The sequence below is a fragment of the Nelumbo lutea genome, chromosome 3 (genome assembly GCF_056320005.1).
Source record: "Nelumbo lutea isolate HS-2025 chromosome 3, American lotus-T2T, whole genome shotgun sequence".
In the NCBI taxonomy this organism is placed as follows: domain Eukaryota; kingdom Viridiplantae; phylum Streptophyta; class Magnoliopsida; order Proteales; family Nelumbonaceae; genus Nelumbo; species Nelumbo lutea.
In genome coordinates, this window is record NC_142686.1 from 101,844,919 (window position 1) to 101,917,007 (window position 72,089).

The 72,089-nt window shown below is 42.3% G+C and overlaps 2 protein-coding genes and 1 long non-coding RNA gene across 4 annotated transcripts; 1 reads left to right on the forward strand and 2 right to left on the reverse strand.

Annotated features, from left to right (window-relative positions):
• Window positions 1-9,952: 9,952 nt before the first annotated feature.
• On the reverse strand, window positions 9,953-10,270 carry LOC148867225 (uncharacterized). The gene has a single exon (XM_088976471.1). It carries the CDS (start codon window positions 10,268-10,270, stop codon window positions 9,953-9,955), a length of 318 nt encoding a protein of 105 aa, XP_088832597.1.
• Window positions 10,271-30,995: 20,725 nt separating this feature from the next.
• Window positions 30,996-32,378, forward strand: LOC148867226 (uncharacterized). 2 transcript variants are annotated; one of them, XR_016110548.1, is made up of 3 exons: window positions 31,049-31,178; window positions 31,269-31,450; window positions 32,168-32,378. It is a non-coding gene; the product is annotated as an uncharacterized LOC148867226 (long non-coding RNA). The 2 variants fall into 2 exon arrangements; XR_016110547.1 differs by lacking the exon at window positions 32,168-32,378 and having other exon boundaries at window positions 30,996-31,178; window positions 31,352-31,540.
• An 11,226-nt stretch (window positions 32,379-43,604) lies between these two features.
• On the reverse strand, window positions 43,605-46,730 carry LOC148867227 (calmodulin-binding receptor kinase CaMRLK-like). The gene is made up of 2 exons (XM_088979294.1): window positions 44,855-46,730; window positions 43,605-44,686 (listed from the first exon to the last, which is right to left on the reverse strand). The coding sequence occupies exons 1-2, from the start codon at window positions 46,263-46,265 to the stop codon at window positions 44,061-44,063; spliced, it is 2,037 nt and encodes a 678-aa protein (XP_088835420.1). The 5' UTR covers window positions 46,266-46,730; the 3' UTR covers window positions 43,605-44,060.
• Between the last annotated feature and the right edge of the window lie 25,359 nt (window positions 46,731-72,089).

Genomic DNA, 72,089 nt, shown 5'->3' on the forward strand with positions numbered 1-72,089 from the left:
TCAATACTTGTACTAAATGTGCACGTGCAGAAATTTTAAATTACAATTATTGTTATTACTACTACTACTACTACTACTACTACTACTACACTACTAAATTTTGTGTTCCATTTCTGTCTTAAATAAATATAATTTTTATTTAATATGATGATTATATAACATTAGAAGTGCTTCAAAATGTCTTTGACAAAACTTTATACTTTTTTATTTTTTTTGTATTCGATCTTTTTTTTTTAAATATTTATTATTCAATTATGACATCAAGAATTTCTAAGTGGATTTTAATTTTGACATTCCATTTTCATCATTCATAAAAATAATTTTTACCTTTCGTACTTATTTTTATTCAGTATAATGAATATACAATATTAGTGATGTTCCCAATTCTTTTTATTTTTGTGTATTATATATTTTATTTTTTATTATTTAATTATGACATTATTTATTAATGCATTTGATCCCAAATGATTGAATTTCTTACCCACCACCGAGAGGGAAGAAAATGGTTTTGTTTTCAAATTATTTTTTAAAATATTTATTTTTATATTATTAAAATTAATGTTGTGGATTTAATTAGTAGAAGTTAATAAAGAGAAAAATATATCTTAAATATAGGATTTAATATGAGAATATACCTTAAATATGAGGTTTAATGAGAGATAATAGGAAAATAGTTTTATTCCCAATTGGTTTTAAATTTTACATTCCATTTCCATCATTAATAAAAAAACATTTCTTATTTATCATCAATGTTTTCAACCTATTGTTGACCTGGCCGATTGAATCGTTTGAACCATCACTTGGCCTTGATCCTATGTTTGGTTCTGTTGAAACTCTCACTTTTAGTTAAAAACCACCTAACCCAGGTGGTTCAACCATTGCCTCGTTCGTTCCAATAACCAGGTTACAGGTTGCACACTTAATTATGTGCAAATTTTTGGAAGCCATAACTTTGCACACCGATGTCTGATTAGGGTGATCTTTTTTTTTCTTATTTTGAGTAACTTTTCAAGATCTATACATCCCAAGGGCCTTAGGCACCTAACCATTTTTTGCCCCAAATTGAAAATTTAATATTTTTTATAAATAAAAAATTAAAAGCTGAATTAGAAAAATATAAATAAATGTAACATAATACATATATAATACACATTTTCGTAAAACATAATTGTACTATTTATTGATGAAATATGTATTTTTACATACACAATCATATAGTGTTGATGTAGAACGATTTGACTCATTTGACCTTCATTGTCAACCCGGTGACCTATGACTCGAAGGCAAAAGTGGGTTGGCTTTTAAAACATTGTTTATCATACTGGTTATTATTTAATATGTCAAATATATGATGTTAAAAATGTTCTTGTTTTTTAATTTCTATATGTTTTGCATTTTATATATTTTTGAATTTTATTATTTAATTGTAGCAACATGGATTAGCCCATTTGACCCAAATGGTTTAATTTCTTACCACCACCTAGATGAAAACACTATTTTTTTTCTAGGTAGATATTAAAAGTATAGGTTTTTATGTTATTGAAATTATTAATTTATTATATATGGATTTAATTATAGAATTTAATAATGAGATAAAATGAAAAAGCCTTAACTATATGATTCAATGAAGGTGAATGCAAATTAATACCTTAAATGTTTGATTTAATGAGAGAGACTTGAATGCATTGAATATCTTAAAATTACCTCTTTTCAACTCATTTAATATCAATAACCAACTACTTTATTTGCTCTCATTTTTTATCAATAAATTTAAATATAGAGAGGTAAGTTTTGTCCTCAGAAAATTCCAGAAATATTATTGAGGTTATTTGTACATTTTGAAGTAGTATAGATATAGATATAGATTTAAAAGGTCTCTGATCTCGGGTCTCTTTCCCAACTCATAATGATTATAAATTTAAAAAAGTAAAAATAAAATAAAACGGTAAGTATTGGTTATGCACCGATACCCAATTTTGGAGACCAAATGTATGATATTTTAATCATTGGTCATCCAAAAATACTTTATTACAACTATAAAACAAAATCTGATAAGGGCAGATTTGGCCCTCCATTGACATCATGACACATGGCATCTCAAAATAGCTGGATGACACCCTAACACCATATAGGCGATGACTTGCCTTAGACAAAATGATGGAGACTTACCTCCAGAGACCTACCTCCAAAGACCTACTGGAGACTTGGAGACCTACCTTCAGAGACCTAGTAGAGACCTAGAGACCTACCTCTAGAGACTTAGTAGAAACCTGGAGACCTACCTCTAGAGACCTACTAAAGACCTAGAGACCTACCTCTAGAGACCTACCAAAGACCTAGAAACCTATTGGAGACCTGGCGACCTACCTCCAGAGACCTACTAGAGATCTACCTTTGCCGACCTAGTGACCTGCCTTTAGAGACCTATTGGAGACCTAGAGACTTACCTTTAGAGACACATGGCATCCAAGTAACACCTTGACATTGAGTAAGTAGATCACCCCAGTGGGTCGGCTAGTAGCACCTCGCCTATGGCCGACCTAAAGTACCTCAGCCTATCCGACCAAAAGGACCTCCGCTTAAGAAGCGACCTCCTTTGGAGATCGACCGAGCTAAGTAGGGTATAAGTGATGACCTACAAGGCATGCTCGTCAACCTATTACACAAATTTGTTATCAAGACCACGTTCTCTAGAATAATAATGCTCGACTATTAGGCCAACCTACCCGCGCCAGAGTTATTCGGGCAAGTTATAATGCCCGTGTAGATCACATAACCGATGTGATAACTTAGCTAACTATGCGGAAATGACTCTACGAGAAGATGGGACTTGTTACAGGAGGTCTCTAATCCCTCACACCTATATAAATGCACCATTTTCCTGAGAGAAAGTATGTGTGATTACAAGCTCTAAAGCTCTCTCACTTTCTGAAATACTTTCAAAACACTATCTAATTTAAGCATCAGAGTGTCCTCCTCGGGTAAAGACACATGGGCACTCTAACTTTGTCTCTCTTGCAGAACAAAACAACTTGGCCATCTCCAACTCAGCCAGCACAGCTCGGCTAATATTGTTTCCCTACAAGTCTCTTAGAAAATTACACAACTCTCCTTTATAATATAGCTTGGACATCTCCAGCTTGGCCCAAACAAGAGAACCACCAAATCAGCTTCTAAGTCATCAGTCAACAGGGGAACTGCTAGATCGTGCATCATCAAAATCCATAAATACATTTACCTTGACAATCAACACTACCATCATATTTAATAACATCCAAAATGAACATCTATACCCACAGAACCTTGAACCATCATGCAAGGAGAACCTACAATTGGATTCGTTGACAAAGTATAATTGAAAAGGTTTTTCAGTACAATTTATAATCCAATTAACATATCGACAGAGTTTATTGAAGACGGCATCATTTCCAGCGTTCATAGAAAAGGTAATAGCTAGCCATGACAGAATTTCACTAAATTCACACATAATTAATAATTCCTGCATTGAAAATAAACATAAAAAAAAATTAAAAATAGAGGCTCACTTTGTAAAAACTACAAATACAAATATATAAAGTGAAAATATATACAAAATAATATAAAATACAAGGTTTTATACTCTACATATTTGTATTTATACTCTTTCCAAACTGAGCCAGAATTTCATTGGTCAGCTGAGACGGTCAAGGACCAGGAAATTACGGAAACAGCTACTCTAGTCTAGTAAAAAGACTAGGGAAAAAAAGATGAATAATCAGGATTTTGTTGATAAAAGGGACGCAAAATATCTACCTCAACACCCCCTATTGCTTAGATCAGTTTTCACAATAATAAAATTCCAACACAACCTCCACAACAATGACCTATGTAGAGGAATCTGGATCTGTTACTCAGAGTGTTGAATATCTTTCCACGAATAATAATATACAAATATGGGAGATGTCTCTCATATGCGGCTGCAAGCAAGTAGTGTGAAATTAGTGTAAGTATCCATCTAGAATTCTAGAGGGTTATGTTTAGAAGACCATTCATTCAACGCGAACTGATTTTTGTAAAGTTTATCATTAGCTGCATCCTTCCGAAAGATTTTGTCTTGATTATTATTTCGAAAAATATAAATATCTAAAATGGAATCCACATCCTCACTCGAGGAAACTTGCATTAATTGTTTCATGTCTGTCCCAAGATTAATTAAATCCTTCAGTTTCAGACTTTTAGTAGAAGGACCAAACGGGAGATTTAAAAGAATTATTATCCACAATCCGAGGAATATAGTAAGTGCCCGAGAGGGTTTTCTTGTGGCAGATTTGGCTTTTTAGTTAAGGTGGGTCCTATCCAAAAGGCTTATAAGCAATGCTTGGTAAAAGAAAAAAAAAAAAAAAACTTATAAAGCCAATGTTTGCTGTCCTTGAAAAAAACCTGGAATTAATTCTGGAAGGAGTACAAATCAGCTCGAAAGGAGTACAATATTCTCCATATTCTAGGAGTAGTACAAACCTGGAATTGCCAATATTCTTCAAATCAGCTCAACAACCAGACAGGATTTCCTAAAGGCTCAGTTAGGAAGGAGTACAAGTACAAATATGTAGTGTGAAATCTTGTACTTTGTATTATTTTGTATGTACTGTACATATTTGTATTTGTACTCCTTCCAAACTGAATCGAAGGCTCAGTTTGGAAGGAGTACAAATACATATATGTATAGTGCAAACACATACAAAGCACATGGTTTTGCACCCTACAAATTTGTATTTGTACTCTTTCCAAACTGAGCCTAAAGACTGCATTTGGAAAGGGTGTAAATTCTGGTTCAGCACAAATTTGCATCTCGGTTCAGATTTGTGAGCATTTGGATAGAATGTAAAAATGTAATGAAGATTGGGAGAAATATGCATTTTTGTCAAAAAAATGCATAGATATAGAGGGAAAAGGTTACTTTGATTTTTGCCAAGCAAACTTTGCTCTCTTAAACAATCGTGGGAAACAAGCCAACCATTTGTGTTCGTTGTCACAACTTTCTACAAACCTCGATCGAAGTTCAATGACAATGGCTGTATTAGGGTATATCCAGTTGCTATACTAATGTACTTCTAGGACTCCATCCATAGATAGGATAACTCTTATCCTTAGGAGTTAGGATAATTGTTATCCTACTGAGATGAGAACTTGTTTTTTCTCTCTTGGTTATTATCTAGGACTTTATCTAAGATAGAGTCCTTCTTTGTAGCAGTTCCTCCATTATAAATACATGCAAGGTCAATGGCCAATTCACTGCACCAAATACTTCCTGTTTTCTCCTTTGTTTAACTTGGTATCAGAACATTGCCGATCCAATGGCTTCCAGCAGCTTCAGTTTTGCCTCCCAGCAATCATCTGGTGCGTTAGCTTCCAACGTTGTTGCTGGTTCAAATTCGGTTCCCCATAGTGGGATCCATTATCTCCCTATCAAGCTCACCAACGACAACTACCTGCTTTGGAAGGCGCAGCTACTACTAGTTCTCTACACCAATCATTTAATGCGGTATGTAGATGATTCTATTATTGCACCTCCTTAGTATATTCCTAATCCCACCGACAGAAGCCGGATGATTCTCAATCCAGCACACATCGAATGGTTTGAGAAAGATCATCTGGTTCTCTCCTAGATCATCGCGTTGCTCACAGAGAACGCGTTCTCCCATGTTGTAGTACATCGCTCATCCGGTGATATCTGGAACACTTTAGCCAAGTCTTTTGCAAACTACTCACGATCCAGGCTGATGCAGTACAGAAGGCAGCTTCAGAGTCTCAAAAAGGGAGGTATGTCTGTTTTTGGATATGCTAGAAAAGCTAAATCAATAGCAGATAGCCTTGCAGCTGTTGCTGAACCAGAAAAAAAAATGAGTGATTTAATTCTGTACATATTAGCCAGATTAGGGTCGGAGTATGAATCTGTTGTTACTGCTATCACTAACAGGTCCGACATAGAGGACCTCGATATTGATGATATTTTAGGCATTCTCCTTGGCCATAAAGGTTGGCTAGAACAGAATGCTACCACAGTTGATTCACCCCCTATGGCCAATGTGGCCAATTTAAAAAAGAAATATCAGAGTAATACTCAATACTCTCCTTTTGGGAATACCCGCGGGAGAGGCAGGGGGCGTGCTTCTTCAAATAATCACCCAAATAATGGTGGCAGAGGGCGTGGTAATACAATTGTTTGTCAGCTATGTAATAAACGGAGACATGGTGTGATCAAATGTCACCGGTGGTATGATCTCAATTACAAGAACGAAGAAGCAGAATTAGCGGCCTACAACAGCAACACTACTCCTTCGTCCCGGTCTTCCTTCGATCCGACCTGGTACTCGGACAGTGGCGCAACACATCACATGATGCTAGATGTCAACAATCTACAAACTCGATCTGAATATGGTGGGTCAGATCAAGTCAAAGTCGGTAACGGTTCAGGTTTGGAAATCAAGAATGTCGGTTCTTCAATTTTACATATTGCTACTCGCCAGTTTTTCTGAATAATGTCTTTTCATGTACTAGAGCTCTCCAAAAATCTGCTCTGCCCAAAAATTTTCTTGAGATAACAAACTATTTTTTGAGTTTCATGGTAATTATTTTCTTGTGAAGGACTATACGGGGAACCTCCTACTGCGAGGAACCAATAGAGACGAGTTGTATCGGTTTCCAAGCGAGGTGATTCATACAAGTCAGCCTTCTACACTAATAAGTGAAAATACCTCTATTGATGATTGGCACAAATATCTTGGGCATCCAGCAATGCGAGTGGTCAAGCAAGTTATCACCGAGTTCAGTCTCCCCTATGGTCATTTTAGTTCCAGTTCTAATTTATCTTGTGAGTCGTGTCAAATTAGTAAGAGTCATAGATTGCCTCTCCCCTCATTCTCTTCAGTTGTTTCCCGTCCACTAGATTTAATTTTTTCAAATGTATGGAGACCAGCCCCAATTCTATCAAATGTAGGGTTTCAATACTATGTAATTCTCATTGATGCTTTTTGTAGATTTTCATGGTTATTTCCACTGCACCAGAAATCAGATGTCTTTGAATTATTTTTATCTTTTAAGTGTCATGTTGAAAATTTTTTTGAAACGAAAATCAAGACTCTACAATCGAATTGGGGTGGAGAATATCGCAAACTATCCTCTTACTTGGACTCTGTTGGCATTACTCATTGACTTGCCTACCCTTATACACATGAACAAAACGGGTGTGCTGAATGGAAACATCGTCATGTCATTGAAGCAACCCTGTCTCTTCTGGCTTCCTTGTCGCTCCCCTTCTCCTTCTGGGCTGGTGCCGCCTTACAGTAGTTTATCTAATTAACAGGCTTGCCACTGCCACTCTCCAACACAAATCTCCATATGAGGTTCTTTTCGGCTCTCCTCTAGATTACAGGTTCCTTAAGATTTTCGGATATGCCTGCTACCCTCTTCTTCGGCCATACAATTGCCACAAGTTTGATTTTCGATCCCAAGAATGCATTTTTCTTGTCTACAACAATAAACATAAGGGGTATCGTTGTTTGCACCCTAAGACTAGAAAGGAGTACGTCTCTAGAATGTTGTCTTTGATGAGCAAAAGTTCCCACGGTACTATGCGATTACTCTCACTGCATTTGTCTCCTCTACTGGGGTATATTTGCAGCCGCCACCATCACCTCCAAATCCTTCTTCGGCTTCTCCTCTGGAATCCTCAGTTTTTGACTCTCTACTACAAGGAGATTCAGATTCACCATCCTCACTTCACAACAGTACTCCGTTGGCTCCTTCTTCTTCTGAGATGAGCCTTGTAGGTCCTAACCTTACCATCGGGGCCCTTCTTCCTCTTATAGATCCATTTCAACCAATTGCTTTCACCCCAAGGGGCGGATCTATGAGAGTCTAGACTCCATTGGTCTTCATTGAGTCCATCTTGGATCTCATGGCATCTTCCCACTTCTAGGAATCTAAGTCATGGGATCCTCCTCACTAATCGTGGTTTCCATCAAGTAACTTTCTTGATCATAGTCGTAACGAATTGGAGGCCTGGATACCCGGGTAGACCTTCTAGGTTAGTTATTATTTGGAGCCTGTGGGACATCTCCTACTACCCCTGAACTCTCCTCATCAAGAACAATTTCCTGATGATGAATGTTTAGGATGTAATCTTCTTCCAAGAAATGGGCATTTCGACTGCAAAACACTTTTTACTCTTTTGGGTCATAGAATAAATGTCCTATAGAGCCTTTGGGGTAGCTTACAAATAGTTAACAATTGATCTTGGATTCTAATTTGTTAGCACTTGTTATTTTGACATGTGCTGGACAACCCAAAATCTTCAAGTGTCTTACACTTGGTTTCTTACCGGTCCATATCTCATATGGAGTCTTAGGAACGGATTTGGTTGGAATCCAGTTCAGCATGCATATTGCAGTCTCTAATGTATACCCCCAAAAGGACGTAGGTAGTTTCGAGTGTACGAGAAGTGATCGGACCATGTCTAGTAAAGTCTGATTCCTCCTCTCTGACAAACCATTTAATTGTGGTGTAGTAGGAGCTAACTATGAAATAATCTCATTGTCTCTTAAGTAGTCCCTGAATTCATCAGAGAGATATTCACCTCCTCAATCTGATCGAAGGGCTTTGATCTGTCTCCCCAATTGTTTCTCGACCTCTTGCCTGAACTCTTTGAACATTTCAAAGGATTCAAACATATGTCTCATTAGGTACATGTAATCATACTGTGAATGATCATCAGTAAATGTTATGAAATAAACATGCTGGTTACGTGTCCTAACATTCAGGGGACCACATACATCAGTATGTATTAGGTCAAGCGTGACCGTAGATCTTTTAGGCTTACCCGAAAATGGCCATTTCGTCATCTTACCCTGAAGGCAAGGTTCATAGGTTGGAAGATCTTCTATAGTTAGAAAATCCAAAGTATCATCATTTACCAACCTTGTGATATGATCTATGTTAATGTGGCCAAGTCGGTAATGCCATAGGCATGTGGGATTAACTGTTTCACGTGTTCTCTTCTTGGGGATTATTTCTAATATAGTTTTATTTATGTTTGTTTTCAGAGAAGGATGGAGAACATAGAGACCATTCTCGAGTTCTCCATGAGTGAGGAATTTGTTATTCCATTTGATAGTAATCACATTACTAAATAAAATAGAATAACCATCAAAACACAACTTTGAGATAGAAATCAAATTTCTTCTTAAGTTCGGTACATAAAGACAATCTTTAAGTACAATAATTCATTATCTGAAAACTAAATCTACAGTTCCTATAGCTATAGCTGCAACTGTTGCAGAAGTCCCCAAGTAGAGCGTAACTTCTCCGTCACTTAACCTTCTGCTTATCTTAAACCCCTGCAATGTGTTACATACGTGAGTTGAAACCCCGGAGTCAATACTCCAGGAAGAAGAAGTGACCAACAAATTGGTCTCTATGACAAAAGATTCAAAGTTACCTTGTTTCTTCGTCTCCAAGTACTGAGGACAATTCCTCTTTGAGTGGCTAGTCTGTTTGCAGAAGTGGCAGGAATCCGATGTTTTTTCCTTCTTCTACCTATTAGGTTTGCTAACCTTTTATTCTGAGGCTTCTTCTTTGCCTTCCTCTTCTTCTTGGCCGACTTGCCACCATTCTACAAGAATGGCTATGGGCTTATCCTTCTTTATCAGTTCTTCAACCCTTTGCAACATATTGCTGAGTTCCTGAAGGCTAACATTTAGCTTATTCATGTATAATTCATGATAAATTGATTGAAGGAGGGAGGCAAAGAGTTTAGGATGGCATCAACTTTGGTGACATGATCAAGCCCTGACCCTAGTGCCTCCAGTTCAATAATGTAGCCCATCATCTTTGGACAATGGTCATGAGCCATCTGGCTCTCAATCATTTTAGCGGTCATAAACAGCTTTAAGACCTTTTGCCGAGTAGAACGATTCTACTCTTCATACATCGTCCTCAAACTATTCAGGATATCCTTGGACACTTTGATCCGATCGAATTGTCTCTGCTTTAGATTGTCGAGGGAGGCTATGATGCAGCATCGGGCAAGAGAGTTCTTCTCTTCCCATTCTTGATATTCCTTCCTACGAGCCTCAGAACCCCTATCACCTAGATGATCCAAAGCAGGGGCTTTAGCAAACTTGTCCAATTTCTCGGATGTTAAAACCAGCATAAGGTTACAAAACCGGTTAGCATAGTTTGGGCCCTTTATCTTATCATCATCCAACAACTTGACGAATTGTCTGTTTGCCATTTCTGATAAAAGGCAAGGTAGATTAATTGTTCACAACCTGATTTGGTTCATTTTATCTTCATATAAATGACTTTTAATCTATGTTCCATTTTCATTTATCCATCTATGAGATTTCCCCCCCATTTCAATGACAGAGACTGCGGTTATGTCTCCGAAAATATGGGAAATCACATATAACCCAACCACTTTCTATGAAGGATCATATGCACTCATTTTATGAGTTTTCCCTTTGGCCTCTATTAGACAAAGTTCATTGCCATTTTAGGCTAAACCTTTCTATCCAGTAAGTACTTACCCATCATATTCATAAACACCAAGGTACCGCGAGAGTCTTCCATTTTAGTATAGGCCCCTCCCACATCGGTCTATGATGCCCCTATCATCTTATGAAACAATCCAACAAACTCACCAGGAAATGGATAATCCAATTTTATGGTGCATCTCCTCATTACTGATAAGCACATCTTCGTGATAATAATGAAAGGCCTTTAGAGAGTTCATCATATGAATCTCCCTATCACATGCACTTATATTTGTTGGAGGGAACGAGTAATTACACCCTAGTTCTTTATTTAGATCAAACCAAAGTGGCTTCCATAGATTTTCTTAAAGTCAGATTCAAATGGGCCCCAAACGGGCTAGGATTCTACACGGTTCCTCTTGCGGAGGAAGCTAATATGGGGCCGATCAAGAAGAAAGATCATCCAATGATCTCAAGAACACCATGGCAATGATGTGCATTCAGCCATGGTGTACGAAAGAGCCACTATCAAATTAACATGGGCCAAGTGCTTATGGCCCATGTGCGTAGCACATCACACATCATACATCACATGCATGAAACCAATTGATCTAATCAATCAAATCATCTGTAAAATCCTAAATTAATTAGGTTAAATCAGGATCAGCACATTAAAGCCCATAACATTATCATATAACATTATCTAGGTATATGGGCTGAACTGCAAAAAGCAATTCAGCCCATGTAGCTCTTATGCTAAATTAGGGCTAATGCAGTTTCAACTAATCAAAACTAGGTTTTATAGGATGGGCCGAATTGTATCTTGTAATGGGCCATCAAACCCCTGGCCCAAATCAGAATTTGGGGCTGTGAATAGACCCCTATTGAACCACAGGTTCGGTCCAAACTGTTTGGACCAACCTTGGGTCAAACCGGCATAGGGTTTGGTGTCCATTGCAAGATCCAATTCAAAAATGTGATCTGAAATTAATTACAGCCGATTAAAGACAATCAAGAATTAGCAAAAACAAATATAAGAGGGTTGTACGTGTGATTTCACACCTGCAAAACAAAGGGTTAATCGCAGAAAGTGAAATCTTTATCTACAAATCGCAAATTATAATTTTTCAAACTGTAGAAATAGAAAAACCTAATTTTCTATTAATTACATCACATCAAATCCTATACATTTTGTCTCTCTCTCTCTCTATATATATATATATATATATATATATTTACAAACCAAAAGAATAGAATAAAGAATTGTAGGGTGCACCAATCTTGCCACCTTTAAAGAATTTGATCTCCATCACACAACAACCCAAGAATTCAAGAAACAATTACAGAACCATTCCATAATTATCAAAGAGTAGTAAATAATTAATTTCAGATCTACACACCCATAACTGAGAACCGATTTCTCAAAAAAACAAAAAACTTACGCAAATTAGGTAGAACAATTTTTGCCCATTTGCGTAGGTTCAGATCTGATCCAAATTTGGTTCAAGCTTAAACCTGGGTCCAATACCACTAAAGGGATGGGAGATCCATCATATGGATGGTCGAACCATGCACGGTGGCTGGACAAATTTTCAAATTTTTTTTTCTCCCATCCGGGAGTCCTATTCCCTGATTTAGAAAAATTGCCTTTTTCATGATTCGTTCTTGAAACAAACCAGACCAAGTCTGAAACCAAGATTAGGGAGAGGAATACATGATATGGAAACCATGCAAAAGCTCCTCCTAACGAAGGTGTTCACACCAAAAGAGGGTACCAAATCCTTCCTCCACTAAAGATGACACAACTTAGGGTGAGGTAGGATTAGCAAGTAGTTTTTCAGCAAGAACATCAGATTCTTCAGCAAGAATCGAATAGGGTAATGAGCACAGCTTCAAGATATTTCTTCTACCAAGAAACAATATCAAAATCGAATCTTGATCACTCCAAGAGGTGGAGATCAAACAAGGTAGGGAGACAAGAGCAGAGAGAGAGAACTGGAAGTAGAAAGCAGTCAAACTATAGATATCTTTTTCAGTTCGCCCTCCTCTTTATATATAACCCTTAAAGAGTCAATCTCCTAATCTGATTAGGAGTTTCTTGAACCAAATTTGGATCTGAACTCTTTAAGTGATAAGGATAATCCCTTATCTTATCTGCAGATCAAGATCAACTACTCTTAATCAAATTAGAAGTTTCCTAATCCAAATCTCTATTTGGACCTGGACTCTTTAAGTGGATAAGAGTTATCCTCTTATCCTTATTTGTTGATCTATACCTAGATTCGCCTCCTATTTAATTAATCCAATTAACCCAGTTCAAAATGGGCTTTAAGCCCATTAGGCTTTCAGGCTCACTTCCTTTTAATGTTGTATAGCTTGGCTCTTTTTGTATGGTGTGGGACCCTATCATTGATCTCCACATCAGTCACATGGATTCAGCTTAACCTCTTACAAGGCCTGGCCGAATTCACTACTGAATATAATGAACCCTTGAGTCCATCGGTATGGGCTCTTAATGGGCTCAACAATTACACTAAATGGTCATTGGGTCCAACCATCTTATGAAGGTTCAAGGACTGTGGGCAGATGTAAGATTAGCCCATTAGGTTTATTATCTCTAAATGGTTTTATACTTAACCTCTCAGCCCTTAATGTTCAAACACTACCCGAGAAGATAGAACCTCCCCCTCAGTTGTAAGGTATAGTGTTGCACTCTCTACTTACATGGATCCTAAGAATTAAAACCTTTTGCAAACATTTTGTGAACCGTAATATATCTCTATATAAATATATTTTGCAAAACAAATTTCAACAAGTTTGAAATCAACTACCAGTAGTTTAGGTTCCCATAAGAGAGAGTGCATTGCCCGATCGTTCACTTTGTCCGACAAAGGGGCTGATCCTTTTACTAAGATCACCCACTCAGGTGAATTCTCGGACTACCCCAACATACCTAGATTTTAACCCCTCTAAGGATCTCATTGATTAACATATCAAAGAAGATCCAATTTAACACCTAGTGCAATACCATAATCTAGTATAGGGGTCAAGTGTAACATTATAGTTTTGCTCATCTATCTCCAAGGTCTAGGGCAATATTAGAATTTGGTCTGGTTTAGGGTTTCAAGCAAACCCACATTGCATGTACCTCAGGTCTCACCCTAGCAGCTGAGACAAGCCACCTCAACCAACTTGGCAACACATCAGTGTCAGCCTTGGTAGGATAAATCTCCCAAGATCTATCCAATGGCTATGAAGATTCTAAACTAACACGAGCCTCATAAGTGTTTAGTTTAATGGTATTACATAGAAACACACCAATATAACATGAATCAAATGTGTACTTTATTCATTTACAATAAATGTCATAATGTACATCAAGCTGATTGGAGCTAAGGTTATACACTATCTAACATTTTTGATGGGCAAGTTATGAGCCTTCAGATTGTTTAGGTGATTATCGAGTTGGCCTAAGGAAACCACGTGGTAGACTCTTTGGCCACTCCCTTCAGGTTGCGCCAACATCAACCGCGTAATGGGAGAGCATGACTAAGAAGGAGTGTCCCACACAGACAAGGAAGTAGAATTCATCGGAGAAGAGGGAACCCCTCGAAGACCTCGGTGGACAATCTCATCCCAACAACCCCAGATGCCCAGTTTGACCAGAACATAGACCTTCAGCTATAAATAGGTATAGAAAGCTCAAGGTAAAGGACTTTGGGACTAAGAACTCACCCTTCTAGCATTTACCTCGATCTCGACCAACCCACATACTTTGGTTTGTCTTTACTGATCTCTTTACCACTCACTAACTTGACCATTGGAATGTCTACCTGGGGGAATAATCCTCAGGCTTTTGACTCTTCTTATGATTGCAGACCTTGGTGTACGACTTTGTCCTTCCACCTCAGCCTCGTCTAGTTGGTAGGACTATCTAACTACAGCCTCGGTTCAGAACACCTCAGATTGGACAACATCAGATTGGCGTCGTTTGTGGAAACTATACAAAAAGTCAATTCCTTAACCTCCTAACCATACACCAAATGAACATTCCAAAGAATGCATCTGGTTACTCCATAGCCTGCTCTCCATCTTAGGGATCCTGTTTGTTTCGTACGTCTCCACCTCAAGAACCTTAGCCTCAAGCCACGGTCGATCCCACCTAGTTCCAAGCCATGTAGCAAAAGGTCGATCATATCCTAGTCATGATGGAGACACTAGGGCAACCAGCTCTGGCTTCCTTGGCCCCAAATCCCATCACGCAAGTGCCTATGATGGCTGATCCTTGAACCGAGGATCTCGAAAGGCATCGCGTAGACTAAAAGATTGCCTAGTCATCATCATGAACTGATTCCCAAGTGTGGTCCCACACCCACGGTGCCCATGGCAGATCCCACCACTCTGTCAACTGGATCTCGACGAAAGAACGGCTTGACCAGCGCATGCACCAGTCCCCACTCTTGATATTCGAATCTATCTTGGTATGAGACCGGTGGGTAGTCCCTAAACTAGAAAAGCCTATGGATGTAGCCCCAACTGACTGAGAAGTCGAGATTTGAGATCTATGAGAACAGCTGGCCAAACTAGAATGCACCGAAGGAGATCGTAGTGTGGCTCCTTCAACAGCTCGACCAATAGAGCTGAACCACAACTAGCAGCCCGTGAAGGAACCCATCTTTGTCCAAGAGATCGTCAACAAGATCTCCTCACTCGGATGGCAACCCCCTCAGTTTGAGAAGTACAATGGAACCTTGGACCCTAACGGTCACATTTAAGGGTTCAAGGCGATAATGATGCTACATAGCTCATCTGAGGACCTCATGTGCAAGGCCTTCATCGCCGCCCTCCACGGAGTTTCTAGAACCTGGTATGCCTCCCTTCCGCCATGGTCCATTTCCTCCTAGGAAGAGTTGGAAACATAGTTCACCACTAGTCAAAGGCACTAGAAGACTTCAACTAGCCTCACGTAAGTGTGTCGAAAGAAAGGAGAGACCTTGAGAGAGTACTTGGTGAGGTTCAATGCTAAGGCCCTTCAAGTTTGAGCTCTAGACCAATTGGCGGCTGTAGCCTCCATCATGAACGGGTTGTGCTCCTCAATGTTCAGCTTCTCACTGTAGAAAAATTCTCTGCCCAACCTATCTGTGCTCATGAAGCATGTGTAGAAATACAAGAATGCCGAGGAAGCCCAAGCACTATGAAGGAGTGAAGAGGACCAGCATGATCGGAAGTGGAAAGACCATGATGATCAGAAATCGAACCGAGATAGCATGAGGTAGGACCACCATCCTGATTGCAGATTAAGAACTTCACCACCAATGTATCATAACATCACTCCACTCAACACACCATGGGTTGAGATATTGATGCAAATCCGTTACCGCAGCTTCGTCAGGTGGCCTGAAAAGATGAAAACCCAGGACAATAGGAGAGCTCAGGACAAGTTTTGTAAATTCCACTTGGACCACAACCACAAAACCAAAAGTTTCCATGACCTCTGCCACCACTTGGAAGACCTTGTTCAACACGAATACCTCTGTGGGTTCACCAACATCAAAGAGCATAAGCCTAGAGAGGAGCCATGCCACGTTGACGTGCCCCTTGCCCGATCTCCCCCCGCTGGGGTAATCACCATTGTCTCGAGTGGGATTGCCTTTGGGGCAGAGATTAGCTAGGCACAGAGGGCCGACATTGAGGAGATGGAATGTTGAGAACTTAGAATAGCATTGTACAAACTGTTGACAACAACTTGCGCTAAGCTCTAACGGTGACCGGATAGCATTGTACAAACTCAAAATAAATAAAAGTTTTTTCTTCAAAGAGTGAACGAGCAAACGCTTGCACATAGTCCGACCAAACTATAAATGGCCAGGGAACACCAATCCACTACACACATGTGCTAGCCTGACAAAGCTCCAACGGTCGAGACCGCTGACCCATTGTGTTGCGACATACACCTTGTCAAAGATCCGACCAACCTCAAATGGATGAGGCTTGACAATCACCACATGAGAGACCTGACCGACCATAAATGATCGAGGCCAGGACAAGCCCCTAATCAGTGCCATGAGAATGACATCGCAGCCACAATGGCAAGAAGACGCCCATTGAACTCCGCTCACTCGACCGATTGATAGTTGGAACAGAGCCAATCGAGGACCATGATTAGCCTAATTAAAGAGTGTAAGACTCTCCAAGACCAGGTGCTACCGAACTCCTTGACAACGTTGAGAGCTCAGAAGCACCTCGACCAACATGAGATTGAAGCCACGAAGTAGAAAGCCTCGATAAGCCCAAGACCTCAGCCAACATGAGACCAAGGCCACGAAGCCAATGACCTTGGCAAGCCCAAGACCTCAACCAACATGAGACCGAGGCCACGAAGCTGAAGACCTCGGTAAGCCCAAGACCTCGGCCATAAAGCCAAAAACCCCAGCCACAACATTAAGTTCGAGACCCCAACTAGCCTAAGAACAAGTATAGAAGTGCAACCTATGGTCCCTACTGACCAACCTAATTTCGAAGTGGAGCAACTTAGAAAAAGAAGGAAAAGATAGTACAAAATGTGCTCGATAGAAATACTAAACTTCCATTAATCAAGAGGCTGATACAATGATTATAAGCTCGATATACCGAGTTGTGTACAACAAAATGAAAAGAAGAAAAGAGCAACAATCCAACCCAACCATACTATCTACAGGGTTTGCCTCCTCAAGGGTGGTTGCACTATCATTCAGGACAGGTTGTTCAGCTAGTGGTACCTCGGCATCAAAGGGATCGTACTGCTCCATAGCCATGATAATCTCAGGGTTCTCATGCATGGCTCTCCTCTGGAAGCAAGCAAATCCGGTCTATAAGGAGTCTAAACGAAATTGTTGAGGGAAATCTAGAACTCCTTGAGCTCCTTGCACTTGATGACTGCCTCCTTATCGACGCGTAGCAACTTCATCTTTGCCTCCTTGGCCTCCTTTCGTGCCTTGTTGTGGCCCTCGAGCTCACGTCATGGATCTTCAACTGCCATAGTTCCTCATCCTTGGCCATCGTCGCCTGATTTAGCTTGGTCATCTCTGCCTACAAACAGGAGAACTCGCTCTCTCAAGCCTCGGCCATCTATGTTGCCCTCAACCAGTCTTGACCTCTTATGTGGCTAAGAAGTCGTGAGATTAATATGTTCATAGGTAAACAAGGTAAATGAAAGATAATTTAGCAAAAGGTGTGGATAAGAAAAAATATATAAAACCAAAGAAGATGAAGTTTAGGGATTGAAAGTTTTCTTTGTAGTTTAGAAGTGTGATAGTAATAAAAATTGGTTTAGCTCAAAGGGTTAGGATAGATCTGAGATGAAGGGGGCCGATAGCAGCAAGTAGGACAGACCTTGAATAAAGAAAATAGCAAAAGAAATAAATAGTGCTAGTGAAGGTAAAGTTCTAAGTTATGAAATAAAGGATAAAAAATATAGAAAACTAAAAAAAGGAGCAGATAAATAATACCCTAAGTTGGGATAAGGACTGAAATAAGGGCAACTAGCTTAGTAGGTTCAGATTTGCATAGGCAGCAAGGAGGAGGTTGGATCATTGAAAGAGAAGTAATAAAAAAATAAATTAAACTAAAAAAAATATACAAAAAAATAAAAATATAAAATAAAATATATATAATAATAAATAGCATATATAAGGGATCAAAAAAGAGATAAAATAATAATAATAATGTAAAAAATATATAAATAAGTGAATAAATAAATTAAAAATTATAAAATTGAAAATAAAAATAAATAAATAAATAACAAGAAATAAAAATATAATCAGGGTGGCTCTCTTGTTATTTATTGGTTTTGCTTCATTGAATAATCATCTATTTTGTGATTGTGTTCAGGATCACCATGTGGGCTCCACCTATTGGACCCAGGAGAGGGGTGCCTAACCCCTTCCCTCTCCTATTCAAGTCTTACCCGGATTGGTGTAACTAGTGCCTTGGGCTTTGGGGTCACTAATAAATCTGTTGTGGAAATAACACCTGGCAACACGCTGCGTCGCAACCATAGGCAGCAGCGCGCATAGCAGCGCGCCTAGTGGCATGTACTGCCCGAGCAGCGCGCCGCAGTACAGTCTGCCAGCCGCACGCCTAGTGGCACACACCACCCGGCAGCGCGCCGTGGTACAGTCTGCCAGCCGCACGCCTAGCGGCATGCACCGCACGCCTAGCGGCATGCACCGCACGGCAGCAACAATCGACAGTAGCATGCACCACACGATAGCAGCAAGGTGAGATGCGCGTGCCAGTAGTAGAGTGGGGCTCACACGGGAAAGGGAAGGCAAGGAGTTTTCTACACAAACCGCCCTGTGATGAGATCCTACGCCCTGGCCCATAACATTTTGGTATCAGAGCCAAGCGTCATGGGTGACATGGAGCAGCTATCATCCAAGGTTCATGAGCTGGAACATCATCTTGTGGAAAATCACGCAGAAGTAAGAGAAGTTAAAGAGGATGTCAGGGAACTACGGCGTCTACTGGAGCTACACTTCTCACAAGGGAAAGGAGCCTTGAAGGGGCAGCCACCAACAATAGCCGCTGCCCAGATTGGGCAGAGGGCTCCGATGAACGATCGAACGACACCCCGACAGCAACAATCATACCCAAATACAGTCGTCTGGAGTTCCCCTCATACAGCAGCAGTGGTGACCCACTGGGATTGCTATATCGCTGTGAGCAATTCTTTCATAATCAGTGCATGGAAGAGAAGGACAAGGTCAGCCTGGTAGCATTCCACTTGACCGATGAATCACATCTCTGGTTCTACCGAGTGGAGTAGGAAGAACCAGGCCTTAGTTGGAACCTGTTCAAGTCGTATTGCCTCCTCCGGTTCGGACCCCCATTAACAAGCAACCACTTGGGGGAGCTCATTAACCTTAAGCAGACCAGAACTGTCGCAGAGTATCAGTGGCAGTTTTAAACCTTCTCGCCAGAGCCTCTTCAATTCGGCCAGACCAACAGGTGGATATGTTCACAACCGGCCTATCAGAACCTCTGAGAGTTAATGTGGAGATGCAGAGCCCACCCAACTTGGTCACAACAATGAATCTGGCCCGAGCCTTCGAGTGCAAGCTGCAGATCAATCGAGGGCCGTCCAGCATGGGGTGTCTCGCAACGACTTGGGCGAACCCAAGGTCTACCGCAGGAGGACCTTCGATGGCTGCCAACAGGGAACAATGCCCTTTCACCAGCAACGCTACCCGATCTGCAACTAGCATGGGTAGCAGCACGACAGCACCTCCCATCAGACTCTTATCCAGGGCTGAGATGGTAGAGCGTCGAGCCAAGTGCCAATGCTTCAACTGTGATGAGTTGTACTCAGCCGGCCACCATTGCAAGCGGTTATTCTGCCTTCTGGTAGACGAGCTAGAGGAGGAAGAAGAGGAACAGGCAGCACTAGAACCCAAGATCTCCTTCCATGTCATCGCTGGAATCCAAAACTCCCAAACCATGTAGCTGTAGGCCCAAGTGGCGGGAAAACAGGTACTGATTCTGGTTGACTCAGGGAGCACCCACAACTTCATCAGCAAGCAGGCTGTGCTCCAACTGAAGCTGCCGATGGAAGATAGACCGCGACTCCAAGTGACTGTAGAAAACGGGGAGAGAGTCCACAGTCCAGGGATCTGCCGAAGCATCCAAATCCAGGTGGATTCTGAACCATTCCTCGCAGATCTATTTGTACTGACCCTAGACGAGTTTGACATAGTGCTGGTAATTAAGTGGCTCATCACCCTCGGCCCTATCCAATGGGATTTCAGTGCCTTGACCAAGACATTTGACTTACATGGGAGACAAGTCACCTAGAAAGGGACCAAGATGAGAGCAAGAAAACCTCAGGTGCATACTCTCCATGGAGACGCCTTGCACACAGCAGAGATGGAGAGACTTCTTGCATATTTTTTAGACGTGCTCTCAGAGCCTAAGGGCCTTCCACCTGGCCAGTGATGCGACCATCAGATTCCCTTGACAGGGGTAGGACCCATTGTCGTGAGGCCGTACCGCTACCCGCACCTACAGAAGGATGAGATAGAGAGGCAGTGTATAGAGATGTTGGAACAGGGAATCATACGCCCCGACCGCTCTCCATTCTCTTCACCAGTCTTGTTGGTGCCAAAGCAAGACGGCACCTGGAGATTTTGTGTGGACTACTGGGAGCTCAACAATAGAACCGTCAAGGACAAGTTCCCGATTCTAGTGGTAGACGAATTGCTAGATGAGCTCCATGGGTCTTAGTACTTTTCTAAGCTGGATCTCAGGTCAGGCTACTTCCAGGTCCAAATGGCCCCTAAAGATGTGGAGAAAACAGCCTTCTGAACGCATCACGACCACTTTGAATTCCTGGTCATGCCTTTTGGTCTCACCAATGCCCCATCTACATTTCAGGCCCTGATGAACGAGGTATTTCGGCCCCACCTCCGCAGGCTCATCCTAGTATTTTTTGACGACATCTTAATTTACAGCACTTCGTGGGTGGAGCACGTTTGTCACCTAAGGACAGTTCTAGAGCTGCTATGACAGCACAAGCTCTTCCTAAAATGAACCAAGTGCTCCTTCGGAGAGCCGCAGGTCCTTTACCTAGGCCATATAGTCAGCAGGGAAGGAGTCTCAGTAGATAATTCCAAGATTCAAGCCATTCAAGAGTGGCCAAAGCCTTAGACCATTAGGGCTCTCCGTGGGTTCTTGGGGCTCACGGGATACTACCGCAAGTTTGTAAGGGACTATGGACTCCTGGCGGCCCCATTAACCAAGATGTTGAAGAAATGCATTTCAATGGGATGAAGTAGCTAACACCGCCTTCACAAACCTAAGGGACGCACTCTCCATGACCCTCGTGTTGCAACTACCAAACTTTGACCAAGAATTTACGGTGGAGTGTGATGCGTCTAGCACATGCATTGGCGCAGTACTGCAACAGCAAGGGCACCCCATAGCCTTCTTCAGCCACAAACTAGCAAATCGACACCTCAAGCTACCGGCCTATGAACGTGAATTGATCGGACTGGCCAAGGCTGTCTAGCACTGGAGGCCGTATTTGTGGGGCAGGCCCTTCGTTGTCAACACAGATCACTACAGCCTCAAGTACCTTCTAGAGCAGTGGCTTACTACTCCACCCCAATAGCACTGGGCAAGCAAACTACTAGGGTTTGACTTTCGCGTAGACCACAAGGCGGGAGCCTCTAACCGGGCAGCTGATGCGCTGTCCAGGTGTGAAGAGGAATGACACACCTCTGCACGGTGTCCCAGCCCCGCGTGACCCTACTGGAGGACCTAAGGAGTGTGTTGCCCCAATCACCAGCATGGAGAGACCTGGTGCAAGAATTGCAGTCTGGCACAACCAAACCAAACTGGACCATCCACGAGGGACTTGTGCTGTACAAAGGAAGGGTGTATCTCCCAACAGGTTGTCCCTTAATTCCCGCTATCCTCACCAGCATCCATAACGCCACCCGTGAAGGGGTTCAGAAGACGTTACACCGTGTCCGTGCAGACTTCCATTGGCATGGAATGCAAGGCTCGATTAGGGATTTCATCCAAAACTGCTCCATATGTCAGCAACAAAAGTGGGAGAACTTACACCCAACAGGACTCCTCCAACCTCTTTCACTTCCAACGCAGATCTGGGTCGATATCTCTATGGACTTCGTTGAAGGCTTGCCTAAAGTCGGTGGGAAATCCATCTTATTCGTAGTGGTGGACCACTTCTCCAAATATGCTCATTTCATTCCACTGTCCCACCCCTACAACGCAGTTTTTGTGGCCCATGCCTTTTCCACACATCTTCCACCTACATGGTCTGCCCAAGTCCATCGTTAGTGACAGGAATGCAGTCTTCACCAGCACCTTCTAGAAGGAGCTATTCAGATTACAGGGCATGGCACTAGCCTTTTCCTCCGCCTATCATCCACAGACGGACGAGCAAATGGAGGTTGTCAATCGCACCATAGAAATGTACCTCTGTTGTTTCGTAGGGGACCAACCACGACGCTGGGTGGACTACCTTCCTTGGGCCGAATACTACTATAACACATCTTACCACTTGTCCCTTGGCATGACTCCCTTCTGCGTGGTGTATGGTTAAGACTCTTCCCGTCTTCTCTCCTACGAACCTGGTTCAACATGGTTGGAAGAAGTAGACCGCAACCTCCAAGACCGCGATGCCCTACTGGCTGAAGTCTCCTTACGGTTACAGTAGACACAGGCATGCATGAAGATAGCCTACGATCAGCACCGCCGCAAAGTCACCTTCCAGCCAAGACAGTTCATTTGGCTAAAGTTCCAGCCTTACCGGCAACTCTCCCTCAGGCGACGGAGCCCCCAAAAGTTGACCCCAAGGTTCTATGGGCCCTTCAAGGTTCTTCGACAGATCGGGAAGGTTGCCTATCAACTTGAACTGCCAAAGCACAACAAAATCCATGATGTCTTCCATGTGTCCCTACTAAAGCCTTTTACAGGGACTCCACCAACGTAAGCGCCTCCTCTACCCCCTCTCAAGGACGGCAGACCCATCCTCCAACCTAGAGCTCTTGTTCGGTCACACATCAATGAGGGCACCTTCGAGGTTCTAGTAGACTGGGACGGACTACCATCAGCGGACGCCACTTGGATTCCCTGGACCGACCTGCACAATGCCTACCCCAACCTCGAGCTTGAGGACAAGCTCGTTGTCCAAGAGGGGTGTAATGTAATGGACATAACACCTAGCAACATGCTGCGTCGTAACCACAGGCAGCAGCGCGCACTGCTGTGCGCACAGCAGCGTGCCTAGCAGCACGTACCGCCCGGGCAGCGCACTGCGGTACAGTCTGCCAACCACACGCCTAGCGGCACGCACTGCCCGGCAACGTGCCACGGTACAGTCTGCCAGCTGCACGCCTAGTGGCATGCACCGCACGACAACAACACTCAACAATGGCACGCACCACACGCCAGTAGCAAAGTGAGACACGTGCGCCAACAGTAGATCGGGGCCCACACGATAGCTCATCCAGGTGGGCCCACACCAGTTGTACCTTTCCCTTATCCCCTATTTTTGTGTTCCCCTTAGAAGTAGAAGTTTGAGTTTCAATAGAAGTTTAAGTTGCGATAAGAGAGGGACTACCCTAGCCGAATACAAGAAGGAAACCCTCCTGTAATCTCCTATTTAAAGGAGTTTCGAATTTTGAATAAGACATTGAATTTTTTATCAAGGAAGTGCTTAGGAGAGTTAGGGTGATCTCTTGAACAAATCACCCCCTCAATTCGCCACCATAGGGTCAACTCGCAAAGGGAAGGGCAAGGGAAGGCAAGGAGTTTTCCCCACAAACTGCCCTGTGGCGAGATCCTACGCCCGGGCCCATAACAAAATCAAATTGTTTTCCAATGTAAATCCTAGAGGTCCCATCACCCCATTTCACTTAGTTGATGGGTGGCAACTCCAAATCCAGCCCAAGTGAGTTGTTTTTCCGACGCTCACAGCTGCTGCCCTCCTCTGCATAAGGGCTTGCATCTGCCTCATCCTCTCTTCCTCATCGACCATAACCATATCTGCCAAAGAAAGAATAGTTAGTCAAGGCTAAAGAGATGAAGCAATATATATATACAAAGCAAGGACAAACTAGTTGAGGGCTTCATTAGCCCGACATGGATCAACATTGCGAACATGTGTACTCCTATACATCTACCCTCACTATCTGCCTGATGGTCACCAACTCCTTCCTAGAAAGCTCTGCCTCGGTCGATGCCTTCACCTTGGTCTTCGGGATTGACAGCTCGAGTAGGAACGACTAGCCCCTGGGCAACATACGAAGAGGAACCCCTCCTTCTAGTGTTTCACGAAGGAGGGGGCTCCAACGAGCACCTTATTGCTCTACCGAGCCGATAGGGCAATGTCCACATTGTGAACCGTATAGTAGTAGAGAAAGCCGACTAGGTACCTAAAGGAGTTAGGCATAAGCTGGATTGATTGGATGTGGTACCTCCTCAGCACCATTGCAATTCTCGCGCTCAAAGGGAACCTCAACCCGACTATCAGGCTGTGCTCATAAATACAAATCTCACCCGATCGAGTCGGGGTGAACCTCTCACCTATGCTAGGACATCTCAACACAAACTCTTAGGGGATATAGTAAAGGACTTTAATTCGGGCCAAGTCTCGAGGTGTTAAACTACATGGAGAAGAAGTGAAGTGGTTACCGAATTACACAGAAGCGTCGGGCCCCTCTTCATACACCACCTCTACATCTAACTCAGGTCTGGTCAGTTTCTCTAACTTCGGCCTCCCGAAGGACCTCGGCCTCCTTCTCCGCGGTACCCTTGCCCTCAGGCCCTTTTACCTCAGCCCCATGGGTGTCAATCTCATGAACCATGAGCGCAATGGCCTCGGGGTGAGACCTCGGCTCAGACTCACCACCCAACATACAAGAGTTGGATGAAGAAGGGGAAGAACAAAAAGATGGGAAGGAAGATGAAGACACCTTATTGAAGAGTAACACTGTAGAACACCTGAAACACCCACTGAGCTCCTATGATCACTTTTTCCCAAAATGACAAAGTAAAATGGTTGGCCACCTCCCTTTATATAAAGGCAACCAATGGTTCAGATCAATCCAGATCAACGACGTAGGACTCCTACCGCACTTTGCACATGCGTACACCTCAGGAAGATGAAATGATGCATTTACTAACTTGTAAAGGAAATGGCACGAACATCGAACTGCCCAATCTGCCGATCAAACCAGTCTCAAGGATAGTAGACTTCCTCAATTGAGGACCTAGGACTCTTCTTTCCAGCCATGGCCGAGTACTACACTCCTCGACTTTGGAATTGGGGGAGTGGTGTTTAGGTGGTTGCCAAGCTAGCTTAAGGGCACCACATGGCGGACTTCATGCTCACTCCCTTTAGGCCACGTCAACATCAACCGTGTAATGGGAGAGCACAACTAGGAAGGAGTGTCCCACACGGACAAGGAAGAAAACTCCATTGAGGAAGAGGGAACCCCCCGAAGACCTTGGTGGACATCCTCATCCCAACAACCCCGGACATCCAATCCGATCAGAACACAAACCTTTAGCTATAAATAGGTACGACACGCTCAAGGTAAGGGACTTTGGGACTGAGAACTCACCCTTCTAGCATTTACCTCAGTCTCAACCAACCCACATACCTTGGTTCGTCTTGACCAATCTCTTTACCACTCACTAACTTGAGCGTCAGAGTGCCTACCTAGGGAATAACTCCTTGGGCTTTTGACTCTTCCTATGATTGCAAACCTCGGTGTATAGCTTCATCCTTCCACCTTGGCCTCGTTCAGTTAATAGGACTATCTAACTGCATTCTCGATTCAGAACACATCAGATCAGACAACACCATGTTGGTGACAAATTGATCAATGGACTAGGACAAATTTCTTTCTGGGGGATCATGTACCATGAATGGTTCTATTATATAATATGTTACGTAATATGAAGAGGGATCATGGTTCTATTATTGCTAAGTATATCCTAGATTACACCTTGACTAGGGCAGATCCAATACTCGGACACCACCTTGTTGCCATCACTGTAGTGGTAATTAAAGATCTTTAAAGCTCAACTTATCTTGGAAAGGAGTTCTATTGAAGTTCAACTTACATGGAGCCAAGACTGGACTCCTGGAAAAGAGTTCTAACATGGATTTGAAGCATGGTAGGTTTCAACAATATGCTCTCCAAATGGAATGGGCAAAATCAACAATAAGCAGGAAAACCGTCTTCTTTTTTTATTCCATTTTTTGGTTATATAGTTCAGTTTATTTGGTTTTATCCTCCACAAAAAAAAAAATTGATTGATCTTTCTATTCTAGAAACTATTGTTTCAGGAACTTTGGCTTAGCCCCTCTGTCCCAGTTCATGCTGTTCTTCATGATTGGATAAGGCAAACGATGGGAAGCTAAACTTCCTTGGGCTTGTTAAATTGTTGCATGATGTGTCCAGCAGAACATTCGCAAAGGCTCAATAAATGAATAAAGGAAACATTTGCAAGTTTCCTTAAGAAGTGCTCCAATTTCTTCTTTGAGGACTGGCGCTCAGACTCGAGCTTTTGCAAGTTCCAGCATTTGCATTTTCATGCCAAGAAGCAGAATAGAAAAAGTTTTATTTTCTATTTTTTATTTTTCTGGAGTTTCTAATAAAATTTTCTACATTTTTATTTTTTATAATTTATTAATTAATCTTTTATTTTTTATATTTGTTTAATAGTCTATTATTTTTTTATATTTGTTTAATGGTGGAAGTAGTTGGAACACCATTGGGTAGCAGACCCAGTTGTATTTGTATTGATGAAAGGGCCAAACTCCACAAAAATTGTATTATTATTTGCATCGTTCAAAACAAATGAACTGAATGCAAAGTGGGTGTATAAATATTGAACCACTTTGCACTCACATGAACCAGGCATTTTTGTTTTGTACTCTATAAATTTGTATTTGTACTCTTTTTAAACGCAGCCTAAAGAATAAATCCAATAAACACCCTTATAGCGTGTCATCCAATTGCACATTGGGAATATCTCTCCATAAATTTAATATATAAGAGATATTCACGATGTACAGCTGGATGTCATGCTAGCTCTTAGGGTATATGCATGATTTTGGCTTTCGAGAGATCCAGGCTTCTTAGTGAAAGCAGATCAACCAATCACTTCAATCCTCCCGCGAAACAGACCCTAATGCATTGGCTGAAGCCAAATGAATCCTAAATTTTTCATCAAAGATAAACATAGTAATTAATAAACATAAAAGAAATGTAATATATCTTTGTTCTCATTTGCTCTCATATAACATTCTTCAACTCATGCATTATTAGATAGCATAAATAAAGAGTGGTAGATTGTTAGAGCATAAATAAAGAGTGTTTTAGGCTGCTGAAATTTTGCACAAGTACAAAAAAACATGGCTGAAATAACAAGTAATAATGGAGCTCACAAAAAAATCCCTCTCATGCCTCTTCATTTCAAAATTTTCAAGGGAGTGAAAGTGAAACCATCATTTTACCTTGTTGAATAGGATACAGAGACCATAGAGCTGCTATTCTAAACCATTTTTTTTTCCAGTTTTGCAATTTGAATTTGGGCTCTCAATCGTCAATTCCTTTTGCCTGGATTTATTTGTCTGGTTTGTTTGGCTGGCGAGGTCATTGAGCTGCTGCATTCATGAATCCGGTACATGGACTTAATTGTTTTTAGATTATTCATGAACCCTTATCCAAGGGCACGGACAAATACTATTTATTGAGAGAACTGCTGTAATCCATAGTAGCCCCTCCCAAGTTGGTCCAATTGATGCTGAGCTGCTTGGGGCCGGGATGGATGACCCTTGCCAAAGTACATACTGACCCCAATAGAGAAAGGCTAAATTAAGGGTATTTGGACTCATTGAAGCATCCAGAGATGAGAGATCCCACGACCCCATTTCATTAATTGGTTTCACAGAATTCATGAATCAATTCAGGTGGTTCTATCCATTTGTTGTTTGTTTTTAATTGGTTATGTGCCACCCAGCAAACCATAGGTCCACATGACATGGACCACTCAAGTCTCCTGCCTTTTCACAGAGTCAGAACCTTTGAATGGAGAACAATACTAGGGATGGCAATTTCTACCCTACCTAGTGGGCACCACCTCTATCAGTTCTCATGGGGTGTTTTTTTTTTTTTCTTTTTGTTTGAAGGACGGATTTTAGGGTGGGGACGAGTTTTGGGATTCTATAAGGGTATCGTATTAGGCTAAACTTGAACCCTCCTCAACCTATATATTGTTGAAAAGCATATGAACTTTATATATTAGGTGTTAAATTTAATAAGAATTTAAATTTTATGTGAACAATAATTGACAGTTTGTATATTTACAAGTCTTTATCAAACAAGAAATAATAGGAAACTAGATATGGTGAGGGTATGGTTGGGGAGGGTTTAATGTTTTTATGCACGGAGAGGGTTAGGATTCTCAAAATCCAACCTGCTATGGGTTTTGATAATATGTATGGGATGGGAGGTTTAGGGAGGCCAATAGGGTCTAGATTCTAGAATTTACAAAACCCTTCCCAAACCCACTTAGTTACCACCTCTAAACAATATTGGCACTAATAATTTAATACCATGGTCACCAAAATGAGTCCTTGAAGCTGAATTCTATGGTCATGGTCAGCTATTTATTCTAAAGCCATGTTTGGTTTTCTGCCACGGGCCTCGGTCTTTCAATTCTTATTCATTATGGGCAAGAAAGAATTACTAAGTATTTGATTAGAAAATTCTTGCCTTGAGTCCATATTATAAAAGTTGAGGTAATGCAACACAAAAAATATTTGTTCTCCATTGCGTTCATTTTTATTTTTCAAACTTTCAAAGAATCTCTATGTTAGCGGTCAGACTTTTATTGGCAGATGACCAGCGATCAACTGTCTGTTGACCTACGTTTTCACGATAATAGTGGACGATAGACAGTTGATCGTTGGTCATTTGCCAATGAGAAATATGAAGCACAACTGTATGATGTTTTCCTATATTCTATGAGTTTTTTTAATATATTAATTTTATTGAATAAAATATTATCAATTTGATGAAATTATTAGACATTTTGTACTTCATGTTATTAATTTTACAATTTTCAAAATTCATGTCTATTTGGGATTTCCAAACTTTTTTCTTCCTTTGCATAACTGCTTACTCCATTTAGCAAACTATTTACATTTTAATTAGTTTTAAATAGGTTCTAATTACTTCCTATAAAATTTCTTTTATATTTTCTCTATGCAACCAAATTCAAAAGTTTTTCTAATTTCTTATCTTTTTTTATATATTTTATCTTATTGATGTGGGTATTGATCTGTGTTTTGTTGGTGTGGGTTTGTATGTTTTTGCTAATGAGTATTCTATATTTACCTATATTATTATTTTGATTGATAAAAAAAATGAATGAAAATTAAACTATAACCAAATGCATTCATAATTTATTCATTCTTCCATACAAGAAGAACTCATTTTGTTTTTGAAAAAAAAATAATTTGATTTGTAACAACATTTTTCTTTTCATTCTGCCCATTTCTACTAATTTTTGCCCATTCTAAAACTTTATTATTGGAAAGAATGAACAAGAAAGAGAATTGAACCATAAAGGACCTAAGGTTGCATTTGATTGTTCCAAGGGGGGGGGGGGGTGTGCTTAGTTCTACAGTGAGTTTGTTCTAATTGGTTCCGGAAATACAATACATTGAACATGCTTTCTTTTAGATTGTGGCTTGTTCTAGAGCCAACAATTCATGGTGCTAGATATAACAAATCCTAGAACCGACAATTCATGGTTCTAGATACGGATGGAAAAGGGTGGTTTGGGGAGGATTTTCTAAATTTTAGGGAAAATTCCCCATTTGTATCTTATACTTTGGGTTTAATGTCACTTTGGTCCTTGAATTTTAAAATGTGATAATTCAGTACCCAAACTTTCATAATGTGTCAATCTAGTACCTTCCGTTAACCAGTTGTTAAGTGACACTTGAAAAGACACAAATGCCCTTCACGTGTTATCTAATTTTTTTATTAACCATCCAAATGTTGACAAAAAAATGAACAGTCCCAAAGTCCTTGCTTCTTCTATTCAAGAAAGTTGGGGTCATGCCTTAGTGGGCATTCTAGTGACCCCAACTTTCTTTATTAGAAAAAGCAAGGATTTGGGATTGTTCATTTTTTATCAATGTTTAGATGGTTGACAAAGAAAATTAGATAACACTAAAAGGGCATTGTGTCTTTTCAAATGCCACTTAACGGCTGGTTAACAGGTTGATTAACAATAGATACTAAATTGGCACGTTTTAAAGTTTGGGTGCTGAATTGTCGCATTTTAAAGTTTAGGGACCAAAGTGGCACATCGTTAGACCTCCCAACTTGTACCCTCCCAAAACCTGTAGCAGGTTGGATTTTCAAAATTTAATCCCTCCCAGCAGATGAAATTGTAAAACCTTCCTTGATCTTTCCCTTCCTACATTAATTTGAGAGTTGATTGGTTGGGTTGACAAGTTGGGTACAGAACCTACATCTAATTTCCTATTATTTCTTGTTATATATAAACAATAAACAAGTAAAAATAACATGAACGAACATCAATATTTCCAATTATTTGATTAAAACATGTAAAAAAAACATATAAACTATCAATTATCCTTCACATAAAATTCAAAATATTATTAAGTTAAACATTTAATACATAAGTTCATATACCTTCAAAAAGTGCAAGTGGGGGAGAGTTATGTTTAGCCTAATACCTATCCAACCCATACCCGTATTGGTTAAAATCCCAAAACCTACCCTCATCCCTAAAACCCATTTTCAATCTAAAAAACCCACCCTGAGAGGGTAGACACCCACTAGGTGGGGTAAAACAGGGAAATTAATGGTGGCACTGCAGAAAAATTGTCCCTATGTAACGCCACCTCAACCTTAATGAGAAAGTACCAAAATGTACCTACGAAACTTGAACTGCTCTCATCCTTCCCTCTTTCCCCTGCACACTCTCTTCCTCACTGAATGGAGTAGACCATCCATAGCTTTGCACTCACACTCTTAAACGGAGCGGAAATATTCCCGCACGGCTGACTCCCCTGGGTAACGCCACCTCATATTGCCCCTACGCACTGTAAGTGATCCCATTTTCTCTCTCGAGCTCTTCCCTCACTATCACAGTATATTCCTCAATTGAAAGGAACTGTTCATTGTGGACTGACAGTAAGCCATCGCTCTCCACCGGCGCACACCGGTGGTAAATATACCCAATCTGTGCATCTGTGCTCACTCCCGTTTTGTCTTCAGCTTCGAAAAATCGACTGAACTCCTTTGTTGGGTATTCTTCTCCGGAAATGTAGTCGGATAAGGAGGCAAAAGTGTGAACTTTTGTGAATGACCATCGAGGTAATTCAAATGTTTGCTAATTAGTTTCAATTTTTTTTTCTAAAATTGTCGAACATATCAGTTGGATTTGAATTTTTCTTTACCTTGGAATTTGGTAGTGGATTGTGTTAGAACTTATAGCTTGAGATGAATTAGCAACTGAGACCCAATAGTATCTAGAACTAGTTGCTGAAATGGCAAGCTATTCTAGAAACCCACCTAAGGTTCCCACTGAGAGAAAGGGAGTATATTGTTTTATATCCAATGGTTTGTAAAACAAAGGTTGATGGAGCTTTTGGTTTTACAGTTCCTTAACCATGAAAGAAGGCCCCTCTTTAGGTGGTTCGGGCTCTACAAATAGAACCCTATACACACACACTAGCCATCTATCTGTTGAAACAATTGTAACTAGAGAAAAAGAGTCCCTATTATACTCTATTTTTTAGATTTTACAGTTCAACAAGGAGCAAAGTGTTCTCCGGCTCGTTTTCTAACAAAGAAGAGAAAGAGAGAAAATAAAAAAAAAACTAGCCATCCATCATCAGTCTCATCCTCATGGCCTAATATGTGTGGACATTAGCAGACGATGCCTACTCAATCACAATAGTTCTCCAAATGGGAAATTGTTACCCAACTTCCACTTAAAGTCGGTTTTTGTTGCATGGATCCGCATACAATGTAGGATAGGTTAGAGGATGTTTTCTAGGACATCTCATCCCCACGTCCCGATACATGCAGATGGCAGTAGATGTCGCTTGCAAAATCATATCGATTGAGCAAAACATCACGCAAGTGTTGTTTCGGGTGTGGATTCAATGGTGCAATTAACTGATAGAGTTACAAGTAAGTTGAGTCTTTTCATATATTTAAATATGTAAGTAATTGACATTAAGATTGTTAATTGTCACTACCTAGCAATGAACACACTTGTGTAATTGGGCCAACAAGACCATCTGTCAGATTATGTTGCAAAGTGCATCCATGTGTGTTTGTTAAAGTGCAGTTGTAGCATCGTATATTATGCCCTCTAGAAGGTGATAATGCACTCTACAAGGGGTCAAACGTTACTACCAAATAGGCCCTTAATAGGCTAGGGTTCCTGCAAGGTTCCTCTTTAGGAGGAAGTTATTGAGGGGGCCCATTAAAGAAAGAGATCATGCAAGGATCCATGGGCATCATGGCAATGATGTGCATTCAGTCATGATGTTCGTAGAGAGGCACATGAGTCAATACATGGGTCAAGCACTTATGACCATGAGCAAATCACATCCATTCAACACATCATATATACATTCATAATTAATTTAAATCAATTTAAATTTTATAAAACCCAAATACATTTAGATTAACACATGATCAGCCCATTAATTGACCAAATTATCTAATAATTTTGCCATTGTATATGGGCTAAACTGTAAAAAACAGTTCGACCCATATAGTAGTCCATGCTGAAATGGACTAGTCTTACTTTAATATAATGTAAAAGGGTTTTTCAACTATGGGCCAAATTGGTCCATGCAATGGAATATCAAACCCCTGGCCTACATTGATTTTGGGTCACTTAAACAGTGACCCAAGGGGTTGTGATCATACCCCAAGAACAATAGGTTCAACCCAACAAGATTGGACCAAAATTAGGTTAAGTCAACCTAGGGTTTGGTGTCCAAAACATGCATCAATTCACATAGGTAATGATCTAAAATTCTCAGTTATGATTCACAATCATATCAGCAAATAAATAACAGATGATTAGAAATAATGGCTAAGGCTGATAGTGTGATGGTTCGAATCCAATCCGGACAAAAACTGCATCCCTATGAAACTGCAATTTACAGATTGATCGCCATCTATAATCTTTGTTTTCTCTGCACGCTTCAGCGATTTCTCCAATATAGGAAAATAGAAAAATGTTCATTTCTATTTCTTACAAAAAAAAACTAATACATTCATTCTAAGAAAGAAAAATAATTAATTACAAACCAAACAATCAAATTAATAAATTTGGTGTGCACCGATCTTACCACCATCAAGAGTTCGATCTCCATCACACTTTCAACCCAAGAATTCAAGAATCCATAATAGAATAATTCTATAATATATCAGAATATATATATCTTGAAGGTTTCTACTAACTGCTCAAACCGGTTAGAATAGTTTTTGTCTATTTGAGTTTAAGTTCAAATCCGGTTTGGTTTAGTCCAAGAGCTGAACCTAGTGCTCTGATACCACTATTGAAAGGGTTGCCATCCATCTTATGAATGGCTAAACCATACTAGATGGCTGGGAAAATTTTCAAAAATTTCCTAATCTTTATGGGAATCGAATACCCTATGTGTTTGAAAAACTGTATTTTTTCTGAATTGATCTTACACTAAACAACACTAGAGTTGAAACCAAACAAAGAGGGAGATGTGTACCTGATATAGATGCCATAAACACAAATCCCAAGGAGGAAGTTCACACCCAAATCAGTCATAAAATCAGCTTCCATTGAAGATGGCGTAGTGTGTACCTAAAGCCGGTTCAACATAGTTTTCTACAAAACTGATATCCAACTATTTGGATATACCTCAGATCTGGACTCTAATTAGATATATACCTTATCTTCTTATAAGATTAGGTGCTCCATACCCAAATTCACCCCATGTGCTAGCTTAATTAATCATATTAATTATGTGCCTTAGGCCCATCAACTATAAAACTCACGACCCAAGGGTGTTGCATGGCCAAATTAGGCCAGATTTGTATGGTGTGGGACCCCACAATAATTTTACACAAGTCTACATGGGTTTGACTTAGCCTCTATGAAAACTCTTGGTCCAATTCACTACTAAACACAGTGAACCCCTCAGCACATCACCATGGGCTCAATATGGGCCCAGCATTTATACTAAATGATATTTGAATTCAGCCATCCTATGAAGACCCAATGATAATGGACTTAAGTAAAATAAAGCTCATCAGGTAATCAGTCCTATAGTGGTCTCTCACACTTAACCTCTCGGCCCATAACGATCACAACACTACTCGACAAGGAAGAACCTCTCCCCTGGCTACAAGGTGCAATGTCACTCTTTACTTTGATGAATCCGAGAATTAAAACCTTTAGCAAACATTTTTCATAAAGCATTAATATATATATATATATATGTGTGTGTGTGTGTGTGTGTGTGTGTGTGTGTGTGTGTGTGTGTGTGTGTACATATATATATTGCAAAATCATATTTCAAACATACTTGAAATTCACTACTAGTAGTTTATGTTTCCATCAGAGAGAGTGTAAACCCTATCATTCACTTTGTTTGAAAAAGGGGTTGATCCTATCACTATGATCACCCACTCTGGTGAATTCTTAGACCATCCCAACATACCCAAGTTTTGACCATTGATGGATCCCACTAATTGACATATCAAAGGCAGCCCGATCCAACACCTAGTGCAATACCATAATCAAGTCACGAGTTATGTGTAACTTTCCTATTTTGCCCATCAATCTCCAAGGTACACGGCATAACTGAAAAATGGTTTGGGTTTACTGTGTCATCCAAACACACAATGTATGTGCTTTGGGTCTCACCCTAACAGCTGAGACAAGCTACCCCAACTTCTTTAGCAACACATCAGTGTTAGCCTTGGCAGGATAAACTCCCCAAGTTTATCCAACGGCTGGGAACTGGGGGCAGGCTAGGTGCCGAGCTGACCATGCCGAACTGGGGGCAGGCTTGGTGCCGAGCTGACTAGTAGCGAGCTGGATTGATTGTTGAGCTTCAGAATTCTTTAGAGACCAGCAATGAATCAATGCTAGAGGACCCGGGTTGGCTAACCCGGCAAGGTCGCTCCGATGCTTAAGACAGTACTCTCATAGTAGACTGCGAGCTAAAAAATCATAAAGTATGAGAGCTAGAATATGCTTACTTGCCCCCCCAAGTCATTGGGGTTGGTGCCTTTATATAGGCATTGTTTGGCATGGGCTTCATGCACCGTATCCGAGATTTTTGTGAGGTCATCTAAGTGGTTCGAGATTCCCGGAGGCAATCGCCATGCACGTTGACCACCTTCTGGAACGTTCAATACGTGGGCCAACTTCCAAGGATCGTGGGAGTGTTGGGATATGCGTGCCAAATTTGTCGGCGAGCACATCTCACGGTTCACCACCTGGACCTCAATCATGCCGACACGCCCTCGAGGGAGGTCGCGCCTTGCGTCGAGGTCACTTCAGCCAATGACGAGGTGATGCAGGCCAGCCCTGGACGAGGTGCTTGTAGCCGACCTGAGTTGTGGTTGAGGCCACTACTTCGGCATAAAGGCTAGTCGCTAGGTCAGCGTCAGTGCCATGTCGCCAGGTTTGCGCCTATGCCAGGTAGCCAGGTAGGCACCTGTGCTAGGTCGCCAGGTCGGCACCTATGCCAGGTCGCTAGGTCGGCGCCTGTGCCAGGCCGCCAGCTAGGCGCCTGTGCCAAGTCACCAGTTCGGGACACCATCATCTTGGCTAAGTTGTTGCTTAAGTGGTTTCGGATGTCATCCAGTTGTTCCAAGATGCCACGTGTCACGATGTCATTGGAGGGCCAAATCCACCATCATCAATTGCCCCTACTCCCGAGCTGAAAGTAACTCGGCAGAGGGAGTAGATTGCTCTTTTTGGCCTGGAATGATTAATTCGATGAGCTTGTAAGCATCGATCCAATTTGCTTCTTAAGTCGGAAGAGTCCAAGTGTTTGTAGCCTTGTGCAGGACCTCGCCATCTTTATTTTCGGGGCCCGAGAGCGAATTCATCTAGTCGATGAGAGGTGGAGCAAGTACCTCGAGGACATCTACCTTATTAGGGATGTGACCATCAAGAGGTTCTGCGATCCGTCTAAGTACCTCAAGAGTGAAGCTCCTCATGTCGTTCTTAAGAGGGGGTTCTGTGTGGCTAGTCTATCAGGTCGCTCCACCTAGGTAGACTTCGACATAGCGTCCTTCAAACTGGTCCCAGCCAATGAGTTTGATGCGGAGCCTACAACCGAGGTGGAGGTCGGTTATGAAGAAATCAAGTTTGCATCCATCATGGTGCTGAGATTGAACTAGTCTTTGTTTTATCGTGTTGAATGCGAACTGCTTTATGTTTTGTCCACGCAAAAGAGGCGACTGGGTCTCACGTGGTGCCAAAGTCTTTTGTCAGCTCAGTATTTTAGGCCCTTAGGCTCTGGGAGCGACTCATAGTCCACTCTCTTTACCCTTGATTTTGCCCATGCCGAAGAGGCCATTGGGTCTTATGTGGTGTTGAGGTCTTTTATTAGTTCGGCACTTTAGCCTTTAGGCTCTGGGAGCGACTCGCAATCCACTCTCCTTACCCTTGGTTTTGCCCATGCTGAAGAGGTGACTGAGTCTTATGTGGTGCCGAGGTCTTTTATTAGTTCGGCACTTTGGTGTTATGGTTGCGCTGCATCAGCCTTGTTAGTGACGCCAGTCACCCATTCCTACAAAAAGCTACAAGGAGATTGACCTATGGGGGCAACACTACTGACTTTAGGTCACCAGCTCGCGTGTGAGCCCTCGAAGGCTCGACTGGCAACGGCGTCCATGCAATCCGTTGGCTATCAAATCCTACGGAAGCCACGAAGAGCTCATCTTGTAAAGGGTACCTCGCGAAGAGGATTAATGAGGCTTCGTCCGAGTTGAAATAAAGTCGGCAGAGCTGCTTAGTCTGTTGGCCACTTCCTGCTTAGTCTTTGAGTTCATAAAAAATGAAAGTTAGAAAGTGAGAGCTTTAGTTTCTAAAAGGTGAGAACTTAGCTTTCTAGAAGAAGAGGACTTAGCCTTTCGAAAGATGAGAACTTAGCTTTTTGTAGCGTTTCCCATAGACGACGCCAATTGATGAATCAATTTTTTGTGCTAAGTACCTCGTCATTCGGTCTGCTTCCAAGTGGCTGATGGCTCAGAGGCCGAAGTGGAGAATTTTGCTGGGTGAGGACTTGGATGCCGAGCTGACCAAGCCAAGCTGGGAGTGGACTAGGTGTCGAGCTGACCAGGCCGAGCTAGGGGTAGGCTAGGTGCCGAGCTGACTGGTGGCGAGTTGGATTGATTGTTGAGTTTCGTAATTATTTAGAGACCCAGGGTGGCTAACCCGGCAAGGTCGATCCGATGCTTATTTCAGTACTCTCATAGTAGACTGCAAGCTAAAAAATCATAAAGTATGAGAGGTAGAATATGCTTACTTTCCCCCCCATGTCATTGGGGTTGGTGCCTTTATATAGGCATTGTTTGGCATGGGCTTCACGCACCGTATCCTAGATTTTTGTGAGGTCGTCTAAGTGGTTCGAGATTCCCGGAGGCAACTGCCATGCATGTTGACCACCTTCCAGAACGTTCAATACGTGGGCCAACTTCCAAGGGTCGTGGGAGTGTTGGGATATGCATGCCAAATTTGTCGGCAAGCACGTCTCGCAGGTCACCACCTGGACCTCAGTCATGCCGACACGACCTCGAGGGAGGTCGCTCCTAGCGTCGAGGTCACTTCGGCCAGTGGTGAGGTGCTGCAGGCCAGCCCTGGACGAGGTGCTTCTATCCAACCTGAGTTGTGGTTGAGGTCGCTAGTTCGGCATAAAGGCTGGTCGCCAAGTCAACGTCAATGCCAGGTCGCCAGGTCTGCGCCTGTGCTAGGTCGCCACGTTAGCGCCTATGCCAGGTCGCCAGGTCGGCGCCTGTGCTAGGCCGCCAGCTCGGCGCCTGTGCTAGGTCACCAGTTCGGGACACCATCATCTTGGCTAAGTTGTTGCCTAAGTGGTTTCAGATGTCACCCAGTTGTTCCGAGATGCCATGTGTCACGATGTCATTGGAGTGCAAATCCACCCTCATCAATTGTCCCCACTTCCGAGTTGAAAGTAACTCGGCAGAGGGAGAAGATTGCTCCTTTTCGCCTGGAATGATTAATTCGATGAGCTTGTAAGCATCGATCCAATTTTCTTCTCAAGTCGGAAGAGTCTAAGTGTTTGTAGCCTTGTGTAGGACCTCTCCATCTTTATTTTCTGGGCCCGAGAGCGAATTCATCTACAAGAGGAGAGGTGGAGCAAGTACCCCGAGGACATCTACCTTATTGGGGATTGTGACCATCAAGAGGTTTTGCTATCCGGCTAAGTACCTCAAGAGTGAAGCTCCTCATGTCGTTCTTAAGAGGGGGTTCTGTGTGACTAGTCTATCAAGTCTTTCCACCTAGGTAGACTTCGACATAGCGTCCTTCGAACTTGTCCCAGCCAGTGAGTTTGATGTGGAGCCTACAACCGAGGTGGAGGTCGGCTATGAAGAAATCAAGTTTGCATCCATCATGGTGCTGAGATTGAACTAGTCTTTGTTTTATCGTGCTGAATGCGAACTGTTTTATGTTTTGTCCACGCAAAAGAGGCGACTGGGTCTCACGTGGTGCCAAAGTCTTTTGTCAGCTCAGTACCTTAGGCCCTTAGGCTTTGGGAGCGACTCGCAGTCCACTCTCCTTACCCTTGATTTTGCCCATGTCGAAGAGGCCACTGGATCTTATGTGGTGTTGAGGTCTTTTATCAGTTCTGCACTTTAGCCTTTAGGCTCTGGGAGCGACTCACAGTCCACTCTCCTTACCCTTGGTTTTGCCCATGCTGAAGAGGCAATTGAGTCTTATGTGGTGCCCAGGTGTTTTATTAGTTCGGCACTTTGGTGTTATGGTTGCACTGCATCAGCCTTGTTAGTGATGCCGGTCACCCATTCCTACAAAAAGCTATAAGGAGATCGACCTATGGGGGCAACACTACTGACTTTAGGTCACCAGCTCGCGTGGGAGCCCTCGAAGGCTCGACTGGCAGCGGCATCCATGCAATCTGTTGGCTGCCAAATCCCACGGAAGCCACGAAGAGCTCATCTTGTAAAGGGTACCTCACGAAGAGGATTAATGAGGCTTTATCCGAGTTGAAATAAAGTCGGCAGAGCTGCTTAGTCTGTTGGCCACTTCCTGCTTAGTGTTTAAGTTCATAAAAAATGGAAATTTGAAAGTGAGAGCTTTAGTTTCTAAAAGGTGAGAACTTAGCTTTCTGGAAGAAGAGGGCTTAGCCTTTCAGAAGATGAGAACTTAGCTTTTTGTAGCGTTTCCCGCAAACAGCGCCAATTGATGAATCAATTTTTTGTGCTAAGTACCTCATCATTTGGTCTCTTTCCAAGTTGCCGATGACTCAGAGGCTGAAGTGTGAGGACCTAGATGCCGAGCTGACCAGGCCGAGTTGGGAGTGGATTAGGTGTCGAGCTGGGGGTAGGCTAGGTGTTGAGCTGACTGGTGGCGAGCTGGATTGATTGTTGAGCTTCGTAATTCTTTAGAGACCTTCAAGGAATCAATGTTAGAGGACCCAGGGTGGCTAACCTGGCGAGGTCGCTTCGATGCTTAAGTCAATACTTTCATAGTAGACTACGAGCTAAAAAATCATAAAGTATGAGAGCTAGAATATGCTTATTTGCCCCCCCCCCCCCCCCATGTCATTGGGGTTGGTACCTTTATATAGGCATTGTTTGGCGTGGGCTTTATGCACTGTATCAGAGATTTTCGCGAGGTAGTCTAAGTGGTTCGAAATTCTCGGAGGCAACTGCCATGCACGTTGACCACCCTAGGGAATGTTCAATACGTGGGCCAACTTCCAAGGATCGTGGGAGTGTTGGGATATGCGTATCGAATTTGTCAGCGAGCACGTATCGCAGGTCACCACCTGGACCTCAGTCATGCCGACACGTTCTCGAGGGAGGTTGCTCCTTGCGCCAAGGTCACTTCGGCCAATGATGAGGTGTTGCAGGTCAGTCCTGGACAAGGTGCTTTTAGCCAACCTGAGTTGTGTTTGTGATCGCTAGTTCGGCATAAAGGCTTGTTGCCAGGTCGGCGTCATTGCCAAGTCGCCAAGTCAGCGCCTGTGCCAGGCCACCAGCTCGGCACCTGTGCCAGGTCACCAGTTCGGGACACCATCATCTTGGCTAAGTTGTTGCCTAAGTGGTTCCGGGTGTCACCTAGTTGTTCCGAGATGCCATGTGTCACGATGTCATTGGAAGGCCAAATCCGCCCTCATCAAAATCTAATTGAACAAAAAACAAGACCAATCCACAAACATTTAAAGTACCTCAATGGACGGTTCACACTTCTAAACTACTTGTCCAACTTAGGGTCCTGAGATGAAATGATTGCAATCTAACTTCTTAGTGAGTCCGACTTCAATCAGGGCAAAGCCCATTCCAACAGCCTTTACAGCCTTGTGTTGAGAATATCTCCATAGTTATCTGATTTATTTCATGGAAGATTTTCCCAATGCAAGGTTTCAAGGGGCTGCTCGAAGGGTGCGAGCACCGACTTGCCCTGATAGAAGCCAAACTCAAAGCTGTGGACGATCTATTTCGTTCAATGAGGAAGAGTGTACAGGGGAAAGAGGGAAGGAGGAGAGAGCAATTGAAGTTTCGTAAGTGTATTTTGCTTGGTTTTTAAAAATGAACAGGTCGAACCGATCAGGGGTCCGGTTACTGGTTTGAACAGTTTGACCGTCGGGTCCGATCCGGTTTTGAAAACCATGATATTTTGGGAATTTCTCATTAAAGTTGGAGGTGGCGTTACAAGGGGCAATTTGGGTATTTCTTAAAATATACTGACGTGGATGTTTTGCAGGTGGTCCCTGGAGTGACTTGAAATTTGTTAATCTCTTATGTGGCCTTGGGATGTTTCGATTTACCCATGTTGCTACCGCAGATAAAATTTCTACATTTACCTGATCCGTAAATTTTTCCATCCCTATTACTTCATAGCTTCTGCTGAATTTATCGAACAACTTGCAACATCTCTCAATTCCCATCATTCCTTCTACAAGCATCAAAGTATATATTGGTTTCATCTTATCTTGGTGTTTTCTATTTGATCCACAAATTAATTTTTCTTTTTTTTTTTTATCTAGATCGATTCTATTTAATTGAGATACTCCAATATCATGCCTATATTTCCACCGTTCCAACAGACCCCTATCCTCATTCATCTGATCCATGGTAAGCCACACTTCCTTTGCAATTGGGCACCTAACAGAGATGTGGTCTGTGTCTTCCTCCTCTCCACAAAATAAGCAGTTCAGATCAATGTTCATTCCCATTCTTCTCAATATACTTTAGCTTAGGAATCTATCTTTTAATACGTCTAAGAATACCAAAACTTTATGACATGTTATGTAGGTTTCGTTTGTGTTGATATTAATTTGAACCATACGTCTGAAAAATGAAAAAAAAAAACAAAATCTTCTTTTAGTTTTATCAAAAGGCGGTTTGATTCATGGTTTTTAAAATCGAACCGGTTATGGGTTCAATTACCGGGTCAAATGGTCTGACCATTTAAACCGAATGCTTAGCCCGTTTTGACAAAAATTTTAAAAAATAAAAAACAGTCAAAACCGTTTAAGCGGTTCAAACAGTTAACCGCCCGATTCAGCAGTTCGCTGACCAAAATCAACAGTTTTAGGGGAAAATCCGGTTTTTGGAAAAAACAGAACCGATCACTTGACTAATTTCCGGTTTTTCCGATCTAACCATCCGGTCCAGTCCAATTCTGAAAACCATGGTTTGATTTCAATTTTCAATTTTATCAAGACCACTTGACTTTTTTTTTTTTCTTCATAGAATTTGATCCCGGGTCTCTGTGACAAGTCAGAAATCTCAAATCCTATTAACTGATCCACCATCAATTTTATCAAACACCATTAACTCTTGGCCAGAATCATTTCATCCTCTCCCTCCAAACCAAATTCCCTCTATCCGAAGGAATCTTTTTAAAAGTAACAGGTGCAATGACGTGCCTCTCTGTCACTCTTTCCTTGTCTTCTTTTTTTCATTCTCTTTTCTTTGACATTAAAACAAGAACCAAAACCAAGGGGTTAGTGTGGTTTGACGAAGAGATAATTGGAAGATGACCTGAAGACCACAATGCCTTTGGGGAAAGTGCATCTCTTTATAAAGGGGCCCTGGTTGTGGGAATAAAGGCTCTTATGACTGATCTAGGTGTACCACTCATGGTCGTGTTAACTGTTAAGTCACCTAATTAGGTGGTTACCTGGCCATTCGCCTGCTATTAATGCGTGGTAGTTATTGGTTTGACCTAATCTGCTACTTACACCAACTTCACAGCAAATCCTAGTTGAGTCTGATGTATTCCTCACATCAATCTCACAACACGTTCTAATCGCGCATCAGGAATATCTCCTATATTTTGTATTGTTATTAATGGAGATGCATGGTGGGATGACATTGTAAGGTCACTGTGAAGAGCAAATCCCATACTAAAAAAATTATATGTTATCATTCGTGGAGATAATTTTCAATACATGGTAGGATTGATCATTGATGTACTATAAAGCAATCCAGATTTGTTACTCACTTTCTCTACCAACACCTAACTATAGTACATTGAGTCCGAATTTACTCTCTTCACAAAGCGTTCCTCGTATCAGTCTCACAACACATCTCAATCATACATGGTGGGATGACACTATAAAATCGGTACGAGATGTGTGGCTGAGTTTTCAAGGCGGGTAGAGAGTAGTAAGAAGGAAATCCGGTTTGGCTGTGAAAATTATTCTGTGAGGAGCAAATCCGAATTCCGTGTGATGGGCAATTCCTCAATGGAACTCTCATTTTGCCCCGCTTTCTCTCTGTTTAGTTCACTCCACGTGCATGCCTTGCCCAACGAACATTTTTCCAATGTCACGTTTCCACGCAAACCCACTGCTCTGGCTCTGAGACTGGGACTCCCAGATGAGCTGTCTCTCCGAGTTTGGATTTGCGAAATGAAATCCATCAAACACACAATAAGACAAAAATCATCTCCATATCCAACTTCTTTCGTCTCAGGGCTTCTCCTGAGTCCTGACTTGTGAGTACAAAAACCAATAGCTCTGCAACTCTGCGTTTTGAGTTTTGACCAGCAGAAATTGAGCTAGACCAGTAAGCTCCAACCAGTGTCTCATCCCCATGTCAACCACGTATCCCAGTGAAAAAAAAGCCTCATGGCCCCACATAATACCTGATACCAGTCGATTAGGATCTAGATTCTTGGTAGGACCCATCAAACAGTTGATCAATCCACGTTGATTGTCAGTTCTCAGTCTACCATCGATACAAATTAGCATTTCATAGAAAAACAGATGCAAGAGAAGAAACCATGACGCAGTGGCAGCCGGTAAACGCTTTTTCTGTATGTTCTCAGGGGCCATCATACTCGATGCTCCTGATACATCATTTACTTTCTTCTTTTTTATGCTTTTTTTCATAAAAAAAAAATAAAAGCAAACGATCCATGAAAAAGAAAAATAGAAAAGAGAGGAAAAAAGAAGAATGGACCCGAATCAGATGCTCCCGCTCTCAGAAGAGACAAGTAATTAGTGGGATTCTCTGCACTGCAGGTCCAGAAAGACGTACAACACCCTAACTTTCCATCTCCACGCTTCATCTGCTTCACGCTCTCCTTCATTTTTTTTTTTGAGTATTTTTATATTACAAAAAACATTTTCATAACGAAATTAATAAAATAAATAAAAAAGACAACGAAGAGATGGAGTGAGAGATGGCTGGGGTTGGTTGGAGCTTTGCTACGCCGAAACAATAACCACGACGAGTCAACTCAACTTTAATGCGCCGTCGGATGTATGTCCTTAAGCAGACCGACGACCTGTTGCATCGTGGGTCTTTTCTTGCCCGACTCGGCCGTACACAAATATCCAACTCGGAGACTCTCCACCATCTCAGTCACTGAGTCATTCCCGATTCTCAACCTCGGGTCCAACGCCTTCAGCCCTTGTCTCTCCTTCACCAACCCTCGAACCCAACTCACCGTCTCCTCCGTCCCGGGCTTCCCCGTCAGCAGCTCTATCAACACGACCCCGAAGCTGTATACGTCCGCTTCGGTGCTCCCGTTCTCTTCGTCCCATCGGAAACCGAAATCGGCGATTCGCGGTTCGAAGTCGTCTGCGAGGAGAATGTTGGACAGCACCAGGTGACCGTGGACCACCGGCTTCGAGCTAGCGTGGTGCAGGTAGGCGAGGCCCCGAGCGATTCCTACTGCGATCCGGTGGCGCGTAATCCAGCCCAGCTTCTCTGGAAGGGCCACGTCGGACCCAGTTCCTCCATCGTTCTGATGCTCCCACGTGTCCATGCTCCAGTCTTCCACGTTGGTGATCCCCGTCGGAAGCTCGTGGAGCCAACGGTGCAGATCGCCGTTCGCCATGAATTCGTGCATCACCAGCTTCTCTTTGCCTGCCACAGCCACAACCACGATAACATGGTTTGAGATCCATAATGCAGATTACGTCACAACAAACAAGCACCGTGGATTACGATTTCCGTAGTGTTGGAACCCGTGAAATCATTTAATAAGATAGGCCGTGGGACACCAAATAATAATTAAGGACTATAGTACAGTACCTGCAATGCAGTAGCCAGCGAGAGGCAAGAGGTTTGGGTGTTTAAGCCGAGATAGATTTTCGAACATGGCAACGGCATCGTCGTGTCCCACATCTCGAGCTTTCTCCAAGACCTTGATTGCCACGTGGATGTCACCTGGCAGCACCGCTGTATATACGGGCCCACTTCTCCCTTCGGCCAGCTGAGATTCCTTCCCGAAGTGTGACGTGGAAGCAATCAGATCCGTGAACGTAAGACTCATCAAAGGTTTCTCGAACATCACTACCGGTGCCGAGGACGGCTCTTTAATGTCCGCCACCCACGTCCCTGACTCGGTCTCGAACGAAAACGGTCCCGATTTGTCGATCTTAAACGGCAACTGGATCGGTTTCGAGATCGCCCACTTCTTCCTCCTGGCTGTCTGTTTCTTCCGGTACACGCAAGCTATGGAAACAGCCATGGAGAGGACGACGAATGAACCTCCAATGGCTAAACTCAGAGACAGAGCTCTAGTTTTTGAATTGGATTTCTTGTTTTTGATGTGTTCGGTGTTGGGTTTGTGTTTTTCGGGTTGTTTCGGAGGTGAACCTCTGGAACTGAGGTGTGTCGACTGTGTTCTAAAAGGGACTTTCGGGGTTTCCAAAATATTGAGGTTACCGGCTTGAATGAACGAAGAGTTACCGAATTTTTTCAATTTGTCTGAACCGACCTGCCCGGTGAGGTTATTTACAGACACGTTCAAGAACTTGAGACTGAGAAGCGGAGGAAAATCATATGGGAAGTTACCGTTCATGGCGTTGTTAGAGACGTCCAGGTACTGTAACGAGCGAAGGTTGGTGATAGGCTTGGCGCTCCCTGAAATATTGCAACTTGAGAGGTCGAGGGACACGAGCTTCGCGAGCTTCTCCAACCCAGAAGGCAAAACTCTGAGATCGTTATGCGACAGGTTGAGCACTTCCAGGTTCAAGAATCCCGACAGATGCACTTTGGTGAACCTGTTGTGCGAGAGATTGAACTTCTGAATCGACGACAAAGAGGAACCTGAAGCGTTTCTCGGCATGGGCTCGAAACCAATACTGCCTCCAAGTCGATTCAACGCGAGATTGACTTCAATAAGGCTCGGCATAGACCAAAACCCAGATGGAACAGACCCTTTCAGTGAATTGTCGGAGAGATCAATATATTGCAACTGCGTCAGATTCCGAAGAAAATTCCATAAAACAGATCCATTCAGATTTCTCGAGGGAAGCCTTATTTCCTTAATTGAAGGATTCAAGCAGTCCCCATCTCCAGATTCCAACAGCGAGACGTCAAATCCGGTTACGGAGCGAAAGGCTTTCGAGATCAACTCCCTGTCAGTAGTATTGCAACTAGATTCCGCGAAAACTACAAGAAGAGATAGAACGAGCACAACCTTGCAGAAGAGTTCCATTACAGAATCTTACTCGTTTGATTTCTCAGTATCGTTTCAAGTTTCAAAAGCCATGGATTTGCTTGCGTAGGGAGAGAGAGAGAGTCGAGTAGACGAAGGCGCGAAGCTTTTGCTCTTCCTGCAAGAGCTGTGCTTGTTGGTTGTTGCATATATTCCTTAAATATTTTTATACAACAGTAATTGACCATTGTCGGAGTTGACGGCCAAAGATAACGGAGTAGGTAACGGCGGCATAATTGAATAATTCAGATTGGGAACGGTGTTCAACAGTCTTTCTGACTCTGGACTCAGGACTCTGACTCTCGCATTCATTTAACACCGGTTGATTATGCAAGGATTGCGCACCAGTTCCTCCACGCTTTTTTTTTTTTTTTTTCTCTTTTTTCCACAAGATGATGTAAATGCCCACGATAAATTTTGGAATTTGCGCAGCTAACCCTTAAATTCAGTCCAAAGATGATGCCCAAGGGATGTCGTCGATCCACTCCAATAAGTTAGAGTGAAGTACGTTAACAGTTCACCAAAACGAAGTACGTTAACTGGTGTTGACGTACACCCAATTCACCAATCATGATGTACCGTTGATTTGGAATCTAAAGGTGGGTTCTTTAGCAAGATGGTCGGTAGAAGGAATTAGATTAGGGAAAGGGAACACCGGAACAGTAAGTGGTGGTTGGGTCGTTGAGTTGGACGTTGGAGTTGGGGGGAGTTGAAAGTTTGCTCGAGGTGGGGACAGAGGACCACAAACAAACGGTCTGATCACTGGATGGAGCGTGGAAGCTTGTAATTAAAGGTATCTGAGTCATCTGACCGGGGAGTAGTGAGAGAAAAGATAGGAGAGCAGAGCAGGAGAGTGAGGAGTCAACATCTGTGGGATGTCGACTGTAGAGGATGCCAAAGAGTTGCCGTATGATGAAAGGGAAGATCTTTTGATGTGGGACCCAGGTCGGCATGGGGACAAGGAATGAATTTGGACGTGGGGTCGTGGACATCGTGGAATAAAGGCGCGATCCGAATCAATCAGACCATAATTTCGGGCGGGCTCCCAGCATTTACGATTCTATCCGAATTGGTTTGACTCACTCTGATCTTGTCGGCTGCTCCAAGCAGAGGCTAGGCTATGTCGCATTGTCCACGTGTTGGACGATTGTACGTCGATTTGGTTCAGCGGGATTTGGAATTTTGAATTCATCCGCTTTATAATTAGATCGAATATGGATTATTTGATCCATATTTGAGTAAAATTTGTTCGAATGTTGTAATTTTACTAATGTGTTATATAAGTTATTTTAATTTCGTTTTGTTCATAATTTTTAATATCAAAACTGTTTTTAGTTCTTTTTATAGTACATGATATTTTGATAAATTTTAGGCTATTTATTCAATTGCAATCTGAATTTGAGATAAATCCAGTAGATAAGATTTGGTTCAAATCCGAATATTCATGAAATGAAATTTTGGTCGTATATCTGATTTGATCTAATCTGTTTGTCACCCATGGTCAATGCCCTTTAGGTGGCTTCGGATTTTAGTGAAATTTTGGATGCAAATATGGCAACGAAATCAAAAATGAAATTGTTGATAATTTTTGGAAAATTTTTCAAACACCAAATCAAGCTCTAGCATGTTAAGCAACAGTTTAAATCTAAAACTAAGGTTCAGTTTGGAAGGAGTATAAATACAAATATGTAGTGTTAAACCTTACATTTTGTATTATTTTGTATGTATTCGTATTATATATATATATATTTGTATTTGTATTTTTTTGAAACTGAGCCTAAGTGATTAAGTGTGGTCTTTGAATATGTTTTTATTAAATATTAATATAATTTAAAAGATCATAAAAGGGTGTGTAAAACTTCCAAACTTCAGGCTGCGTTTGGAAGCGATGCAAATGGAATATATAAATCTCGGTTCAGGGTAAATTTGTATTTTAGCTCACTTTTGCCTATATTTGGCAACATAATATTTATGTATTGACAAATGAAAGACCAATGCATATTTACATTGATAATAAGATGTAAAAGTATATTAATAAAAAAGAAGTAAATTTGTATTTAAGCGGACTTTTGATAAAAAAAAAAGCATATGTTTTGTTGAAATTCATTTTTGCATCCATTATAGTTAAAAGTCTTTTTGGTAACAAGGTAAACTTGTCAATGCAAAACTAACCCAACTTTACAATTTATATAAATCATTTTAAACTCTACATATTTGCATTCATACTTATTTGCATCGTTTTCAAATGCAGCCTTAGAGTGTTATTGTATTGATCACCGACCTTTCTACCTGTAACTAGGAGACGTCTTCAACCATTTACAGAGACTATTCAATACATTCTATCATGGATTGGACCACTTCTTCTTTCTTTTTTTTTTTTTGAGAAGTTTATTGAAGCGGTTTCAATGGTTAAAATTTTATTCTTTTACAGTTTACTTAAAAAACCCAAGAAAGATGACTTGTTATCAAGACTTGACAATATGCTTTTGACTTAAAAAAAGGGTATAGAATTGAACCTTTTTGATTTCTCTGGCATCCAATCCCCCAAAAAGAAAAAGAACGGAAAAAAAGAAAAATTAAAAAGAAAAAAAAAGATTCCTGCTTACTAAGACATCTCTACGACAAACACATGCCCTTTTGTCATGGGGCTAGTCGATGGGCCCCGTGCGGCGCTCGATTGGGGTCGAGAAAGCCTACAAATGCAAGCAACAACACACAAAAGGAAACAGGAGTGCACACAAATTAGACAAAAGGCAACTTGTATTGCATTAATCAGTGGTAAGCACAAGCACATAGTACAGTGCCGAGGGGATCTCGTGCTTAACCTTTACACGCTTATGAGCTCACTCGACTACCTACCTCCCCTCCAAGAGTACATTAAGCTTTTGAGGGAGTGACAAAATAATACATCAAAATACTGTACATGCATACTACTATTTACATAATTGCCATTGGCATACCCTCCTTACAAAAAGAGTACAAGGACCCAACCCAAAACACTCAGGTACTCGTCCAGCTTCTCTGCGAACGGAATGAGGTCTTCTACTAGCTCCCAGGTGTCTTCTTCTGCAGGTCCCTTCCACTTCACCAAGTACTCCCATTCTGATGTTTGGGAGGATTGGGACAACCTATGGTTGAGGATGGAGTCGAGGGATCGGTTCTTGGGTGGTTGGTAGGATAGGTGTGGGCGTTGACTTTGGTTTCGGGAGGTATCTTGGCTGTCGGCATGGTAAGGTTTAAGTTGGCTTACATGAAAGGCAGGGTGTACTTTTAGCCAGGGGGTAATTTGAGTCTGTAGGCTGAAGCTCCTACTTTGGCTATTATTTTGCAGGGTCCCTTATATTTTCTCACAAGTCCGGGGTGTACTCTTCAAAAGAACCTAAGGCAATGGGTATGGAGTTTTACTAAGGCTAGGTCACCTACTTGGAAGTTCTCGGGTCGTCTACCCAAATCGGCCCATTTCTTCATTCTTCTGGAGGCTTTCTCTAGGGAGGCTCGAGTGATGTCAAGGCATTCTTTCCATTCCCTGGTGAAAGTGAAGGTTTGAGGGCTTCTTCCTTGATGGTCGTTGACGATGATGTGCGAACATCTTGGTAGTTGGCCGGTGATGACTTCAAAAGGACTTTGATTGGTGGAGGAGCTCTTTTGTGTGTTGATGGAGAATTGTGCAAGTCCAGCAATCGAACACAATTCTTTTGTGTAGCTGATACAAAATGGCGTAGGTACTCTTCAAGGAGGGAGTTCATTCTCTCTGTCTACCCATCTAACTCTGGATGGCTGCTGCTGGAGAAGTTCAAGTTCGAGCCAAGAAGCTTGAATAGTTCTGTCCAGAAAGCACTAGTGAATCAGGGATCTCGATCACTAACAATGTTCTGTGGGACTCCCCAATATTTCACCACATGCTTGAAGAAAAGGTATGTCGTGTCTTCAGCTGAAAAGTGCCTTGGTGCTGGGGTGAAAGTGGCATATTTGGAAAATCTATCAACGACAACAATGATGGATGCATAGTCTCCCACTTTAGGAAGACTGCTGATGAAGTCCATGGAAACACTCTCCTAAGGTTTGAGGGAGTTGGAAGAGGTTGTAGGAGTCCGAGAGGCTTGGCACGCTCGGGCTTGTCTTGTTGGCAAATCATGCATGTCCTTGTGTATTCTCGAACATCTTGCTCCATATGAGGCCAATAGTAGGCATGTTGTAGAAGTGCCAAGGTACGCTGCCACCCAAGGTGTCCTGCCCATAAGCTGTCATGACATTCACGTAGGAGAGTCTTCCTCAAGTCTTCAACTCTCGGTACAAATATCCACCTTCCCTTTGTCAAAAGAAGGCCTTCTTCAACCCAAAACCGCCTAGTCTTCCCTTCATGAGTCGCTGTCAATAGGCTCTAAGCAATGGGGTCCTTTTGGAGTCCTTCCTTGATGCTCTTAATGATGTCCAGTCTGATCTGGCTTTGAGAGGAACCATCACCTGTGGATAGTGCTGCAAGCTCGGCCTTCCTGCTAAGTGCATCAGCAACCCTATTCATCGGCTCTGGCTTGTACTCTAGAGTCATGTCAAACTCCGCTAAGAAATCTTGCCATCGAGCTTGCTTAGGGCTCAGCTTCTTCTGTGATTGAAAATAACTAGTAGCTATGTTGTTAGTCTTGACCACGAACTTGGAGCCAAGCAGGTAGTGTCGCCATGTGCGGAGGCAGTGGACGATGGCTGTCATCTCCTTCTCTTGCACAGTGTGCCTCCTCTCTATATCATTCAATTTGCGGATTTCAAAGGCGATGGGATGTCCTTCTTGCATCAAGACCCCACCAATGGCAAAATCAGAAGCATCTGTGTGTAGCTCATACGGCTTGCTTGGATCAGGTAAGTCGAGGACAGGTTCTGCTGAGACAGCTCTCTTCAAGTCATCAAAAGTTGTTTGGCAACATTCACTCCAGGTCCATGTACTAGTCTTCTTCAATAAGTTGGTGAGGGTAGTGGCTCGTGCTGAGAATCCAGAGATGAATCTTCGATAGTAGTTCACGAGACCAAGGAAGGAGCGAAGTTCGGTGACAATGGTGGGCGGTGCCCAATCTTGAATGGCCTTGACTTTACCTGGATCCATGCTGATTGTGCCTGCTCGGATTATATGTCTGAGGAAGGCCATCTCTTCTGTGGCGAAAGAACATTTTTCCTTCTTAACAAACAGGTTGTTGTCCCGCAAGACTTGGAAAACAGTACGGAGGTGGTCAACATGTTCCTCCAAGGTTCTATTGTAAATTACAATATCATCAATATACACAACCACAAATTGGTCTAGGTAGGGATGAAATATTCTATTCATCAATATACAAAAGGTGGCTGGAGCATTGGTGAGCCCAAAGGGCATGTCCCGAAATTCAAAGGACCCATATCGTGTAACACAAGCTGTTTTGTTTCATCTCCTTAAGCTATACGCACTTGATAGTACCCCGACCTCAGGTTTAGCTTGGTGAAGTACTTGGCCCTGCTGAGCTGGTCAAAGAGGTCGGCCACCAAAGGTATGGGAGATTTGTTCTTGATGGTGAGCTTGTTGAGAGCTCGGTAGTCAATACAGAGCTGAAGAGATCCATCATGCTTCTTTTGAAACAGGACTGGTGCTCCAAAAGGGGACTTAGAAGGCCAAATCAATCCAACATCCAACAACTCATTCAATTGCTTTCGTAGCTCGGCCAACTCAGGAGGAGACATTCTGTATGGCGGGTGCGCCGGTGGTTTGGTTCCAGGCTCCAACTCAATCTTGTGATCAACTTCTCTCCTTGGGGGAAGCTTCTTCGGCAATGTGGGAGGCATGACATCCTGGAATTCTTCTAGTGCCATAGTAATCGCTGGCGGGATATGCCCGGTTGGTGGGTCAGGCAGGTCGAAGTCCACCAATGTGGCTAGGTAAGTGGCCTGTCCTTTCCGTACTCCATCCTTGAGTTGCAATGCTGAGAGCATCTTGGGGGTGGATGTGGTCTCTGGCACAACTGGAACCATGCAAGGAGCCTGATCTTTGAATATGCACACTTTGTTGAGGAAAGGCATGGGCACCGCCTTTACTTGAGTTAAGAAGTCCATGCCGAGAACAACCTGAAAATCATCAATGGGCACGACTGAGAGGTCTATCGTCCCTTCCCAATCACCAAGTTGCAAGACCACCCCATGAGCTACACCTTGTATGGGTTTGGCATTAGAGTTCACAGCCTTCAACCATCCGACTTCCTTGGTAGGTGCAAGTTCTACTCGGGATGCCTCCTCCATAGAGATAAAGTTGTGGATAGCACCTGTATCCACCATGGCTCTTGTGGGCTTACCATTCAAGCGAATGTCTACATACATCAGTCCCTTCGGCTTGAACTTCGATGCTCCCTGCGGGCTTGTCTTCTTCTTCATTGCATTGAGTCTTCGTAGAGCCCCCATTCTTGTCTCCCCTGGTTCCTTCTCCTCCTCGCTATGCTCATCATCACTAAGCTTTGCAAGAAAGGCATTGAGCTTCCTTCGACTAGGACAATCCTTAGTCCAATGTTTTCCCTCACAGATGAAGCATGGTGTCGGAGGTGTTCTCTTCACAAACTGGCCACCCCTGTATCCAGAGTCTCCTTCGGGTCTCCTATAGAACTTCAAAGTGTTGGGTTTACTTGGCCTAGAGTCTCCCTTGGGCGCGTAGTAAGGTTTCCTATCACCTCCAATCTTCCCTACGCCCTGATATGAGTTGGGTTTGGGGCCGTCTTTGCTTGGTCATCTGTTGTCTACTAGTTGTTCAGCAACAGCCATGGTTGTGGGGAGGTCCTTCACACCTCGTCTCTAGAGTTCAAGCTCGGCCCATTGTTGTAGGCCATCCATAAAGTTGAAGAGCAGGTCCTTATCTGACATGTTCGTGATCTCGAGCAATAGTGCGGATAACTTCTTCACGTACTCATGCAATAAGCCCGTGTGTTTTAGGTTTTTGAGCTTCCGACGGGCTTGGTACTCCACGTTCTCTGGATAGAACTGGTGCTTTATCTCGCTCTTGAACACGGACCAGTTATTAATGGAGCATAACCCTCGCTCCGCATCGGCACATCTCCTGCGCCACCATAACATAGCAACATCAGTAAGATACATAACAATAGTACGCACCTTGGCCGCCTCCTCAACAAGTTCGGCGGCGGTGAAATATTGCTCCATTTGCCACAGGAAGTTGTCAAGCTCCCGGGCATCGCGGGTCCCTGCATATGAGGTAGGCTCGTGGACTTTGATCTTTGGAGGGGCTGGAGCAGCAGGTGTGCTGGCTGTATTGGCCATCAACCTCTTCAGAAGGGTCACTTCGCCCTTCAAGTCTTCGAGCTGGATCTGTAGGTACTTCACCATGTCTTCTAGTGGGTTGTCTGGCTTGTTGGAGCTATCACCGAACTGGTCCTCCAATCTTTCCATGACCGATGCTACGGTCTCAAGGTTGAGTTGAAGCTCGTCCATGCGGTCACGAGTTTCTCCAACCACTGCTTCACAGCACATGATGCGCTTGTCCATGGTCGCAAGCTTGTCAACTGACTTGTCACGCTTGCTATGCTTTGAGCTGACACCTTTGTCTTTGGGAGAGCTATCTCTAGGCTTGTCCTCATAATAAACCCATGAGATCCCTTCCTGGATCTCCTCTTGCGTGTCACAATTCTTCATCGGGCTGGTGTTGTTGCAGGGCACGATAGGGACTCGTTGGGCTTGACAACTACTAGTGTCAACGACGCTCTGATACCAACTGTCACGGGGCTAGTCGACGGGGCCCCGTGCGGCGCTCGATTGGGGTCGAGAAAGCCTACAAATGCAAGCAACAACACACAAAATGAAACAGGAGTGCACACAAATTAGACAAAAGGCAACTTGTATTGCATTAATCAGTGGTAAGCACAAGCACACAGTACAGTGTCGAGGGGATCTCGTGCTTAACCTTTACACGCTTATGAGCTCACTCGACTACCTACCTCCCCTCCAAGAGTACGTTAAGCTTTTGGGGGAGTGACAAAATAATACATCAAAATACTGTACATGCATACTACTATTTATATAATTGCCATTGGCATACCCCGCTTACAAAAAGAGTACAATGACCCAACCCAAAACACTTACATGGCGTGCTGATGGCGCTGATGGTGGCTGAACTGTCACATTTTGTCAAAATTCCAATGTTAAAACTGAAAATCACTAAAATACAGGGGGCGTTTGGCAACCCTTTTCACATTGTCTTTTGGGTTTTAATAAGTTTGAATCGAAAATCGCTCTTTTATTTATTTGGCAATCAAAAATTGGAAAGATGAGAAGACGTGAGTGCGAAAAGTCCTAAAAAAACCGAAAATACTGAATTTCAAGAAAGTTTAGCTTCAAATAAAGCTTTCTGGTCTTGTTGCATGATATATAACTTCTAAACATGTAATTTAAAAGCCTAATAGATTGAGCTGTTTGTCAAACCATATTTATCTTTAATGATAATACCCGAAAAGCTCAATATTTTTTTTGGTCATTTACTGAAAAATCTTTATAAAAAAGCTTACCAAACGGCACTGCAATCTTCCACCGGTAATGACTTATATATCAATAAGAAAATCACTAAAATAGGGGTAGTTATCATCAACAAGAAAAATGACTCTCTTTTCTCTCTAGGTCGCTCACAAACACATATAACAACATTGTTTAAATCATATCGTAGATGTTGGTATAGAATTTCTTGAACTGACTGACCCACAATTGATTAGACCTTTGAGAGAGTTTTCTGTCGTCGGTACGCTGGAAGAAAGATTGAAACAACTTCACCCCAATTTCACAGTGTGAATTGTTTGACAATTATAGACAAATTCATATTACTTTTATGATTTTATCAATAATATACGTGGGATGGAGTCTGAACCATTTACAGGACAGAATGTTTCATCTCAGAGAAAGTCATTTCCTAAATACAAATTGACTCCAAATGGAAATTGATACAAAGGACTTGACCAAATCCCAGTCATCATCTTAACGAGGAAAGACCCAAGAGACCAGTTTCAAAGTTTCAGTAATCAGAACTCAGAAGAACAACTATGGACCCATAGTAGATTCTCTAGGTATTTGTTTATCTTATCTTACATCTCTTCTCTGCTCAGTCAAATTTTCAATTTCTTATGTGAAGATTAGTTTCCTGAAGCTATTCAATTTTCCCAAATGGTAGTGGCCCCACTGTTTTCCCTTTATTTGGTAGTCTTAATCACCCACTCTACACCTCATCTAAGAACCCATGTGGACGCATCACCTGCCCCATCAAATGTCTTCTTCTGGGTAGGCTATAAAAACAGAAAAACCCTAAAGTTTTAACCTAACCCACATCAATCCAAACCAATACATCTGAATTGGATTGGAATGGTTATAATTCTCTGATAAAACTAAACCTTCTATCCCTTTTATCACCGAAAAGCAGACCCATTGGGAAAAATTTCTAATCACTTTGTCTTATTCCCACCTTTATTATTAAATGTTTTAACAACTTTTTTCTTTGTTTGTCCGGTCAAATTAAATATCTTAAATCAATCCTTAACACACATTGTCATTAGAAAGGCCCACACAAAGAGTGGCTCTGGTCTAGTTTCCTTATCAATAGTTTTCTTATCAATATCTCCATTTCAAAATATGCAACCCGTATTGTCTTTTCGTTTGTTCTTTGTTCTTTGTTGTTTTTCTTTCCTTTTTTTTTCCTTCCTTTATTTTTCTTGTAAGCTGGCTCTTGGATTTTGGAACATTCCCTCCAAAATCCTGTAATTTAGCGTGCATTATTTAATTATACTTGCTGATGTAATCGTTTTTGGCCACGTACCAATGTTTTGTGATGTAAAAATTTTTTGGTTAAGTACCTCATTATTTGACCCAGTGGTGATGTGCCTTGGTGATGAGCTACTTGGTGGCAAACTGCCTAGTGGAGAACTACCTGGGGCCGAACTGCCTGGTGGCGAACTGCTTGGTGACAAATTGCCTAGTGGCGAACTCCCTGGTGGCGAGCTCCCTGGTGGCAAATTGCCTGGTGGTGAACGGCCTGGTGGCGAGCTCCCTGGTGGCGAACTACCTGGTGGAGAGCTACCTGGTGGCGAACTCCCTACTAGGTGGCCTATGACTTAGAGAATGGTGGAGTTCCCTGGTGCAGTGCAACCCGATTGCCCTCTGCATGAGGTGGTCTTCTTTCCTTTGTAGGTAGTGAGCGCTGAGAGACCTGCGAGAACTCCATCTTTTCCTCCTCTTTGTAGGCGGTGGGAGTTGAGGGACCTGCGGGAACTCCATCTTTTCCTCCTCTTTGTAGGCGACAGGAGCTGAGGGACCTGTGAGAACTGAATCATAGGACCCAGGGGTATTTTCCCGGCAGGGGCTCTCCGATGCTTAAGTTAGCACTCTGATTGTAGAGAGCTTTAAAGATGATATTGGAGAAACGAGAGATCTAGAGAGCAAGGATTACCTCCATTTTTTCCATCCCCCTCCCCTTTGGGGGGTGAGTTCTTTATGTATCGGAGTCCTCTCGAGTTAGGTGGGTGAAGAGCCTCCAAACGTTAAGACTCATCACATCCCATCAGAACCAGGGTATGGTGGTGAATTCCTCGAGGTCGTCAGGCTGGTGCTTGTGTCAGGCGGCCAGGTTCTCTACAAGTGACAAGCTGCCTATGGCGAGCTGCATGTGGCCAGCTGCTTTATGGTGAGTTGTGGCAAGCTACTTATGGTGAGCTGCTTGTGGTGAGCTGCCTATGGCAAGCTGCCTATGGCGAGCTGCCTATGGCGAGCTGCCTGTGGCGAGCTACCTGTGGCGAGCTGCCTATGGCGAGCTGCCTGTGACGAGCTACCTATGGCGAGCTGCCTGTGGTGAGCTACCTGTGGCGAGTTGCTTATGGCGAGTTGCCTGTGGCAAGCTGCTTATGGCAAGCTCTGCCAGCTGCCTGTGGGAGCTGCCTATGGCAAGCTGCCTATGGCGACCTGCTTGTGGCAAGCTGCCTGTGGCGAGCTGCCTGTGGTGAGCTGCCTATGGCGAACTGCCTGTGGCGAGCTGCCTATGGCGAGCTACCTATGGCGAGCTGCTTGTGGCGAGCTGCCTGTGGGGAGTTGCCTATGGCGAGTTGCCTGTGGTAAGTCACTTATGGCGAGTTTCCAAAAGGCCATACTTAGTTGGCATGAAGTGCCACGTGTCACAATTCCACTGGAGGGCCAAATCTGCCCTCATCACATGCCATCAGTGTGGAACAATTATGAGTATTTAGTTTGACCAGTCGATTCATTCAAATATAAAATGTAAAAATCATAAAAAAAATAATTCCATATAATCTTTTGAAGGTATTTCTAGCTAATGAATATAATTTTGGCCACCTGGCATTCCTTAAACCATTTTGGATGAAGACATACACAAACTGTCTTGTTTGATTCGAGTCTGTGGCAAGAGTGAATGGCGCAAGTATCAGGCAGAAGAAAAGGAAGAGCAGCAATGATAATAATAATAATAAAGAAGAGTACTAATTAAGCATAAACCCTAAACTCCCTCAGTTGGCAACTCGGTTGATGTTTTCTGTATGTCTCAATACGCACTTGGGTACCTTTTAATTCTTGCAAATACTTGTCAGAAATCCAGTAAGGGGACTAGGAAATAGCCATTTCATAACTTTTTGATATATCTGATGACCAGCCAACCTGTGAACCTGGTCATGTCTCCTACTTTCCCATGCACACAGTATGTTTACCATCGTGGGTGTGTGCAGAGGCTCTCTCTCTCTTGCCTAAAATTCCTACCTGTCATAAAAGTCAGTGCTCTTACCTATTAGTGGAAGGCACATGAAATACGCATTATTGACAAAAAGATGTGCCCATGTTAACTATATATGCATGTTATCTAGTGTCGAGATGTTGCTCAGTGCTTGTGTTGGAGATTCCTTTTATCTTCATCCATGTAAATATAATTATTTGGATAAGTTTTTCTTAAGAATTATATCTGGGTAAATGCATTTACCTATTTTCTTTTATTTGTCATGTAAATAAGGTAATGCCCATTTTAATCATAAAAATCTATTATTAAAATGGACATTTTTGTTTCATTCAAGTGTTGGCAACTTTTCCCCTAGGTGAGAAAGTTATTTATCCACCTAGGAGATGGGTATCACTTACCCAAGAAAATAAACTTTCCCTGATCCCCACATAAATCTAAAAAAAGAACATAGGATCTTGGTCAATGAGAACCAAAATCCCATTGACCAACTTTCCGCCCTCTCAAAATCCCAAAAAAGAATGCCCCCTTAGTTTTTCTTCCCTTCCCCTTTTCTTCTCCTTAATTTGTTTTGTTGATTTCTAGGGATGCATTACCCCTCAATGAGTGTAGTGCCCTTTGGGTTTCGTTCAAAATAATAATAATAATAATACTAATAAAAGATGGAGAAATTATTATAAAATGTTAAGCACAATTTGGAAGCAGTACAAATACAAATATGTAAAATGCAAAACCTTATATTTTGTATTATTCTGTATATATTTATACTCTATATATTTATATTTCAACTCCTTTCAAACTGAGCCTGCAAAAATCCTTATATTTTATATGTATTTACATTTGTACTCTTAAATTGAGCCTTAACAAGAATATGGGTGCTATCACCAAATAATAAATGAAATAAAATTGGCTGTTTCATTTGAATGGCCTGTGACACATTAGTTTACACAGGAGTTCACTTTTGCTACAGACGACAACGTTGTAATAAATGTGGGAGTTCATTTTGCTTCGATACTTTCCTAGCACATATTCAAAACAGAAAATCATGGCTTTGCAGTGACCCTATCAAGAAGTCACTTCATCTGATTCAAGTTAGGGCAATGACAACAAATCAAAAGGTAATTTCATCTAATTTAAAGTGGGGCCATGACGGAAAATCAAAGGGTTTGATTTAGGGAGAATGACCAGGGTCAGAATTTGTAGGTTCAAAGTATTGTTGGGATAGGTGTCAACTCGGAGTGGATATTAATTACGGATAGGCATTAGTGCATAAAATGTGAATTGTGATCCTTTTGAATGCTTATAGCTCTATAGTGTAATTCAGAAATCTGCATTGAACAAATCCATAGTAGCAAATGTGAATTGTTTAAGGGCTCGAGGCATGCAACTTGGGCTGGACAGACCAGGTTTACAACCAACTCAGGCCCAACGAGTTATCCCCAACTTGTGATTAAGGGCTCGAGGCTCGAATTGGTTGGGTCCATATCCCCAACCAAAACCTATTTCGTAACTCGGATCAGGCCCCTGCTTCGCAGCTTTCTTGGGTCTCTTCTGGTCCATATCTTGCTAATACATTCACTTCGGCTCTTAGTCCATTAAAATGAAAATAAAAGAATAACAGAAAGGAATATATCCACTATAATATCATTAAATTTATTTATAATTATTAGCGTTTAGGTGTAGACTTGAACCGAGTTGACCTGAATATCTAGCTATTTGATTTTGACTTTATCAAAAAATATGAGGCTCAAGTTCGATTGAAACTAGAAACACGAGTTCTAATTTGACTCGATTCAAAAGCTCATGTGTTTAAATTCGACAATAAACCAAGTTTCATATAAAAAATAAAAAAGAACATAAACATATAAACAATTATTTCTTATTGTACATATAAAAATTAAAATATTATATAATATAAATTCAATTAGACTCACGAACATCAGAGCCAAGCTTCCCCACCAACATCAATATTCATGTGTTTTCCAAAAAAAATAATAAAAAATTCATGTGTAAACATCATATATTCTCTGCTCGGTTCAGATTGGGTCAGGCTCATGTTCAGTTAGGATGGGTTTTGCCTTCCCAAGCAGAAATTCATAAGTTGGCTGGGTTTTCTTTGGACCCACCCAAGTTTCATCCCTACCTGAAAAGAATAAATGTATATAGTTATACATATTGTTTGCTATGTGTTTGAATATTTTCTACTACATTTAGTGAGCTAGTTTGGGCACATTTTTATCTTGAATTCCACCCACGATCACTTGGCTTTGGCTGCCTCTAGAAGCACGTTTATCATTAACAGGGACTTGGCCCAAGGTGGGAGCTCTATAAAACTAATAACTCTTCCGTTTTCCAGTAACTTAGGCCCCGTTTGGTATCATTTTTGACTGTTTTTCTGTTTCTATTGCAATGCAGTTTTATTTGCACTAGTACAAATGTATGGGAGTGCAAATGTAAAAAATGCAACTTTTGGTTAAATTTTGTTATGGATTTTACTTTATTCTGTTTCATATCTTAACTTACTTCATTTGTACTGCAATGAAACAAAATAAGCTAAAATTTAAAACAAAAATATGTCAGAATTTACACCTAAATCATTTACATGCAATGGTTTCGCATCAGTACAAATTTATTTGCATTGCAACCAAACACAGCCTAAGGAAATTCTTGTTTTGGAATAAGAAACTTATTTTTTCATTCATGAGAAATAATTGATTTGTTTGGAAAATTGTTCATAGGGAACATATTTCTATTCTATAAAAATAGAAACAATATTTGGATAGCCCTATTAGTTCTTAGATTAATTCTTTCGATCAACACACATTTTACTTCCACATTTTATTTTTATTTATTTACTTATTTAATTATCATTTATTTGTAACACCCTGTGTCCATTAGAAGGCCATCCTTTGTTTTACCTAATTCTTGAAACCTTGAAAAGAAAACCACTATATCACTTTCAAAATCCTAATTCCCAACTCTTAACACCTCTACTTGAAAGAACTAAATCATAATCTTCCCTCAACTTAAATCCTGAACAATTTCTCTTATTTAGAGACTCACAAGTTTAACAGCAAACAAATTCAAAAAAATTGATACCTTGCAATTATATCTAGGCATCATAAGATTCTTATGACATAGACCTCTAATAGGCAATAGAGCAAATAACTAGAGGGCAATAAGTGAACTAGGGCTGTCAACAGGTTGAATTTGCTAGAATTGGAATTGGCCTAACAAGAATTATACTAAGGAATTTGAACTGAATTAGACCCAATAGGGTTTATAATTTTAGCCATAGAACTGAATCGATTGGTCCTTGGGACAATTTAGACCGCCCCTTTTTTAATCAGGTCACAACCAGGTAGACATGTATATCATTTATATGTGCACTTTCTTATTTGATAAGATTCTAAGAATTAAGAATATCTAACGGTCATAACCAAGGAAGAACTATTTTGCTGTCCTTGAAATTTGTAGTTAAGCAAACACTTACGTTTTGTTTTCTTGTGGTGTAAACTTCATCGGTTTTACACACCGAACTATTTGAAATTTTCTGGATCATTGAAAAACCTGAGCATCGAAAAACGTATTTATCGTTGTAATACTATGTCGATAAAAGTTTTTACATGGATAATCGATGTAAAACATCATTTTTAGTGAAGTTTTACATAAGTGACGTTTTATATAATTGATGTAAAACCTTACTATAAGTGACATCTCCATTCCAACATCAACAAAACTGAACCAACAATAACGTTTTACACTGATGATGTTTTACACCACAAATAAACGCAACCTTAAGGTTGGTAATTAATGAAGTTCGTCTTCTGTAATTCCGAAAGCAACAAAGATTCTACTTTGAATCTAAGTTTCGAGCTCTTCCATGTAGAATTCTATACTTCTATTGATAGTGGATGATCTGGCAGCTCTCACTTGACAGATGACTCCAATGTTAAGTTGGAGGTTTTTCTTGTCAGATGCCGAGCTGAGGAGTTTTACAAAAGAGTAAATTAGAGTGTCTGGGTTGCTTTTACTCAAGGAGGGCACTCCGATGCTTAAGTCGGTGAAGAGTTTTTTTGGAGAATTAAAATGCTTGGAAATTTAGAGAGTGCGAGAGATTAGTCGTGCGTACCTTCTTTGAGGAGAATGGTGCCTTTATATATCTGTGAGGGATTAGAGACATTCTATAACGGGTCCTAGATTGCCAAAGAGCCATTTCCATTTAGGTAGGAGAGAGTATTTACATCAGTTACATAATTTGTGCAGAGGATTAAGGTCCGTCCGGTCGATCCTAATGTGGGTGAAGCGGGTAGGCCAGCCTAACAGTCGAGCATTAATACTCCAGAGAACTTAGTCTAGTAATGGGTCTACGTAATAGTCTAGTGAGCACGCCTTGCAGGTCACCAGCCATACTCTTCTTAGCTTGGTCAATCCTTAAAAGGAGGTTGCTCTTTGTTCGGAGGCCTTTTAGGTCGGCCAGACCCAAGTACTTTAGGTTGGTCCTGGGCAAGGTGCTACTAGCCGACCTAATGAGGTGATCTACTTACTCAATGCTGAGTTGTCAATTAGATGCCACATGTTGTTATGTTATTCGGAAGACCAAATTACCCCTCATCAATTGCCCCCCACTCCCAAGTTGGCGTTAGCTCAACGAAGGGAGCAGCTCTTTCTTTGGTAATTTGTCCGACTAGCTCATAGGTCGCTCGGCTCGCCCACTTGACCCCGTTCGGGGATAGGCGAAACCATGATATAGTTTGGATTTCAAAATTTAAAAGGGGGTGCGCAAGTTGGGTGTGCAAAATTCAAATTTCAAAATAGCGTACATGCGGTGCTAACTTCTCAGCCATCGATTCACCAACAACACACCTTAGCCGTCGATCTTTCTACCCAACAAACTATATAAGGGGCTCCCACCAGGGTCCCACTCACACTGTTCTAAAGTTTTCATTGATGGAAAGGGTGACTGGTTGGAGGAGAGCTTTGTCGGAGTACTACCATTTGGTCGCCGATCAAAGATTATTTTTCGATAGTGCCAATTTTCTATCGCCCCATAACTGGTGAGTCCATTTCCCTTATAGCAATGTCTTTGGGTCACTTAGAGGGTAGGTTGTTAAATTTTCATTGGGTAAGAGGGGGAGCCTCATCATGAGATCAAGAAGGTTCTCAGGCTGAGACCTCGAAGTCTCAGCAAGAGGCGGAGATGGAAACCCCATTTGGCCATATCGAGCTGAGTGAAGAGAGAATAATAGAGTTGTATATGGTGTATCACATCCCTAACGAATTTAACTGTACTTAGCCCGACCTAGATCACTATCCATGGAGTCATGGTCGAGATGAAGTTTGTGCTTTTTAGGAGGCATTGGTTTCTGGCCTCTATTTTCCCTTGCATCCTTTTATTTCTGAGGTGCATTCATATTTTGGTGTCTCTTTAGGTCAGCTCCACCCCAATGCAGTTTGGACACTTGTAGGATTGATTTCCCTGTGTCATCACTTGAACTTTCCCTTAGACATATACATTTTCGTTGGGCTATGTAGCATGAAGAAGGTCCCCAAAGTTCCTTATTGTTTTTACCTGCCCTTCCATCGCGATTACAAGCTGTTGGTCGGCTTTCCCTCTAAGGTCAAATATTGGAAGAACAAATACTTCTTTCTTTCCCGTAGAGCCTCCTAGAACATGGATACAGTATGGTGAAGGGATTCAAGGAAGGTCAATGTAGAGTTCGACAAGGATCTGCACCTTGAAGTTCAACGCCTCGTGCATCGGCAATTTCAAGTAGAAAACTTCTTAGCTGAGTATATGCTTATCCGGGCTGGCTTGAGCCACGTAGGTAGGTTGGCTGACATGTCCTTTGCATTTGGTTCAGAAGTTAATTTTAGCTCAACTAACATTTCTTTGTCTTGCTCAGATATGGCGAGCATGGAGTCACTTTTGGTGGTGGAGAAGAAGAAACCTTCCAAGAAGAAGAGGGTCGTCGATCGTGCATCGATGGAGGGTGCCTTGGCCAGTGCCAAGGAGTCTATAGCTTATGCCCCTGAAGTCGTCGACCTTGAAAGGGGTGGCGACCCAATGTCTGTTGAGCCCGAACAAGCCCCCATAGACCCTGCTGCCTCCTCATTCCAAGTTGGCCCAGAGGAGCATCCCGCCGGCCCCTATACCTTGGGCATACCTTGTTTTGTCCCCAACGTTGACGTTTCTGTACTTGACCGCCTCACCGATCCCCTAGTAGCACTTCGCATAGGGAGAGGTATACTCTTTCTAGAAGATGTGCAGTATTATAGTGGTATGGATCCTTCTGAGGTCGGTGCTAGTATGACTCGGTGTATTCTCTGATGCTTTGGTTCTCTTGTCCTACTATCCTTATTCTAACTATTCCTTTTCTTCTTTGGTAGGCGAATACAATAGGCTAGGTGCTATTGAACCAAGTTAGCTCATCATAGAGTGAGAAGCACAAGATGCAAGCGAGCATGGACACTTTAAAATGCCCAGTTGTAGGAAATTCAGCTCAGTGTCGAGGAGGATAGTCAACGCTTTATCGGGCTAAGTATCGACACGCAGCGCAAGATGGAGGAGGCCAAGGGGACCATTGCCACACTGAATGATGAAGTACAGACGAGGGACTGCCAACTAGAGGAACGATGGACTAAGTACACCAAGGATATCTGTCGAGTTGGGACTACAACTGTTGAACATTTTCGCCTGTCCCCCAAATACGCCTAGGAGTAGGTCGTTAACGTTGTCCCCACAATGAACCTGCACCTTGACTTCAACTTTGACAGTTTTTTTGTTAAGGATGTGTCGGACGAGCTCGCAGTGTAGGTAGACAAGGAGCCCTTGACTCCCGACAAAGAAGAGGAGGTTGGTGACGAGGAGGGTGAAGGGGCAGACAATGTCGATGACAAGCTACAGGGCGATGGTGATGAATAGTGACCGAGGTGGTTCGAGTTTTTCTTTGTAGTTGTTGTTTCCTGGAGCTTGCGTGCTCTTGCCAGACTTCACAGACTTGTTCCTTGGAGCCTATGTGCTCCTATTTTACTAGACCTGTTTCTTGTAGCTTTTTTTCGATGTACTTGCTTTGCAATTTCAATGGAGTTTATTTCAATATATGTTGTGTCTCCCTTTTATATTTTTTAATTCTGTTGAGATAATGTGTTGTATGAACTATCTTTGGCTGATGTGCTCATAAGTTCCTTTTGGTCAAGTTGCTAGGAGGTCGGACTAGGTGCCTTAATGCTGAAAGCGATTTGGCATCCCTTAGATTCGTTTTGGCCGAGCTGCTGAGAGGTTGGCCTTGGTGCCTTAGTGCTGAAAGCGTTTTGGCATCCCTTAGATTCGTTTTGACAGAGCTGCTGGGAGGTCGGCCTTTCATATTTAGCGGAGTTTTTAAATTTTGTAGACAAGGCTCAGAACTTCTGGACATTTTCACAAGTAATACTTTCTTAAGTTGTCCACGTTCCACGCACGGGGTACTAGCTTCCCATCCAACGTTTCAAGCTCATACATGTTTTTGCTAATTACTCTAAAGACTCTATAGGGTCCTTCCTAGTTTGGACCTAGCTTTCCTACATCGGGCTTAGGCACCATAACCTTCCTAAGTACCAGATCGCCAACTCTAAATTGGTGTCTCTTAATTCGGTCGTTATAGTATCGAGCTACTCACTGTTGGTATGTTGTGATCCAAATATAGGCCAAATCATGAACCTCTTTTACCAAGTCTAGATTATCCCATAGGTCGTCCTCGTTGGTCTCCTCGTCATATGTCTTAGAACGTAAGGTTGACACCTCAATTTTAGTTGGGATTACAGATTCAGTGGGTAGCTCGTCCACCCACAAACCTTTAGCTCAGGAGAGCCAAGCTTTAAGGCCGTGGAGTATCGCCCTGTTCTTCACTTCGGCCTGGCCATTTGCTTGGGGCGGGCAATTGAATCTATAGACACTACTTGCATCGTTGTCTGAGATTAATACTTTTGATAGCCTGAGTCTATAAACGATGCTTCATTTGTGAAATAATCAACCGCCACGACTAAGAACTTCCTTTGCCCAGTTGCAAGTGGAAAGGGACCAAGTATGTTGATCCCCCATTGCGCAAAAGGCAATGGACTAGTAAGATGTCTTAGGTCAGCTGGGGGTTGATGTAAAATGTTGGTGTGCCGCTAACACTTATCGCACTTCTAGACTAGTTCAATTGCATCATCTTTCAATGTAAGTTTATAGTAGCCTTGTCGTAGTGCTTTTTGGGCAAGCACCCTACCCCCCAAGTGTCCTCCACATAGACCTTCATGGATCTTCTGCAACACTTGGACCGCTTCAACTCGACGTAAGCAGCGTAGGTAGGGGAGCGTGAACGATCTTCTATACAACTGTTTGTCTACGATCACATAGTGAGCTGCCTGCCGCTCTACCCTCCAAGTTGCATTATGTTCTTTCGGTGGGGTCTCGTGGGGCAGAAAGTCAACGAGCGGATCCATCCAACTCAGCTCTACCACCAGAATGGGGGCGACCTCTTTTGCCACCCTTTCTTTGGTTGGGTGTACTAGGTCTTCTATGTAGACCATCCTTTCATAGAGTCGATCACACTAGACAGCTTTGAGAGCATATGGCTTCAAAGTTTTGTGACCTTAAAATCTGTTGGAACCAAGAGTGGAAGTTAGGTAGGAGATCCCTTATCTTGGCCAGGTAGGCGGACATGGTGGGCTCCCTGGCCACATACTGTACATTCACTTGGTTAACGACTAGCTGAGTCACTGCACACTGTCAGATGCTTTGCCCCGACCTCCTTTGCTAGCGACAGCTCGGCTATAACTGCCTCATATTCAGCTCAAAATGTGAATCAGAGGGCATACTTTAGCTTTACCTTGCTTAGACCGTAGGATCAGTCCAGACTCGCTTCCATACTGGTTGGATTAGCCATCCACATGAAGGATCAAAGTTTACTCATTCCAAGGTGAAACTTCCTGGGCTGGGATAGGCGCCGCATTGGTTGATTCCTTTGAGGTGGCTACTAGCTTGGCAACTTCGGGGGTCGGCGAGCTGAATGTACACTAGGCAATAAAATCTGCCAAGATCTACGCTTTGATTGCTAGTTGCGGCTCAAACCGGATGTCTGAAAGGGATGGTAGAATCCATCGTATGGATGCCAAAACTATTGCGGAATGGGTGGGTGAATTTCAAAAATTTTCCACCTACCTTCCAATTGGGAATCACATTCCTTTATTTTATAATCAATATTCAAGGATCCTACTTGATCCAGAACCGAACAATATCTGAACCAAAAGAGAAGGGAGAGATTATATCTGATCCAGAGAAATAATATCCCCCAAAGTTAGTGTTCACACCCAAAGAAGACACCAAGATCTGCTCCAACTGAAGATGACACAACAACAATGGAACTGAACGAGCAGAGTGCGTCCTACACACAGAATCCTTCACAAGAATCCTTTGGAAACAATGAGCACCGAACTGGATCATCCTTTCAGCAAAGACTGATATCAAGAACTCTTTTTTGATCTTTCTCTCACAGAGAAATCAAACTATAGTAGAAGGTGGCGGCTGCTGAAGAAGAAGGCTAGAGAAGAAGATGGTGAACTGCTTTTTCTTCTCTAGGATTTTTGAGATCCTATCTCAAAACTACAGAGTGTTTTTTGAAATCCTTAGGGCTCGAATTCTTGTAATTTGAATTAGGATTTCCTCTAGTTGCATAATGATTAAGAAAAACTTTTAATCATCTTATCTGCAGATTAGATAAGCTTTTGGGCTCATCCTAATCTCAGATCCGCCCCTGTTAATGACTGATCAAATCAGCCCAGTTTGAAATGGGCTTTAGGCCCAATAAGAATCAAGTGCTCAAAAGTCTTCCAAACTGCTGCCCAGTTGGGCTTCTTTGTATGGCGTGAGACCCAAGCATTGATCTACACACCAGCTACATGGGTTTGGCACAATATCTGTTACAAGGCCTAGCCAAATTCACTGGAGAGCCTAGTGAACCCCCTGAGCCCATCACATGGACCCTATGGGCCCAACACTGACACTAAGTGGTCCCTTGGCCAAACCATCTTATAAAAACCCAGGGACTGTGGGTAGGTGCAAGATTAGCCCATCATGTATTATCCCAAATGGCCTTACACTTAACCTCTCAGCCCATAATGATCAAGCACTGCCCGACAAGAGAGAACCTCTCCCTCGGCTGCAAGGAACAGTGTTGCACTCTCTACTCACATAGATCCCGGGAATTAAAACCATTTGCAAATATTTTGAAACCATACTTAGGTATATATCATATATATAAATTTTGCAAAATAAAATTCCAACGATTGAAATCAACTACTGGCAACTCGGTTTCCATCAGAGAGAGTGTATCCCCGATCATTACCTTTGTCTGACAAAGGGGCTGATCTCGTCACTATGATCACCCACTCAGATGAATTCTCAAATTGTCCCAACATACCCAAGTTTTGACCCCCACTAAGGATCTCACTGATTGGCATATAAAAGACAACCCAATCCGACACCTAGTGCAGTACCATAATCGGGTCTAGGGGTTAGGTGTAACTTTTCAATTTTGCTCATCAATCTCCAAGGTCCAGGGCAATACTGGAAATCTGGTCCGGTTCAAGGGTTAAAGTAATCCTACACTACATGTTCCTTGGGTCTCACCTTGGCGGTTGGGACAAGCCACCCCAACAGTTGGCAGCACACTAGTGTCAGCCTTAGCAGGATAAATCTCCCTAGACTTATCGAATGGCTATGAACATTTAAAACTAACACAAATCTCATTAAGTGTCTAGTTTTAGGGTCTTACACAAAAGTATACCATACAACATGAATCAAACATGTACTTCATTTATTTACATTAAATATCAAAAGTATATCAAAATTGATTGAAGCTAAGGGCATACAAAAACTGTCCAACAACTCCCACTTGCACTTAGGTCCAATATGGTACAAGTCGGAGTCCCATACTTTCCACGTGTTTCTCAAACACCTTCTGTGTGAGTGGCTTAGTTAATGGGTTTGCCATATTATCCGCTGATGCTACCTTCTGAATCAGGACGTCCCCTCTACCAACGATCTCCCGTAGTACATGGTACTTCCTCTTGATGTGCTTTGACTTTGAGTGGGCCCAAGGCTCCTTAGCCTGGATGATCACTCCATTGTTGTCACATAACAACGGGATGGGTGATGTGCTGGACAAAACCACTCCTAATTCGTGAACGAACTTCTTCATCCACACGACTTCCTTGGCAGCTTCACTTGCGGCAATGTACTTGGCTTCGGTTGTGGAGTCTATCGTGGACCCTTGTTTGTTGCTTTTCCAGCAAATAGTACACGATCCTATCATGAAAACATACCCAGATTAGACTTTCTATCATCTGGATCTGACTGGAAATTGGCATCAGTATACCCCATAATTTACAGTGAACTACCATTGAATACTAGACAAAACTCTTTTGTCCTTCGAAGATATTTGAGTATGTTCTTCACAACTGTCCAATGCTCCTGCCGTGGGTTGGCCTAAAACCTGCTTACAACACTCACTACCTAAGCAATGTCAAGGCAAGTGCACAGCATGGCATACATGATGCTCCCTACGGTTGAGGCATAGGGAACGTCTTTCATGCCCTCAATCTCCTTAGAAGTCTTGGGAGACATCTTCTTGGAGAGAGTGACTCCATGCCTAAAAGGAACGTTTCCTTTCTTGGAGTTCTCCATGTTGTACCTTTTGATAATTTTGTCAATGTAAGCAGCCTAGGATAATCCAATTATCCGCTTTGACCTATCTCTATAGAGTCGAAGACCCAATATATAGGAGGTTTCTCCAAGATCTTTCATGGATAATTGTTATGAAAGCCATACTTTCACCATAGTTAACATTACTACATCATTCCCAATGAGTAGAATGTCATCTACATATAGAACCAAGAAGGTAACCTTATCTCCACTATACTTCCTATAGACACAGGGTTCATCCGGGTTTTGCTTAAAGTCAAACGATTTGACGACAAAGTCAAAACGAATGCTCCAACTCCTAAAATCCTGCTTAAGTCCATATATGGATCTATTAAGTTTATATACCATGTGTTCCTAACTAGCAGCAATGGAACCTTGCGGTTGCTGCATGTAGATATCTTCACTAAGATCTCCATTCAGGAACGTGGTTTTGACATCCATTTGTAGAATCTCGAAGTCATGGTATGCTTTTACAACTAGTAGGATCCCAATGGATTTAAGCATGGCCATGGGTGAAAAGGTTTCCTCATAGTCGATGCCTTCTTTCTTATACCCTTTCGCCACCAAGCGAGCTTTGTAGGTCTCAATCCTGCCATCAGGGCCCTTCTTCCTCTTATAGATCCATTTGCAACCAATTGCTTTTACCTCGGAGGGTGGACCTACTAGAGTCTAGACTTCATTGGCCTCCATCGAGTCCATCTCTACTTTCATGGCCTCCACCCACTTCTAGGAATCTATGTCCAACATAGCTTTCGCGTAAGTCACGGGATCCTCCTCACTAGTCAAGGCTTTCACTAGGTAACTATCTTGGTCATAACCATAACGGACTGGTGGCGTGGAGACCTGGGTGGATCTTCTAGGTTGGTCGCTACCTAAAACCTACAGGACAACTCCCACTGATCGTGAGTTCTCCACATCAAGAACTATTTCCTGACGATGAGTGTCCAAGATATAATCTTTCTCTAAGAACATGACATTTCGACTGCAGAACACTTTTTGCTCACTTGGGTCATAGAAAAGATAACCCACTAAATCCCTTGGGTAGCCCACAAATAGGCAACGATTGGTCTTGGATTCCAACTTGACCGCACACATTTTTTTAACGTGCACAGGACAACCCCATATCTTCAAGTGTCTAACACTTGGTTTCTTTCTGGTCCATAGTTCGTATGGAGTTTTTGGAACCGATTTGGTAGGAACCCGATTCAGCACATAAATTGCAGTCTCTAATGCATATCCCCAAAAGGATGTGGGCAATTCCAAGCATGTGAGAAGTGACTGGACCATGTCTAGCGATGTCCTATTCCTTCTCTCTGAAACACCGTTAAGCTGGGGTGTTGCAAGAGGAGCCAATTGTGAGATAATCCCGTTGGCCTTCAAGTAGTCCCTGAATTCATCAGAGAGATACTCGCCACCTCGATCTAATCGAATGGCTTTAATTTCTCTCCCTAACTATTTCTCGACCTCTTGTCTGAACTCTTTGAACTTTTCAAATGATTCAAATTTATGTCTTATTAGGTACACGTAACCATATCGTGAGAAATCATCGGTAAAGGTGATGAAATACATGTATTGGTTGCGGGTCCTAACACTCGGGGGACCACATACATCACTATGTATAAGGTCAAGTGTGTCTGTACATCTTTCAGGCTTACCATTAAATGGCCGCTTTGTCATCTTGCATCTAAGGCAAGGCTCACAAGTGAGAAGGTTTTCTATGGTTAGAAATGAAGGGAAGAGAGATCCATCGTATGGACGCCCAAAGATTGCGGAATAAGGGGGCGAATTTCAAAAATTTTTCTCTCCCTTCAACTGGGAATCACATTCCTTGTTTAGAAAATCATATTTTCAAGGATCATTCTTGAACCATGAACTGAACCAGATCTAAACCAAAAGGAGTAGGAGAAGATTATACCTGATACGGAGAAACAGTATCCCCAATGAAAGTGTTCACGCCCAAGGAAGGATCCAAAGACTGCTCCCATTGAAGATGGCACAGTGCAGGATGGAGTAGAATCAGCAGTGTTCTTCTCCAAGAACTCTGTCCTTCGCAAGAAACAGTAGGATGGCACATGAGCACAGCTTTCTATCAATTCTTTCTGAAAGAACTGATGTCAAGATCAAATCTTGACTTCTCCCACAACTGGAGATCGAACTGGCAAACAGGGGCGGCAAGAACAGGGAGGCGACAAGAAAGAATTCTGTAGGGATGCTTAATTCTTCATTCTGTGATCTCAACACTCAAGAGGATGTGAATATCTCATTCCCACTAAAGGTTGTTGCCCCTTCCTTTTGTTAACTTAAAAAGATTAGCTCCTCTCTTTTATGTGATAAGGATAAACCCTTATCTTATCTGCAGATTAGGTTAGCTTTCTCC

Excerpts from the sequence above, each read along its gene's own strand:
- LOC148867225 (XM_088976471.1), bottom strand. The coding sequence starts at position 10,270 with ATGGCAAACAGACAATTCGTCAAGTTGTTGGATGATGATAAGATAAAG.
- LOC148867227 (XM_088979294.1), bottom strand. The coding sequence starts at position 46,265 with ATGGAACTCTTCTGCAAGGTTGTGCTCGTTCTATCTCTTCTTGTAGTT. Across the intron at positions 44,687-44,854 it reads CGCTGGCTACTGCATTGCAG|GCAAAGAGAAGCTGGTGATG; the intron begins GTACTGTACTAT and ends TGGCTGTGGCAG.